This window comes from Haliotis rubra, unplaced genomic scaffold (genome assembly GCF_003918875.1).
Source record: "Haliotis rubra isolate DU_JTF1 unplaced genomic scaffold, ASM391887v1 Scf99, whole genome shotgun sequence".
Classification (NCBI taxonomy): Eukaryota; Metazoa; Mollusca; class Gastropoda; order Lepetellida; family Haliotidae; genus Haliotis; species Haliotis rubra.
The window spans coordinates 429,547-490,494 of record NW_025767734.1 but is presented as its reverse complement, the minus strand read 5'-3'; the positions used below and the strand labels follow the sequence as shown (position 1 = coordinate 490,494).

General features: G+C 40.0%; 4 protein-coding genes across 4 annotated transcripts; 1 reads left to right on the top strand and 3 right to left on the bottom strand.

Moving 5' to 3' along the window:
• Window positions 1–11,433: 11,433 nt before the first annotated feature.
• LOC124265714 (protein fem-1 homolog C-like) lies at window positions 11,434–16,426 on the bottom strand. Its single transcript, XM_046700518.1, has 2 exons — window positions 15,737–16,426; window positions 11,434–14,909 (listed from the first exon to the last, which is right to left on the bottom strand). Exons 1-2 carry the CDS (start codon window positions 16,278–16,280, stop codon window positions 13,564–13,566), a joined length of 1,890 nt encoding a protein of 629 aa, XP_046556474.1. The 5' UTR covers window positions 16,281–16,426; the 3' UTR covers window positions 11,434–13,563.
• A 5,356-nt stretch (window positions 16,427–21,782) lies between these two features.
• LOC124265674 (synaptotagmin-4-like) lies at window positions 21,783–27,331 on the top strand. The gene is made up of 4 exons (XM_046700475.1): window positions 21,783–21,789; window positions 22,617–23,431; window positions 26,345–26,489; window positions 26,944–27,331. The coding sequence occupies exons 1-4, from the start codon at window positions 21,783–21,785 to the stop codon at window positions 27,255–27,257; spliced, it is 1,281 nt and encodes a 426-aa protein (XP_046556431.1). The 3' UTR covers window positions 27,258–27,331.
• A 3,734-nt stretch (window positions 27,332–31,065) lies between these two features.
• On the bottom strand, window positions 31,066–39,522 carry LOC124265673 (solute carrier family 22 member 8-like). Its single transcript, XM_046700473.1, has 10 exons — window positions 39,384–39,522; window positions 37,325–37,545; window positions 35,664–35,894; window positions 35,237–35,439; window positions 34,214–34,525; window positions 33,806–33,940; window positions 33,019–33,104; window positions 32,462–32,582; window positions 31,863–31,935; window positions 31,066–31,550 (listed from the first exon to the last, which is right to left on the bottom strand). The coding sequence occupies exons 1-10, from the start codon at window positions 39,520–39,522 to the stop codon at window positions 31,332–31,334; spliced, it is 1,740 nt and encodes a 579-aa protein (XP_046556429.1). The 3' UTR covers window positions 31,066–31,331.
• Window positions 39,523–42,828: 3,306 nt separating this feature from the next.
• LOC124265672 (organic cation transporter protein-like) lies at window positions 42,829–54,660 on the bottom strand. Its single transcript, XM_046700472.1, has 9 exons — window positions 54,478–54,660; window positions 53,326–53,556; window positions 52,698–52,849; window positions 49,547–49,852; window positions 48,287–48,421; window positions 47,156–47,241; window positions 45,003–45,123; window positions 44,258–44,330; window positions 42,829–43,101 (listed from the first exon to the last, which is right to left on the bottom strand). Exons 1-9 carry the CDS (start codon window positions 54,658–54,660, stop codon window positions 42,952–42,954), a joined length of 1,437 nt encoding a protein of 478 aa, XP_046556428.1. The 3' UTR covers window positions 42,829–42,951.
• Window positions 54,661–60,948: the final 6,288 nt, after the last annotated feature.

Sequence of the window (60,948 nt, the reverse complement as noted above, 5' to 3'; positions counted from 1 at the left end):
AGCGCCGCCAAATAGATGGAATATTGCTGACTGCGGTGTAAAACAACAATCAATCCTGGTCATACCAAAGAAGGTACTCTGACGCTGGAGATTGAGGGGATAGAAAAAGGAATGGTCTCTGACCGTATGTTTTTATCATCTTCTTGATCGGTGATATGAAACAAAAATAATTCGACAATAGGACATGTGTACCTTGTGCTTTGCTATTGTGAAGGAGGGGGTCCACCATGAGTATTTTAATCTGAACAAAAAGCAACACTGCTGACTCATTTCACCGCACTGCACATACTGTCTGAAACGTGCAAGGCAACGTGTGACACATTCATTGTGCTCCTGGGAGGAAAGGTGAAATTGGTGTCAGGAGTTCAGAGGAATCTGCCCCCATAGGATCTAAAACATCACAATGACTGAAAGTGTGCATGTTTAATTGGACAACCAAAATACTTTCACGTCATATATTTTATGTGTTTGTGGGCTAGACAAAACATTACATCAAAGTAAAACATTCCAAGTATCAAACTTAATTTCAAATCAATACCAAAGCAGTTGGTTTTTTCTAACAGTGCCCTTTATTTAACATGTGCTGTTCAAAACAAGCTCATGTATTTAACAGAGAGATTATAGGACGTCTTCATCGTATATGTCAGGTCGTTCCCAACAGAGTACAGTCGGTGTGTGAGGTGTATTGATGTTCCTGATGGCGACACAGGCTGGTACTTGGTAGTTTCTACGATGCATCATGTTCATCAAGGATAAAGAGGTAGAGTAAATGGTATGTCTATTGTCTCTGTATACTTACATGAAACATCACGCATGCGTGTGTACAACAAATTCTAGAATAAAGGTGGAACTTCAAGCGTGCATGTCTGTTTGCTGGTGAAGACAACAAAGCTTTGTCAAATGTTTTCATCCGTTTGCAAGAATGTTTTATATGACACCATATCCCTAACGTAATTTTCAAACACAAGCGACAAAACCCTTTCAAAAATCAAAGACAAGTATTCCACGTGTGTGTCTCATGTCCCGTAGTTTGACTCCGGACCAGTGACCTTCTCCCCAGGTTGCAGCGTACGTACCACTGATGGCAGTCCCAGCTCGATATCAAGCAGCCCTTAAGCGATTCCGCTCTGTCCAAGTAGATTACCTTTGGTTCCCGACGTTTACTGTTAGTGAAGGACCGTCTCCTCTGTGTAAGGCATGGTCTACTCGAAGAGGCCTGGGAACATTACTTTCACTTACTTTATTCTTAATTTGTTCTTATTGCACTGATTGGAGTGTGAATAACACCGAATTAGTATCGACACCCTTGTCCGAGATATCGCCATTAATGGCGCACTGATTGGAGTGTCTGCGTTCCCAACACCCTTGTCCGACTATATTAATGGCTACACAGTCTGGTTAACCCTTTGACTATACGCTTCCTGTTAACAGCTTCCATCGGTGAAGTCATAGGTGAAGAAAATAAGTCACTAGTATATTTATTGAATCATTCATCAATGTACATGTATACGGTTTTTATTTATTAACCTGAACGACGTGTGATAGTATATATGTATTCTGTTAACTGTCAGGGGAACATAACTTTTGACTTTCGGTGTGAATGCTTATAATTAATCAACACAATCAATAATGCGACATTGATGATCGTTTTGCATCTCGTTTGATGTGCTACGCAGTGTTGAAATTTTCTTGTCGTTTTACATGTATTATATAGAAATGTGCAATGACAGCTTGGTCAAGCAATGAAACACATGTTAAACTTCAACAGCTGTCTGTTTTGTTTCACATTTTCCCGGCAGCCATTCTAAGCGTTGTGTTTTGGTTACTGCCCCTATGTTTCCCATGGTCAAAGCTGGTTAACTGATATGAAATCAACCTTTGCTGCCAGAAAAGTACTATCCTCCGTGGACTCCGTGGTTTCCCAAGTACATACAATACTTGCCGAACGCGAAGTGACGGCGTACATCTGAGAAGGTCAACGCGACGCCATGGCTAATGTGGAAATGGAAGTCACATCATAAAAAAATAATTAGACGATCTTTATCATATTCATCTCACATCATACTATGGCTGAAAGGGTTGTTGTCGGCACGGGTACTACAGATGTGTACCCCAGGTACGTTTCTGTATACAGAAATGTACCCTGGCCATAATCAGAATACAGAAATGTACCCTAGGACGATTCCATTCTGCATTGTGGGGTTTTCTTGATCGGAACTGTCATACTGTTGTATTAGATGCATTTGGTTGCGTTATATAAGAGCATACACAGTATAACGAATATTTCACGGTGCACAACGTACACCACTCGCAATCAGCTGAACGGGAATAACTACATACGGTTTCGGTATTGGGTCGCGGAATATGGACTCGTCCGTCGTTTAGGGTACCGGGTACGTTTCTGTAGTTTGACTTTGTTTAGGGTATATGTCTGTATACAGAAACGTACCTGGGGTACATATCTGTAGTACCTGTGCCGACAACGAACCCTTCCCTACACTATGTGTGTCCCAGTCTCTTTTTTACGGATTAATTACATAAAATGTAATGAGGTATTGTACAACATTCATGTTCAATCCTACCGAGAAGCCCACAAGACGTTTTGCTTAAGAGTCTGCCTGATGTATACATGTCGTCAGTTTTGCTGTGGATATTACTCTTATACTTGAGAGTGGGTGAGTGAGTTAATGTGTGAGTTAATATGTAGAGTGAGTGAGTGACCTGGCACCATATCCATACCCGTTGGTTTCAGCAAGGTGTTAAACTACAGTATACGTCACGCCTGCCTCTGCTCGTATGAGTGAGTTTAGTTTTACGACGCTTTTAATAATATTCCAGCAATATCACGACGGGGAACACCACAAATGGGCTTAACACATTGTACCCATGTGGGGAATCGAACCCGAGTCTTCAGCGTGAAGAGCGAACGCTTTAACCACGAGGCTACCCCACCGCCCCTGCTCGTATGAAGCTGACACAGTGTGATATAACTGAAATACACTCTTCCTGGGATATGAATAGATCTGCTATACTACCAATTATAAGAACAAAGATCGCTGAACTAAAATATTTCCTTGTGTGTTTTCCTGTTATTGATTCCTCGTACCCATTTCATCCCTGTCAGAATAACACCCAGTATCAAGATTATTGGCAATACACTATGGCTGCAGTCGGCAATGAAACAGAAAGTAGTAATCTGCGGTATTTCGAGCTTGTTACCAAGCATCAAGGAACAGTTTTATGTTATATTATTATGGTCCGTAATTATCTGAAACTGGAGATATGCACATAAAGTTAGTTATTGATGTCCTACTTCTTGGTTTCAGAGTTTGACAATCCCCATCAAGGCTGAGGAAGTAATAAATATGGTCTTGTTTCTACAGACACCCCAATGTGATTCTCAATATGGTCCAGAGAACCTACTTGTTGTACGAGGCAAAATAATAAATCGTCGGTTACCAGCAGGTCAATGTTCCCTCATGAAGGCTGCGTAGCAAGCCATTTTTTAACGTGTAAGCCTGATAGGTTGCAAAGCTTTATATTCAGATAGTATTGATGGCTTGCCCAACCTTTTTAGCAACAATCAGGCTTTCTTATATAATGGTAGCTAAGCCCCTGGATGCTCAATTTTACAGCTCGTATCCAAAAAACTGGGAGATAGTTGGGCGCGACATCAACATAAATCTGGCGCCATGCACTGTCCTTGCTCAATGTGAAGTTGTCCAGATTTAGTGTCCGGGAACTGACGACGTACTGTCACATACTTACAACCTTTTGCTGTTTGCAAGCTTCGTATATAATAAGGTAAATGCTCATAGGGTGGGTGACTTTAAGCTGAACTGGAACTCTAACACTGAAGCCCTATGCAAAAAGTGTCAACAACGTCTTTATCTCATGCGTAAACTGAGATCTTTTAATGTTAACCCATCTGTGATGTCATCTTTTTATGTAGCATTTATTCAGAGTATTTTAACATTTTCCTCCCATTGTTGGTACGGGTCTCTCTCACTTCATCTCAAATCTAAAATAGACAAAATTGTTAACACTGCAAGTAAAATCGCTGGACTCAGATTTGAATGTTTATCATCAATATATGAGCGGCAAATCGTGAATCAAGCTGTCAAAATCATATCTGACCGTACTCACTACTTAAATTCGGAATACAACCTCCTCCCTTCAGGCCACCGCTACGAAGTTCCAATTGTGAAAACTAAGAGAGCCCGTACATCCTTTATTCCAAGTACCATATCTCTCTTAAACAAATGTGAAGATACCTAAATCAAAGAATTTATGTAAATATGTTTGGTATCTCTCTAATGTGTCAGTAGCTCTGCTGATGTAACACAACTTCCTGAAAAGGCATTAAAGTATTATTCTATTCTATTCTATTCTAATATCTACGTCAAAACAGTGGTAACTGTGAGTGACTTGACTTTAACGTGCTTCTGTATTTCAGTCATCTCACAGCGTGCTACCCTAGTGTGGAAGGAATACTACGGCTGGGTGACTTGGTTGGATGAACGTCTTCGTATCCCGATTGTGTGGGTAAATGCTCACGATATCGATCACTGGTTTGTATGGTCCAGACTTGATTATTTACACACCGCTCCTTAGTCTGAGTGCGGCGAACCAGCATATTAACTTTCACGTTAGTGTAGCGGCATGTACGGAAATCAGAGTAACAGATTTACTTATTTTAACAACATATAGATCAAATGTTCGTTTATAAGAAACATGAAATATAGAACATTTCAACACAAGTAGATCAATCCTATGACATGCAGGTACTTAACGCAGATTTTATTGGTGCTTCAATCACTCCTCAGTCCTCACACACGTCGGCAAGTGTCGCGTGTCAAGGGATGTGTTGGACATCCAGCTTCTAAAGCTTGGCACTAGATGGTTAGCTTGGCACCAAGCGATGACAAGACACTAAATGAATGTGTCTTTGACTATTGATTTTAGACTTCGGTAATGATAATTTCTCGAATAATCAACAATAGTTCCGGCTTTGTTTTGTGTACCTTGAGGCTTAATTATTAATGACTTTTTGTACTTTTAACCTTGATATGTCTTTATTGATATACTCTCAGAACATTAAAACAAATTGTTGATTAGAGGTTTGGGTTTTGTTAATGATAGTTTAACAATTTGAAATGATTATAGATCAGTGGGGACTCGTCACTCCTTGTCAGTTTGATTCCATTCTCTGAATTAAACATTATTCTCAGCTGCCAGTCCTCAACAGATATAAGATTGATTTGCTCATGTGTTAAATGTTGACTGCCTAGATATGGCTACTGTATATACTGTCAGGCTCTATCTCACTGTAAGTTGATCTAAGCCTGTAGCCCCCCTGTTGATGTGCAAACACTTGTAACAATCCACTGACCAGATTCATACTGTGTGCACAACTGTTCTTTTAAATTCATACTTCAATAAACAAAACAAATAAGGTCAATCGTTAAATAACCATGAAATAATGCCTGATCATTGATAAACTTTAAAACTCTTTAACATAAAATCATGACAAGTGTACATGCAGGCCCAAATTTCAATGTTCTGCATTCACATAGCAACTGACTACTGTTCACAATATCAATGTTCAATGCAAAATCTTCTTCCTTCCCCTGGAGAAACAATTCACTTTTCTCATGAACTAATTAACAACCACCACAGTGTTGTCCAAACTTTGTGGAGGCACATGTATGATAAAGAATATTTCACTGAAATAATAAAGAACCTTTCATTAAGTCCAAAGCAGTAGTACAGGCTTCAACAGGACCACTGCTTTCTAGAGGCCTGAGGAGTTGTTCACCTGGAGAAACAATTCACTTTTCTCATGAACTAATTAACAACCACCACAGTGTTGTCCAAATTTTGTGGAGGCACATGTATGATAAAGAATATTTCACTGAAATAATAAAGAGCCTTTCATTAAGTCCAAAGCAGTAGTACAGGCTTCAACAGGACCACTGCTTTCTCGAGGCCTGAGGAGTTGATAACCTGACTAAACATCTTACAGTTAAAAAAGGTTACTTGAATGATTAGGTTACTGGAATGATTAAACATGCAGTTTGCATCTTTATTTGTAATCCTTTAGTAAACATGCAGTCTACATCTTGTACATTCTTTACTAGTCTGTCTCATGCAGTCCTGACTCCAAATAGTAGTAACAGAACTTGCACATCAGGTCCTATCAGGGCTATCAAAATTATATATATTCAGAGATATTAGTCTAATTGTTTACAATAGGTCCAGGGAACTCTGAGAAGAGGATGGCCCATGATACTGACTTTATCTAAGAAAGTGTAATCCCAAATATAACATATGTTACATTTGACCACTTTCTAAATGGCATTGTGTAATCATGGCTTTCCGCCGTGCCAATTAACACTTATCAGAGGGATACACAAAGCCTGCAGTCTAGACTATCAGTTGTCTGACTTCCATTTTTGTGGAAGTCTTGGTGGCTGAGCGGGTTAGGCGGCTGACTTTGTGTGTTGGCGATTAGGTGCCTGACTCTGAGGCTGTGGGTTTGAATCCTGGATGGGATTCAACCCAACAAAAGTACAAGAATCTGTTCTTTACTAAGAAAGTATTGTCCCAATTATAACACATGTGACTTTATCTATGTTAGCTAATTCATCACTGGAAATTCTGGAGGAAAGCATTTGAAATATTGGCAAACAAAATAAAGACAAACACTTTCTGGATTTTATTCCACAATTATCATGGTTATACATTCATGTTGGTAACAAATGTGTACAGAAAACACAGTGAGAGTCAGCTGACAGCTAACACAGTGACCCTCACAAACCAGGGCAAGCCTTCAGCCTGGCAGCCAGGCCAACAGTAAACACACATGGCCAGTCTAGATATGCAAAATGTAGAAGAAAACTTCTAAATGTCAAACCTCACGCACATACATATCCTAAAACTTCATGTTAATACTTGGATTTACTTCCTGCACATGCTAATCACGCTGGTGAAATAATTATAAGGGTGTAGAGGAGATTCATTAGTCCTGGTGAAACTGCACTACCATTTAACCACAACTACCCACTTCCTGGTCATCTCCATCTGGCCCAGCACTGAGGAATCCTGCTGGACAGTTACATTATATTATAAGGTAAGCCAGCAATCTAAATTTACTTGTAGGCTGCAAAACAAACTCTCTTTATAGCCTGTTAATTAAATATGATGATATTGTATTGATACATGACCTCACCAGATGCGTGTTGTGATGTAGTGAAGCTTTGTTGACTCATTTCAGCCCTGTCTGTGACTATGACATGTAAATATTGGTAACAAAATCTCAAGTGAAATAATTCCAGTCTTTTCTTGGTCTTAAAGACCAAACAATGGAGGGATTCCTGGTAAGTATACAAGAATGTTCATAGTGTATCTTTATTTGGCCTTTTCTGTATGGACACAACCTAATGAAATCATTTCAAATTGTTAAACTATCATCATTAACAAAACCCAAACCTCTAATCAACAATTTGTTTTAATGTTCTGAGAGTAAATCAATAAAGACTTATCAAGGTTAAAAGTACAAAAAGTCATTAATAATTAAGCCTCAGGGTACACAAAACAAAACCGGAACTATTGTTGATTATTCGAGAATTTATCATTACCGAAGTCTAAAATCAAAAGTCAAAGAAACCTTCTCCAAAGTAAAATACCATGTAAAATACCTACATATTAGAATGACTTACACAGATGAAGTACCAGTACAGTACCTTCTACATAGATATAAGCATCTTCTACATAGATGGTAAATTTGTGTTAGACTGTGACACCAATATGCTTCCATGGGTATAAATTTTAATAAAGCATGGAATAAATAAGGACATATCTCCAAAGCATGTTTTCTGTAACACAATAATCAATAGATGCAGAGGCTTTGGATTTGAACATATCACATACCAGTTCAATGCACCTCCATCAGCTGCACCTCATGTACAGGGTCCATTTCATGTATCACAGAATCTTATTTCTTTGACTGAATCATTCACAGGTATAATGAACAGTGACTGAAAATCACACTCCCAGTATGAAAACATCAGAAATTAGACCAAGTCTAAGGCACCACCAATATTAAGATCCAGGTTCACGTTGTGTTTAGCAGTATCAGCCAATTTATCATGTACTTACATCAATAGGGAATTCAACATTAACTCTTGGACTCCTGAAAGCAATTAGCTCTGTATTTTGTGTTCCCCCAAAATGTTGACCCTTGGTTGCCAGCCATTTATCACATAGATAATCGCCATATACCTTCCAAAAGTAACTAAATAGAAACAATTTTTTCTTGCCAGACTGAATAGACTGAGAAGCGTTGATGCAAACAGTTATGTGTGAATTAACGTTTGAACCATCCAGTGGTGATTGGTCTTTAACATTGCATTACATGTATCTTAGTACGGTGTACAAATACTGCATGTACATGTATCTTAGTACCGTGTAGCGATACTGCATATAGGCCTGTGCATGTTTAACCTGCATATGTTTACCTTGCCATAAGAAGTACATGATATCTGAAGAAGTACATGTATCTTAGTACGGTGTACAGATACTGCATGTACATGTATCTTAGTGTACGGTGCATGTACATGTATCTTAGTACGAGATACTGCATGTACATGTATCTTAGTACGGTGTACAGATACTGCATGTACATGTATCTTAGTACGGTGTACAGATACTGCATGTACATGTATCTTAGTACGGTGTACAGATACTGCATGTACATGTATCTTAGTACGACAGATACTGCATGTACATGTATCTTAGTGCGGTGTACAGATACTGCATGTACATGTATCTTAGTACTGTGTACAGATACTGCATGTACATGTATCTTAGTAATGGTGTAAATACAGATACTGCATGTACATGTATCTTAGTACGGTGTAGATACTGCATGTACATGTATCTTAGTACGGTGTACAGATACTGCATGTACATGTATCTTAGTACGGTGTACGATACTGCATGTACATGTATCTTAGTACTGTGTAGCGATACTGCATGTACATGTATCTTAGTACGGTGTACAGAAACTGCATGTACATGTATCTTAGTACAGTGTACAGATACTGCATGTACATGTATCTTAGTACGGTGTACAGATACTGCATGTACATGTATCTTAGTACGGTGTACAGATACTGCATGTACATGTATCTTAGTACGGTGTACAGATACTGCATGTACATGTATCTTAGTACGGTGTACAGATACTGCATGTACATGTATCTTAGTACGACAGATACTGCATGTACATGTATCTTAGTACGGTGTACAGATACTGCATGTAGGTCTGTGCATGTTTTATCTTCCTAATAAAGTACATTGCTCTGAAGAAGTACATGTATCTTAGTACTGTGTAGCGATACTGCATGTAGGTCTGTGCATGTTTTATCTTCCTAATAAAGTACATTGCTCTGAAGAAGTACATGTATCTTAGTACCGTGTAGCGATACTGCATGTAGGTCTGTGCATGTTTTACCTTCCTTAATATGAAGTACATGTAAATTGCTCTGAGGTGAGGTGAAATTGGGTTTATCGTTGTGCTTGAGAATATTTCGCTCATATGACGACGTACATTGCACTGAAGAAGTACATGTACATGAATTTTCCCATGATGGTCACTTATAAGACATTCCTCGCAGATAATCCCATGAAGACAGGAGCTGTCAGACCAAGGTCATTATGGAACACAGATCGTGACTAGTTGATCATCCAGGCCAGTACATCTGGACTTAGGATCCTACTTGGCAGCACTGAACACAAACATTGTAATAAACTATGCCCAAGATGATGTAAATAGCATACAGCTAAATGTTGAGTGCAAGATATTAGGTGCTATAAGTACTGGCACTGAATGACTTGGGCAACCCAGGCTTTACTTCCTCACTATCACAGTGAAATGGATTTACGTTTCCAGTGCATTTGACGGACAACTTGAGAAAAAATCCTCATATTGTTCAAAATATGGTTTGTATGTTATCATTGTCCTAAATTTTGAGAAAAAGGGAAAGTTTGGTTCAAATTGGGAAATTTTCTGACATTTGCTGCAGAATTTGGGCTGAATACTGGCTTCTGAGCAGGTCAAGATAATTCCTGAGTTTCCCCTCATTTAGACTGATAGAGCATCACGACCAACATTGGAACAGTTACATGCACCTGCAACTCAGTCTAAAGAGGAGGACAATATATGGAAGATATTTCTTCATTATCTGTGCAATTATCAGTTGTTCCCAAATCATTTATGTCTAATCCGCCAAACTGTTTCTCACACAATAACAACCAACCAGCTACTGAAGTCAAAGGTTCTTCACTTGGACAGATTCACTAAGCAAATGGGCATCATAGGAATTACAAACAGACAACAGAATTAGAAAAACTATGAAATAATCTCCAAATGATTTTACATCTGCTTAATATTTCTTAGTTAACTCACAATTATAAACCATTTTGAGGTTGGTAAAAGATGTAAATGAAGAAACATATATTCTCCAAAAATATCACATAAATGCTGTGTGTAAAGATTACCCTTCAGGAAGATTTACCCATCATGTTGAAGGAGCAGAAATAATGCACTGTGCAGTTTGGTAGGTAATGACACACAATATCACACCTGGTGTTGACATGTTTCACACTGACAATAATACGTGCACTTATATTGCGCCAAACTCCAGGCACAGAGAGCTTGCTGATGACACTACAAACAAAATGAAGTCACTGCAAAAAGGCGAGATTTTTCATGGGTGCACACAAGTTATAGAAAGTCCTGAAGAGATAGGTTTTGAGGTCGCTCTTAAAAATGTCGAGGGATTCTGCCTCCTTGATTTGAAGAGGTAACAAGTCTGTTTCATCATGATCACTAATACCCTTTTACTTGAAGTTAATAATGTCCACTAACAATAGTAACATAACCACATGAAGTGTCTTCTTTGATGGGCATTTTAGACGTTGAGGTGATAAGAATAAGATAATCTTATGGATATACAACTTCTTTATTCTGTGAAAGGCAATGTTTTGATATAGATTCAAATGTTCACTTGCTTGACGACATTAGAATCTATGTCGAAACATTGTCTTTCACAGAATAAAGAAGTTGTATATCCATAAAATTATCACCATTCTTCACATGAAGTGTGCTGAACAGTAGGACAGTTACATCACAGCAGTCAGCACAGTGAGGGAGAAAAGCCTGTGTCATGCTGGTCTTAGATTTTTACCATTTTGGAGACTGACTGACTGACTGAGTTTGGTTTTACGCCGCTTTTAGCAATATTCCAGCAACATCACGGCGGGGGACACCAGAAATGGGCTTCACACTTTGTGCCCATGTGGGGATTCGAACCCGGGTCTTCGGCGTGACGAGCCAACGCTTTAACCATTAGGCTACCCCACCGCCCCACCATTTTGGAGAAAGCAACAAGCTTGGTGCCAACATAGTTCTGTACACAATGCTGTGACTTTGACAAACAGGCCTCCTGTGTCCCCTAACCACTGAACAAGAAATCTCACAAACTTACTTCATGGTGCTGAGTCAAGATTTACATAACTATGTCTGCCATGTTAATCACTCACCACACGAGATCTTTATCAATTACTGCAATTATTGCTTGGGAGTCTTATTTATGTGGATACACAGAAGAAAACCTTAATTAATCATTCCTGAATACCATGAGAAATAAAATAACTGAAATGCATAATTGCATTGACCAATTAGTAGCAATGTTAGCCTTAGCCCTATATCTATTATGCCAACTATTTTCATTGTCCATAGGGGCACTTCTTATCAGCTTATCATGCTCATAGTCTAGCATTCAATTAGATAATGCAGGGACAAATGTGATGATATACTGATAGTAGAAATCCTATACTGACAGTCACACTATCACATGTGTGTTCTCATTTCCACCTACACCATGCATATTCCCCTTAACAGTTTTGTTACATACTACTTAAGTAAGTCAGACACAAGGAGACAAGAAAAAAAGAAAGAGTAAAAACATATTTTTAGTTTTATGCTGCTGCAATGTTCCACCTAAAGTTCGAAATTTCAAAACAAGAAATAAAATATTCATCCCACCCATAGTGTTCTGTGTTAAAGTAATTCCATCGATCATGTGTATAATGTTTAAAAGTAGGAAAGTAGTGAAAGATATCTGGATGTACACAGGCCATGTTTGGGTGATCAAAGTAAGGTCTGACAAAGAGAAAACTATATTCTGTATTACAGTGCCTCATTAACCATGTTAACATGAAGACAATACCTCCTCTTACTTGAGCATGTCATAGTTACTTCATCACTCAGACTATTAAACAATACACGCTAAGGGAAATAAAAATATTACTAGACACTGCCAGGTTAGCCACAGCTGGTGAATGGTTGAGTGAGTAAGGTTTTAAAACTATTGTGCTGTTGTTATCCTGTCTATCAATCTTTTTTCAAGTCATGGCAGGGGATCATCATGCATGGACTGCACATTTTGTTCACATTGTAGCGATGGCCGTGTGCATAATCAAACCAGGGCTCGATTTAAGAAAGGTTAACCTACTTGCACCAGGTGCAACCTAAGATAAAACCTAGTTGCACCAGCCAAATTCCAGTTGCAACGTAGTGTGTTAAAACGTCAGAGGTTTTGGAACATATTTCCGTGATATAGTACCTATGAAACCATAGCAACACAGAGACACAGCTGATCCCTGTTTACAAGAGTTGTCATAGCCGAAAAGTGTATATGAATAGCAATTTTTCAGTGCCATAGCTATTCAAAGTTTAGAAGAAAAATGAGCTGACATATTTATGCTTATAATGTTAGATTTATTGTTGATTTATTTCTCAAAAATTGACTTGCACCTTGTGCAAGTTAGACTGCTAACTAGGTTGCACTTTGTAATATTGCGTTGCACCAGTGCAAGTAACAAAGCACTAAATCGAGCCCTGCAAACCCATGTCCTCTGCATGACAAGCAGACACAGAAACCGCTATGCTGCCCCTTCCCATTAGATGTAGAGGATACTGCACAGGTGCATGATGGCTAACGCAAAATAACTGTTAATTAGCGGATCACTCCTGGAGATCTGAGATGTACATAATACTAATGATCATTTCCATGAATGAAATAAGAAAAAAAAATTGTCATAGGAATTTTCTTTGGAAAACAACTAACAACAGGACTATTGATATATGCAACATGGAAATACACAGCTGGATATAGTATGACATCACCATGATCACTCACAAACATGTTTTCAGTATGGACAAACACAGATGTACGGGACCTTACTGGACGTGGTTAGAGTCATAATATTGAATGAGCACGGAAGGTTAGTCACGCTCTTGGCACAACGTAAATCAAGTCTATGGAAAAAGTAAATTACAGTCACTGTCATTCTCATCCCATAAAAATAAATTCTCAAAACCTCTTTGCGAAAATATCTAGTATATAACAAAATAGGAGCCACTACAGCCACAAGCATAAAAATAAACACAACGCAAGCACTGCTGTTTCTGTTTGATATAAAACACACACTCTGTCAGTGCATTGCTATAAAACTTTCTAACTTCTTTGGAACAATATCTTTATAGTCCAGACTGTGCTTCATGATTTTCCTTGCAGCTAGGCACTGTAAGCTTATAAAGCTTAGTGGCGACACAATATCGTTGATTGTCATTCCTCGAATCAGCTGCATGGGAGTCTTTCTATCATTGTTACAAGCGTCTAAGTGAGCCCCAGACTTGAGTAGAGTCCGAACAATTTCTACCCGACATGGGCGGTTTGATGGAGTAGTATGTACATTACTGGCAGCAGTGTGAAGCGGCGAGTTGCCATCAACATCAACAGCATTAACATCAGATCCTACTTCTACCAGCAGTTGCACAACATCATTTGTTGGGAAGTTGCACACAGGGTAACGACCAACATTAGTTGTTTCTTTCGCACATGCCAAGTGGAGTGGCGTATAACCCTTAGACCCCCGAGGATCAAACTGCACAAAGTCATAGACGGTTTGTTTGAAGCTATGCTCCTGTTCCTCCTCAAGCTGAGACTGTAAGCGACACACTAAGCACAGCAGGTGCATGATTATCACAAGTAGACGATGAAAGTGGGTAATATCTCGGTCAGCGACATTGGTCTTCATCAACACCTCTTTTCCCTTTTTCAGTTCATGGATAGCTCGAACAAGAACTTTCATGATGTCTTTGAAGTCCACAGGATGTGGAGGTCGGTATCTCCACTCTGTGGTCATAAAAGAAAACAATTCCGCAAAAGATAAGAAACTGCTTTGAGTCATTGGGCTAAGGGGTTCTAGGACCTGCTGCTGCATGTCTAAGGCATACATCCATAGCATGATACAGCGGTCAAAGTTACCCATATCTGCGTACAATGCACCACGATACCGGATATAATAGGAAGTGTCTGGATGAGCTGGGCCTAAGATACGTTCGCGTACTAATAATGCTTGCATTCTCATATCATCAGGATCAGCTATTAGATCATCCAGCTGATCACAGGAAGTCACTTCTACAGCATTTTCATATGCTGCTATAGGTGATGCTGTCTCTGGCTTCAAGATTGGACGATTCCTTTCCTTGTATCTCTCCTCCATTGCTTGTCGCCACATGTGAATAGCACCCATCATATCCCTCTTCTTGTCTACATAAGTAGCACCAAGCAGTTCCAGGGCATCAATTTTCTGTTCACGAGAACACTCTCGCCTGTCTATAAGAAACTCAACAATCTTGGTGAATCCTGCAACTGCAGCAGCCAGGAGAGGTGTCATCCCATAAGCATCCTTCTCCATCCGAGCCAAATGTTTTAAAAGCAACTTCATGATTTCCAAGCTACCTGACTCTGCACAGTCATGAAGAGCAGTATTACCTGAAACATAACAAAGAATCTGACAGTTTCTGAAATATCAATTTTAAATGTCACAAATATGAATTCCTATCAGCATGATTTAACATCAAAAACAATCTGAATCATTGGTACTTACATCAAAATAATAAGGCAAATACTAACACAACTGTATTTGTGCAATGCCACAATAAAAGTGCCACATCATAATTATCATAGTCGCCTGTACATATGCAAGCATGAACTAAGCAAACAAAACACAGATGACACCTTTGTTGTAGACATTTTCTTATCTGGTACCTGAAGGGATTTTTTCACTTGTTTGTATTTTCAGTAAATAGCAATGCCAACCTTATTACTTTATGTTCACTCCTTAATTATTTGTGAAGGCCAACAAAGTACCTTGAAAGAACCACTTTGGTTCACTATAGATCATGCTAATCATCCTACAGGCATACTTAGGCATGTCCATGCTGTTAGGATTGATTATTTTCTCACACAGAATAGTTTTTGAGTTTAGATGAATTACAGGGGCAGTGTCTACAGATGTACACTAATGGTTCACTATGGTTATATATGGGCACCAAAATATTTTTAAAAATAATGTTTATAGAATGGACATGTATTAAAACATTATTAAAAAAGCCTTGAAGTGAAAGCTAATAAGTATAACATAGAAAAACTAAGGTTGAAACGTCTCATTGTACTAAATTTACTAATGCCTGTCAAAATAAGTGCTTTTAAAATTGCATTCTGTGTACTGGCTCTCTGCCATGTTCAAACCTCAACGAATAAGAAGTTAGTTTCAGTAAACCAAATCAGACTTTCTTATAATCAAATGGCAACATTACCTTTAACACTCTTTCTATTGACATCTGCATTAAGTTGCAAGAGGTATTCAGCTATTTCCTTGTGTCCCTTATAGCAGGATATCATCAAACATGTGTGGCCATGGCGATTGGCGATTTCAATGTCAGCATCATGCTTAACCAGATACTTCACAATCTCAAAATGTCCATCAAAACATGCAGCTCTGAGAGGAGTAGAGTTTGTGTATGTTGTCTTATTGACCCCCGCTCCTTTCTCAACAAGAAACATCACCACCCCCAAGTGGCCCGCTGCTGCAGCACACCAAAGGGGAGGGGCACCCTCAATCGTCTCTCCATCGAAAGTGACAGACCCAACTTGTTCTATGTCTGCGGTACATGATTCAACTAGGTACTTTACAACTTCAAGATGACCATTACGACAAGCCATTATCAGAGGAGTTGCCCCATTTGTTTTTGCATGGATTAATTTTGACACCTCGTCTTTAGTTTTTCGGTCAAGATATATCCGAAGACGGCCGAGTTTGCCGTCTCGAGCTGCGTTGTAGACGACACTACGGTACTCCATCTGTACTGTTGTCCCTCCGTCCGGGTTGCCACAGACTCAGCATAGTTTCATTTGATAATTAAGGTCATCCTGGTTGACAAAACGGACATCGGTTAAAGGTGTATTTGCTGACACTTGTCAGACATTTCAACATGGAGGATGTAATATTTGGCCGCTAGGTGTCGGGAGGAAACAAAGGGAGGTCACTCTAATGTTTGTCCCTGACGCACAGCCGCTAGAAATTGTTTTTGACCGGTTATTATATAAACAAATAAATAAGAAAAAAAAGAAATGGGACCGAGAATATTGTTTTTCCGAAAGCGAACATATAGATGTTGGTGATGTCATCACTAAAAGAGTAAAGTTATCAAGAATCTGAAATGGCGCATGTGTAATGCATCCACTATCCAATCAGTAGAAAGTACCACAGACACGTTTTCTTCGCAAAACTATGGACTGGTATTTGCAATGCAATACTTCAGAACTATGTATAATAATGGGAAATGCAACTGATATAGGTTAACTAAGGGTGTCACTTCTGCCAGCTAAACTTGCATCACGTAAAATGTTGTTTTGGTTTTTTTATATCTGTGCACACATTGTGAATTTTCTCCTAAAATATTTTGAGCTGACTTGATGTAACGTATTTTATTCAATCAAGGCCGATAACCTAGGAGTCATCACCATGGACAGTCTTATGCACCATGTATATATCACACGGTCTGTCAATAATAATCTGGAACTGAAAAAAACTTTTCAAAGGCTTGTGCTAGTGACTGTCGGGTTAGAGTAAGTCTGTTCCTACTGTGAGGTTGGCAGTGTGAAACTTGATTTGTTTACATGCGACAATGATAACTTACACTGTGGTATTAAAATGCTCCTGTAATCATTTTTATATAAAGAAAAGCATTCACCCAAGATGAAGACGAGAGAAAGAGAGAGAGAGAGAGAGAGAGAGAGAGAGAGAGAGAGAGAGAGAGAGAGAGAGAGAGAGAGAGAGAGAGAGAGAGAGAGAGAGAGAGAGAGAGAGAGAGACCATCCCTGTTTATCCTGAAAGTTTATTACATCACCATTGAAACTGTTGTGAAAAACGATTAACAATGAGCACTAGCACAAGCCTCTTTCTCAAGAGTGTGCACCCCCACCTTCTCAAAAAAGCTGTTTCCGTCCCTGTGGTGGTGATTATTTAAGGGGTGGGTGGGTTCGTTCTGGGGATGGGGATGTCATCAATTTTGTACACATGTACGGGTGGGGTGGGGTGGTTATGTTTAATATATTTAATATATTATAGGAAGGGGAGGGGGTGTCACTGAATTTGTATATCACATGCGGGGTGGGGGTGGTGGGGGATGATCTGTCACTTACTCTGTTCATACAATTTAGGGCGGGTCAATCACATTCACATAAATTATGAATGGTCCCTAAGTGAATATTAAACTGTGACAGTGCAAGTCTGAACAACAGCTGGTATGTGGTACTCGGCTACACGAGAATCTGATAACAGATGATGACGTCAGAGTAATGACTGCTGGGGTCTTCCCGTGACCTGGAACAGCCAACTGTAGGTTACTAAGAGTAGTGAGTCAGCAGGTTTGACGGACTCCTTCAACAGTGTCTATAGATTACAGCGTTTCAGCTGAATAATGGAAGTATTTTACAGGCGCGTAGCAAGCCAATGTTTTCATGTAAGCCCAATAGGTTGAAAGATTTATAGTTTGATAGTATTGAGGGCTTGCAAATCTTTTTAGAAGCAATCATAATGGTGGCTAGGCCCCTGGTATTTTACAATATTGACATATTTGACCAGAGTTTGTTTTTGTACATCATGTATGTTGTAACAGAAGTGTCATTTTTTTTGGTTAACAATTTGGGTTATGTAGTTCCTCTTACAACTGATCGGATTTCGTGTTTGACATAATAAAAACTGATTTACAAAAAATCGATTTAAAAAATGAAATGTTTTAACGTGATCAAATATGGTGTTCGGGGTTGAAAAATTAAAATGTGAAAAAAAATGTGTGCCAATTGGATCGTACGTTCAGTGGCAAGAGTTACTTCCCTTTGGATATGTGTCAAAACAGAATTCTTGATGTTTCACGAAGCCACTATGACCTAAAGTTAGGTCGGTCTGTCGGTGTAAAATAAAATAAAATTATTAAGAATTAAAATATCTTAATTCGTTCATATCTACTTTAGAAAAGAAGACAAAAACATCTGTAACTTTGATTCTCCTTTATGTTGGGTGTTTATTAGTTACAGACAAATCTGCATCTGAAAAGAAGAAAGACCTATTTTATTCTGTTTTCGTTGGTATTCAGTAAATGAAAAAACCGCACACGTACATATTCGTACAGCAAAATCATTTGGTGTAAAATTTGCTGATTTTGTACAACACAGACTGCGCCGAAAACAAAGGGAGTAGAGAATGATAAAGAACATCAACAGAGAACATCAACATAGATAATTGAATCCGATGTTATTGTCACAAAGTTAGAAACCTGTAATACACGATACTGTATTTATAAATAAAATGTAAAGACAGAAGAATGTCAATGCCTAGCTTAGCCTTCTTGAGGAGTTTCACTTGTGCTCTATCTACAGCCTTTATCCTTGCACTGACACAAGAAGGAAGCAAATGAATGAGCAGACGGTAGGGCCTGTACCGGGAGAAATAAGAAAATAACCTTTTTAACTTTCGGGCGATGAGAAGCACAGAAAGAAATGTTGTTCTTAGCATATCCGTCAGGAAGATAAAACGAGAATGTTCTCAACAGTTAAATATATTCCACTATTCAATAATGTTTACTCGGTAGTTCCGAAAACATTAATACACTGATCACACCTAAATAGCAGATAAGCAGACACCAGCTTGGTGACGATACTTAAGTGACTGGCAGTTTTTCGTTGTTCATCACTAAGTACCTTATTTTGGAAAAAGTTGTCATTAATAAAAACCCTAATTGTGTTACCGTTAAACAAAGATAGCTTCTGTTATGATAACTTGCTGATCCGGATACCTGACCCGTTATATAGATTCATTTGTACGTTTATGTTTAAAATGACAAACCAAATGTGCCAGCAAAATACGAGCATACGATGGGGTGCGCTTGCATTCAGCTTCATGTTTGGTGCACCTGGTCAAGATACCGGCTCCTATCTCGTTACAATCATATCTTTACTTCTTGACGATTATACCTCACTCTTCCTTGACAGCTTGCGTAACAGATGGGAGGTAACTCTGCAACAAACAGAGATGTCTTCAAGTGCGTTATTACATTACCACGCTATCGCCACACTTCCTTCCCTGTTGCTTATCGACCTTTATGAATGAAGGTAAAATTATTAACGAAAGTCATGTTTGTCACATATCAGTATTGATTTGCTGCATGCTTGGATATACTGAACAGCCAAATGAATTCGAGCACGCATAAAAAACCCATGGCATATTGATTTGTTGGGATTAATTATGACTTATGGCGTTTAGTCAATATTGCAAACAACACACTGACTTCAATCTGCTTAAAAACTTGACAAGTAAGTAAACACCATGACAATTTTTATAGGGTGCGTTCTTGGGATGTAATAAAGTTTCATCAGTATAGTCACATGGTTGCGGTCTTGCAATATTCCAGTTATATCGCGGTTTCATATACTGATCCCATGTTTAGAATCGAACCCAGACCTTCGGCATGACGAGCGGACGATACAGCCACTAGACTACTCCACTGAATTTGTTTTGTAATAAAATGGTATGTTATCAGATGAACCATTAAATAGAAACAAAACATGTCCGATATCAGTCATGATTTTCAATACCGGAGCTCCGAACAACTCATGAATAAATGACACAAGTCCAAAACGGTGCATAAGATAAAATGATGAAGTTAAAATGATATTCTAAGTACGTGGTTATCGAGTGAACGCAAGCCTGTCAGTAGAGTGTAATAAAACGTCATCTTTATTAACGTTTAAGAGTTATTATCTCGCCCCCACCCCCACCGCCCCACCCCCTTCCAGGTCGCCATTCAACAGTTCAAGATTATTGATCGTCTATATACAGGCTCACTGAGAATTAAGATAACACACCGCCTTTTATAGCCTGTTAAATACCCACATACAGCATCTCGGTCCGTCAAGGTGTGGGGTCACCGTGAGAGCTCCGTCGCTGGAGACAGCTGCCAAGTTGTTTCACCCCGGAGAAGGTCGAACTGTGATGATGGCGACATTGTGGCTCTTTTGAAAATGGAAAAATCTTCAAATATTTCAGGTAATATTATATTTTGTATCTGTTGTCAGCTGTTGTCAGCACCAAGGTGAGACATTCAGACATGGAGTTATCCCCAGAACGTTGTCTGCCTGTGAGCTCTATGGTAGCTCCTCCTGGGAGCATGTAAGGGTACCCAATCATTTTGTTAAGAAAACTTTTTTCAGCGACTGAATTATTCAATGATGTGATGATTATAGAATTTTGATGACACTGATAGATAGATAGATAGATAGATAGATAGATAGATAGATAGATATACTTTATTTCCTCCATTTCACATGAAGATAAATGCAAGGTTATGCAAGATATATGTTATTTCAACTTTTTAATGAAAATTAAAACAAACTAATCTTATTTCTCCTACCACAACTACCAAGCACATATCCCTTTAACGAAATCTGAAGAAATGCAATAGTCTCAGGATAAGTTCACAAACCCCTTTTATCTTTTTTATCTGCTCATTGCCTGATTCCCACGGGAAGATCATGATTAGGTCATTCGTTATGCACATCGATCAGTTGTTCCGCGCAATGCAATGAATAGATGTGCGATTACCTCACCCTGGACACATCACAGTAGCTGGAACGGACTGGTGACAGCAAGAAGGCCTGTCTTCGTTATCGACAGTAGAGATCTCATCTTCTTCAGCCACACTCGGATATCTCTGGATCTGATTGGGTGTATGAGGGCACTGATCAACATGGAGAGTATTGTGAACCGCACATGCCGGAACGCAAGCTTCACGAGGATCGCAAACATATCCCTTGCCTAGGTGGGCGTGGTCTGTCGCCGATCGCAGTGTGTTCGATTCGTGGTATTGCGAGAAGGCTTCGTAGAGTTTGTCCCACGTTGATCAGTTATACTACTCAAAAGAAGTTACAACACAGTCGGTTTGTTTAAACATGACTAGTTAATATGTCCTGGGCGCTCTTTAACTTATTTGGGTAGTATGTGTATGGCATATGTTTTATTATAGTATTGACACATAAAACTTTCTTGGTACTCCTATTGCGTACAAGTACCCCTTACAACAACTTACTACTAATCTTTTTCTGGGTATTCTGAGATTTCAAGTATTTAAAAGCGAAAATTATTCATTTATCAATGGGGTTTGCACCAGTCTTTTCCTTTCTTTGAGGGTGGAGTTTATCCCTCTGGTTGTTTTGGTTTTAATACCATGTACTTTTTCAGGGAGAGAGGTTTCGCGAGAATCTAGACATGCCGTAGAAAACCAAACGGTGTTTGAGAATCCCATGATGTCAAGTAAGTTTCCGATACACTTGTGATCAAAGTAAAACGTGCAGTAACCTACAATCCGAGCGTTGGGTTTACACCGGTTTTAGCCGACAATACAGCTTTTGACGATATATACAGACCAAACAGACTTCTAAATATAAATTCATTTGGAGAATAAAATTTGGGTTTTGGTATGACGAGCAAATGTTTCCCTGGTTACAACAAGCAAACACCATTTCTACAAGGCTACACTAACTTTTCCGAGGGTGATGTTAAGTTCATAACTCTTGAACATAAACTAGTAGTTTTCAAGGAGAGCTCCTACATTGATGTACACGGTGGCGGTTGGTGGTTAAAGTTTGAATTTTGCAAGCCGAAGACCCTGGTTCGAATCCCCACATGGGTAAAATGTGTGAAGCCCATTTCTGGTGTCCCCCGCCGTGATGTTGCTGGAATATTGCTAAAAGCGGCGTAAAACCAAACTCAGTCAGTCAGTCCTACATTGATGTACACTTTCGGCGGTTGGAGCTGCGTTTTGATTTTTGCAAGTGCATCTGGTTGTTTGTTGTTTTACGCCGCACACAGCAATAATCCAGCTAAATTCGAATGGTGATAATCGATTGACCTAACAATCATGTGATCAACATAATGAGAGTCGATCTACACAGTTGGCATACGATGACATGCATCAACCAAGTCGGCGAGCCTTACCGCCTGATCCAGTCAGTGGCCTTTACGATATACATGGTTTGCTGATGACCATTTCTAACCCGATCGTGTCTCGTATGCTGTTCACATTACTTACATGCATAGATATAATTATTGAAATTTATATCTGTTTCCATTATTTTCAGAAATACTGCAAGTTGTTCTAGGAGTGTCGTCTGCTCTCGGCCTGGCCTTCCTCATCATGACGTGTTTGTTTTGCATCTATGTCATACGAAGATACTTAAAGAAAAAGCAAAAGCTGCATGACGTCCCGGAAATTATTGAACTTCCTGACCCCTTCATAGCAAGTACAGTGAAAGAACAAATGTTGGGGTCGGATGAACCGGAAGTGAACACGTACAGCTGCCTTGACCTTGTCAGTCAGAAGCCCCAAATTGACCACTGGTCAGGACTGTCAGTGGCGGGTGACGCCAGTCAAGAACTGACACACGTAAGAAGTTGGGATGATATTCCCAGCTGCTCAGATGACGCCAGCATCGGGGCGTCGAGATGGCAATGTCGGTCCCAATCTCTAGCAAGCCTCAACCTTGGTTTGGAAACTTTCAATACCACGCTACATTTCAGTGCTGAATATGTCAAGGAAAGGTCGACGTTGACGGTTGTCCTTCAACTAGTGTCGTCTTTGCCTTTCAAGTACAGAGGTAGGGCAGTGTACGCTGTAGCTCACCTGTATCCATACCGCACAGAGGGCGTGGAAAGTAAACTCATTGTTTCTACAGAGGAGAGCGCGGAGTTTCAAGAAACATTCAAGTTTAGGGATGTTTCCATCGAAGTTCTTGAAAAATCAACACTCAAAATTACTTTGTACTCGAAGAAGCTGAAAAAGTCTAGCAAAGACGCCTTTGTTGGGCAAGTGTATTTGAAAGGAAGTGACGTGACCTGGACCCCGCAACGGTTGATGCAGTTCGACATGAAGATAGAGCGGAAACAACTGAAGAGGGTAAGTAGCACAACTACAAACAATTAATCCAAGCAAGAGGCTTAAGTAGGCTAGTGGTTAATGCGGTCGCTGGACACGCCATAATCCCGGGTTCGACCCCCTCCCGCACTTTAACCATCACCTTAACCACCATGAAGGTACACTTTGTGAAGCCCATCTGTTGCGTCCCCAGCCGTCATATAGCTGGAATAGGATAAATGTGGCGTTAACACAAGGCAGTGTAAGACCAACTAGAGAGGATACTGTGGCTACAATTGTTGCTCATGAATGCTATTATCCACGTATTTCGGATGGTCCCGATGTGACAATCATTTATTTCTTTACAGGCCACCGCAATATAGCTTGATCACTGCTACTGAGTACAGCGTAACACATTATGCAATCAGTCTCATGCCTTTCGAAGTGACATACGTAACAATTAAACTGAAGTCATATTAAAGGTCTGTACAATGTATAGGTTGACCAATGCATTACAAAATTACAAAATCGTTATTACATAAAATGGGTACAGCGGTTAGTCACATAGGGCAAGGGCTTAGAAATATATATTGCATAGGTTATCTTACTTATGAACACTCAACAAACCCAGGCGTTTCGTCTTATCGGGGTCGTTGAGACCTGAGAGACTATGTACCGAGGAGTCTTAATAAAATCTATCTCTACGTTTTAGTTACACTGAAGTCTAACATTCCAGCGTTTATAACGATATCCCGCCTGGCGACACAGGTATTTAATTAAACAGGCTGAACTTGGGGTAAGTTAATGAATCGCTACAGCAGGAAACGTACACATGGAATTATTTCGGGACTTTTGCACAGTCAGGTCAAAGGTTGAAGGCGGTTTTACTGCTTTAGTCTGAGATCACTCAACTAAAAACCCAAACAAACCGCGACGTTAAGATGTAAATTAAATGTATGAAAACCTACTTTGCGAACAATCCCAACTCTAATAGGTTAGTAAACTTAGTCTGAAAATATTTTTAGTTGCACCATTGGAGTTGTTAAATGCGTGTTTCCCAGGCAACGGCTAAATAAGACAGGGCGCCCCACAAAGGTAGTATTCATAACATTTAGATGCAGTCATTAGGCAAACATTTTATTACCAATGGAAAATCTGCACTCAATTTCACTTATCCATTCAGCTGCGAGGATTAACAGTTCTGCTTGATACATCTGTTATATATTTCACTACCTGGAATGTTGCCTATAAAGGAATGACATTTATAGCTACTTTAGAGAACAATTCTGACAACACGTGCGTTCATGAATCACGATCAAATGGGTGATGATGTCAGGCTGCTCCCTTCATGTACACATTCCGTGCAGCTCAGTGGTTCACCTACTGTACACATACACATGCAGTGGTTCGCCTACCTTTCACATGCAGTGATTCACCTACTCTTCACATGCAGTTGTTCACCTACCCTTCACATGCAGTGGTTCAACTACCCTACACAAATACATGCAGTGGTTCACCTACCCTTCACATGCAGTGGTTCACCTACCCTACACAAACACATGCAGTGGTTCACCTACCCTACACATGAAGTGGTTCACCTACCCTACACAAACACATGCAGTGGATCACCTACCCTTCACATGCAGTGGATCACCTACCCTTCACATGCAGTGGTTCACCTACACTTCACATGCAGTGGTTCACCTATCTTACATAAACACATGCAGTGGTTCACCCACCGTACACATACACATGCAGTGGATCACCTACCCTACACATGCAGTGGTCACCTACCCTACACATGCAGTGGTTCACCTACCCTACACAAACACATGCAGTGGATCACCTACCCTACACAAACACATGCAGTGGATCACCTACCCTTCACATGCAGTGGTTCACCTACCCTTCACATGCAGTGGTTCACCTACCCTTCACATGCAGTGGTTCACTTACCCTACACAAACACATGCAGTGGTTCACCTACCCTTCACATGCAGTGGTTCACCGACCCCTCACATTCAGTGGTTCACCTACCCTTCACAAGCAGTGGTTCACCTACCCTACACAAACACATGCAGTGGTTCACCTACCCTTCACATGCAGTGGTTCACCTACTCTACACAAACACATGCAGTGGATCACCTACCCTTCACATGCAGTGGTTCACATACCCTTCACATGCAGTGGTTCAACTATCCTACACAAACACATGCAGTGGTTCACCTACCCTACACATGCAGTGGTTCACCTACCCTTCACATGCAGTGGTTCACCTACCCTACATATGCAGTGGATCAACTACCCTACACAAACACATGCAGTGGTCCACCTACCCTTCACATGCAGTGGTTCACCTACCGTTCACATGCAGTGGTTCACCTACCCTTCACATGCAGTGGATCACCTACCCTACACAAACACATGCAGTGGTCCACCTACCCTTCACATGCAGTGGTTCACCTACCCTACACATGCAGTGGTTCACCTACCCTACACAAACACATGCAGTGGTCCACCTACCCTTCACATGCAGTGGTTCTCCTACCCTACATATGCAGTGGTTCACCTACCCTACACAAACACATACAGTAGTTCACCTACCCTTCACATGCAGCGGTTAACCCACCGTACACATACACATGCAGTTGTTAACCTACCCTACACCAACACATGCAGTTGTTCACCTACCCTACACAAACACATGCAGTTGTTCACCTACCCTACACAAACACATGCAGTTGTTCACCTACCCTATACACGCACATGTTCTCAATCAGGAGTATGGGTCAGGGTAGCTTGCAAGTACCCTCTGCCGACAAATAAACATAGGATTCTTAATGGATTTGTGTGTCTTGGTCGTCTTATATGTTAATGGATTTGTATATCGTGGTCGTCTTTTTATGCTGACAGTCTATGGTTCACTTGGTTGTCACCATGTTTAATTCGTTGCAGCAATCCACGTCGGAGAAGTACTTGTTCGAGAATATGGGGGAGTTGTTTGTGCTGCTGCAGTACCAGCAGCTGGCCAACCGCATCAAGGTCCTTGTCCGCAAAGCCAGCAACCTGCCTCATTCTGACAAACTTCTGGGGCACCCAGGTGAGAAGTCAAACTCGTGGTCTGTGCTCGGGGAGCCTGGCTATACAGTCACAGTAATATTACAATATTGCACAGAACATGTTTAATGAAAGATTTAAATATTTCAAGTGAAAGCAGAGGAAAACTGTTTTACACCAGTTTCTCGGAATTATATTTCTCTTGAAAGGAAGCCTGGATCCGCCTCTGATTAAGACGTCATATTTAACCATAGGCATGTATGTTATTTGATCTGTTCGGTTGATCTACAACATGTGGGCAGGTATAATCTACAACACGTCTTCCGTTCTCCCTGATGTGGGTTTGGTACGATATGAATAACACGCTTTTGGCGAAGTGAGTGAGTTTGTATACTGGTTGAGGGAGGAGGAAAATTTAAGTTGTCGCCAACACATAACTGACTTTTACGATTCTTGGATTCAAACCAGTGAATTATAGTTTGGTTTGTCTGTTTCAGCGCATTACGTCATAGTCAACCTGCGGAAGGACGACACTGTCATCGACCACAGAGAGACCTCCACACAGACCGGATACTCCCCAATATGGAACCAGCCCTTCCTGTTTGACACGCCTAGAAGTGAAATTACCGATCTATCCATAGAGTTTGTCATTATGAGAGGAAGGCGATACAAAGATGGCGTAGTTGGTCACGTGACAATAGGCCCGGAAATGTCGGGCACTGGGCTCAGTCATTGGGAAGAAATCATGAAACCTCATGGGAAGGAAATCGACAGGTGGCATAACTTGATGCCTGTTTTCAAATTTCAGTAGTTGGGTTGCAGTAACCGAGGCACTGTTTCCACTGTTAAAGAATCACTTCATTTCTAATGCAATACTGTACAGTACATCCTCGATAATCTCCCGGGTATACGTTACGATATCTCTCCACTATACCCTGGATACATCTACGGCCCAATGAATTTATTACCTCCCTTTGCTGGCTCCGCATTCTCACAGTAGCCAATCAAATAAGCCGCCGTTTTAACAGAGCTTTTCCAGTGTCAACAAAAGTAGCGGTCGCAGCCGCAAAAGTTTGTTCGCAGTGCGACTCAGATTTGGGGGGAAACCATACAGACAAATTGACAGGTCTGAAACCTTAAAAACATATTTGCAAGAACTCCTTCTTTCAGAGTATCTGCAACAATATATTATTGTGTTGACAAGTTTAATCGGTTAGATATCGGTTACCAGTTGTGAATGGTACGCTCAACTTCCCAGCGTAGACACCTGATTGGATAAAGAGCCAACCAAGGGAGGTAATATAATCATGGGGCCGAGCCGTAGATGCATCCAGGGTATAGTGGAGAAATTATCGTAACGTATACCCTGGAGATTATCGAGGATGTGTACAGTACAGAAACTGGGACTCACGGTTGAAAAGATAAACAGAAAATGTATTTATGGCTATTGCTGATATATATCGTAAGCTGTTACACACAAGTGGTGTGAAATAAATCCACTTTTTCGCAAATTACCATGTCTTCTTTTTACAAGTGTTCGGAAAGAGGACCGTTCTCTACCACCCCGTCACGTATTTCAAGCTCCCCGACCACACCGTGAGCTGTCAAGTCATCTCATGCCCTACAGCTCCTAGGGTGGATCTGTATCATAGATCAACCTGTAACATAATCCTTACTGTGGGTTCGAATCCCAGATTCACCCCAAGTTGATTTTGGTGTGTCAACAACGCATTCAGCTAAGTTGTAAAAGTCTGGAGCATGCTTGCTTTCATATCTAGTTGAGTTTAACAGATTTGGTCAATTAAAATGGAAGAAATCGAAATTATAACTAGGTGGAACAATTTACCATTTAATTTGTACAACAGTACGCGCAGTTTGTACAAGTCTACCGGTGATTTCGTTAAAAAGTACCCAATAATATACACGTAACATGACCCCTCCTCCCAAAATAATGTACAGAGAAATAGACTTATGTCTTCACGGTATCATTTATTCATTCTCCACCTCAGATCCCTAACCTCCTCAACGAACGGTCTTGTGCCTCACAAAATCAGTCATTATTCAGTAATGACCCGTGAACACCATTAACATGGTCATGTGAGATAAAGGGAAAGATTTTATGTGCGAACACCTTAGTTTCCTTTCGCTCAGTGTCTTGAACAGCAACAGTTATTGGAGGTTTCGTGTTCTTTTTATCTTTGAATGGAAAAAACGTTAGTTTTCCGTTGATGTTTTTTTTCCATTCTATTTAATAAAAAGAGCATGTTCCTAAGTTCTTTCTCAGTTTGTTATTTCTTGAAGGAAGTAAAGTCGAGACCTGTTTACACGGACTCCGTATATAGTTTTGAAGTTATGAACAAAGTATGAATAACACCTTTAAACTGATAATGTGTATATCTTAAAGGTTAGCGTTGTTCGTTGTTTTACAGCAATATTATTGATATCACAAAATGAAATAGTACTAAGTAGTTTTTTGGGAAAGGTTTTAATTTGTCTGGATATATTGATCTAAATGACAAAAATACTGTAACGTCTTGCATAGACTTTCTGAAAAGAATTCTCTTTATGACCTTTGAGTTTACTTTATGCTATTTAACTGTATGAATCAGCTATGAATTAACTATCGTATTTCTAACTTAAAGGTCACATGCAACGTAAAACACCACTTTGCAGATTCTGATACCTTTCGGTATGGACTTACAGATACAAATCATCAAAAATGCAAATTCATCTTATAACGTTGAAAAAATACGCGATGAAAATAACCCCACGAAATCGGAGTTCAAACGATTCACTAAATTCACCCCAGCGCTTGGGGTTAAAAGTGGTTCAACAGCTGTGCTGTGCTGCGCTGAGCTGGGCTGCGCTCATAGCGCATGCGCAGTGAAATAGGTTCGCGCAGCCTGGAAGCGGGATTATAAGGTAGTGAACAGGAGTAGTTTAATCAAAACAAATAGTAAATAATCTAGTCATTACATAAAAGAACCTTGTTAGGATCCAGATCTACTCAGCTATGTGTCAACCAGTGAGACGTTCGACATTTCAAGACGGAAAACCTTCGCTGGCGGTGAATACTCGGTGAAGGCTTTGATGTGAGCTTTTATTCTAATGTTTTGTTGATATTTCACAGGCGCGAGCTTTTTATATGTTATGACAGTAGATTACCGATTTAACTGTTTATATAATTTCATTTCACCACACGTTCTTCTTACCGAGTCACTTTCTCAGTTCGATACTTAAAAGCAATGTCATTATTTAGCATTGACAGAATTTCTAACTGTGATATAGATATGTCGTTATCACAGATAAAACTCAATGTCTGTTTTATTGACACCCATATAGTGTCTGCCTGCCTGTCTGCTAATGACAATAATCAATACACAACTTCGATCACTGACCACATGCAATTTGAACTTTACACCTATCAGGCTATACACCATGAACAAAACGCATTGATTTACGGCCCAAGTTCGGTCTCTGTCACATTATGTAATTGCACAGACAGGCAGGTGTGATACTTGTCCACATGACATGTTATGATGTCTGTTGATTGCAAAATGTTATACACAAAAGTGAGCATGTATTGACAAAACACAACATCTATATATACATTATACACTAACACAGAATGAGCCGTCAGGGCAACTGCAAATGAACCAGCCAATGAAAGGCTTCGTTACAATTGAGTGCACACCCGACCGCTCTGACTGGGTTCGGTATCCCGGGTGCTTCGTTTCGAGGGAAGAAAACCCAAGTACAAAATATTGCACTTTTCATTTGCGATTGTACGCTTATATTTTTGTTTATATGTTTTTTCATAATCAGCAATGTATATTATATGTCATGAATAAGTGATCATTGTGTTTTAATAATGTTTGATTTTTTGGTTGCATGTGACCTTTAACTTATAAGCGGCGTAAAACCCAACTAACTCACTCACTCACTGTAACTTAACTGAGGGGCAAAAGAGACGGCACCCCTCACTTGATGTTATCGCATTGTCAAATGAAAGTATCTTAAGTCAGCAATATTATATACTCGTGGCAATTAGTTTAGCAACACCCCGTATAGACATTTTTGTTCACATGATAATTATGTTTGCTTGTGTGACACTGATTTTAGATATGCACATACCATACGAGTATCCGTTATTATGTAAATGCCAAACATCAGAAAACTAATTACATTCAGGACGGTGAGCGTTCAGGTTGGACTGAAACAGCTGTCCTCAGAATCACAAGGCTTCATCCGTTCATGTCAAGCAGCGTGTTACAATCAGAGTGGCTTCTAACAGAATGGGGGGCGGTGGGGTAGCCTAGTGGTTAAAGCGTTGACTCGTCACGCCGAAGACCCGGGTTCGAATCCCCACATGGGTACAATGTGTGAAGCCCATTTCCTGTGTCCCCCGTCGCGATGTTGCTGGAATATTGCTAAAAGCGGCGTAAAACCAAACTCAGTCAGTCAGTCCAACAGAATGGTCCGAAATCGCCTAAAAAATCTGCCGGTTGTGGACGGACAGATGGATGAATGGGTAAATGAATAAAATTGCTAGAGATTTACATGCGAAGATCATGCAGTATATATAATGAAAGAATGTAATGTGATATATTTTTCTTTAATAAATAGTTTACAATGTACAATTTGTGAAGAGAAAGGAGTGTGTATCTAGCAGATATACACAAGATGCTACTTTATATTCCAAACAAAGTGACAAAATGACAGTATGACGTATTCCCAAGCATCATCATCACGTTTGTCAGTGAAGTCTTGGATATCTGCGCCGAGAAACAATGACAACATGTCACCGTCGTCAAACATGAAAGAGTACAAGAAGAAGAAGAAGAAGAAGAAGAAGAAGAAGAAGAAGAAGAAGAAGAAGAAGAAGCTACAGTTCATGCTGTTCAGATTTTTCACCGGCTTCCCCGTCTTTAACTGTTGCATCGATTCTCTGCTTGCCGCCGGTCGTCACGTACCAGGCCTTCACGTCACTAAGTGTCTGAGGGAGCTCTTTTCCTTTGGTCTCCGGGAGGACAATGACCATGGCGGTAGCCGCCAGACAGCAACACGTTAACACGGCTCCTGGGGCCCAGGTCACATACTCGCTCTACAACATAAACCAGCAACAGGTGAATAATGTTAACAAATGAGGTTTAGAAGTATGGCAGATATATGTTACTTCGTTGCCACCAAGGGAGAATGGCTGACCCATTGGTCTTATGTGAAACCTGTGATCGACGTTGTTTCTTGGTTTGTCAACATCAGACCTGTGGTCGTGGTAACGTTTAAGACCTGCATCGTTGTCTTCCCTCATCAAGGTGACAATCTGTGTTATCAATGAAATACTGTATTGTAGCATTTCAACATCGAGTTAAACATACTGGTTCGGCTATCATGGAACAGGGAAGGCTCTACTTACCAGTAGTCCGGCAAATGGTCCTAACATCCCACCAAATCTTGAAAAGGCGGAGGACGTCCCTAAACCAACGTTCCTGATAAACATAATGTAAAGAAATAAAGCCACACAACATGTCATTTCTAACTGTGATAAAGCACAATTAGCTGCGGTTACCGTATCTCCTCATCACTAAGTATATCATGGGAAGATCTATAGCCTAACGAGTGGCATAGAGAATATCTGATATGAATTCAAGATCTAAAACAGAAACGGGTGGTGTTTCGACGTTTTTCCAAACCCTTTAAAACCTGTTTTCGATCTGAAATCTTTATTCAGAGTTAACTTTCGATGGATTAATCATGTATTGTTTTAATAAAGTGTTAAAGATTTATCGGAGATGTAGAAGAGGCCTATTGATCCGCCAGGATTATTACTGGACGGTCAGTAGCCCAGCAGTGACTGTAGACAAAGTACACTAAACTAGGACCAGACGAGGCAGTGAATGCATTTACTCATATAGTGTATGCATACTGTGTACATACAGTGTATCAGTCTTGAAGAAAATGTTTTCTGAAATGCAATTTTATGTAAAGGTACGGGGTCTGTAGGAGGGATAGTACCTGATATTGGTTGGAAATATTTCTGGTGTGTAGAAGAAAAGTGCACCAAACGCTCCAAATATTCCGAAGAAGCCAAAACAAGAAAAGGCAGTTGATATGATTGCCCCTGTTCCGGTGTTTCCTGTAAGGGCATGATACATAGTAACATCAGTTGTTCTGTTTGAACACAAAAGGAGAACAAATGGGCAGCCTGAAGTATCACGTCGCCATGACAACGTGTATACTGAAAGACGTGGAAGTGGAGTTTGACTCTGAGGGACAACAAGTTACTGGAACCTAATGTCCAGGCATGGCAACGTGAAGAAGGATTCAAACTCAGACAACAGGTTTTAGTGTTACAGGCCTTCAGCCCTAACAATCACAGTGTCTTTTTTGTCTGTTCTCTTAACGTAATTCACCTGATTCCATTCATATCAATTCTTCATCGCGTGCAAATGTATATTTAAATGAATGAGAAATGTATTTCGATCGACACTGTGGAAAAAAAGCAACGAGCACGTGTTCGAATTATCATATGTGGGTCGATTGGAAATCGTAGCGGCTGGAGGTGCACTTACCCATGAGTTCCCGGACAATTGTAGCACCGACCAATCCAAACCCAGTGATAAGGTGTAGAAAGATGCATGTCTTCTTCCGACCAACACTGATTAACAGTATCACCAAAGTCAAAACAAAAATAAAGTCATTACTTCATGACAACTCTTCAGCAGCTTTACAAATTGAAAATTGACATTTCTTCAGGAAAATGTTTATACTCTTTTCGCGAACATATGGTGTTGTCACAGAACTGAGTGACCAATGTATGTTTCTTTCTCTGTTTTGCACTGCGTGCAACGCAGAATCTGTCTCGGCAGATAGTCGAGACTGTGTATTGTGTGGCGTTGGTATTTTATATTTAGCACATGCAATGATGCGTTGCAGGGCGTGGATGGCTTAGATTAAGCAAATTATTCACTTATCCCAGGCTTGCAACAGCTCGAAACGCTTGTCCACTCCTTCAAAATGGCGGTTACCTGGCCCTCATGAAGTAAGTAATAGAACAGTCTCGACGACGGGCTGATGAATTTACGATTATTTGTGACTGCAATGAAGATGTGGAACAAACTGAGGATGCTGGGAATTAAGCTGTCTTTGCGTTTTTCCCAGTTGATCCAGTGAACAATTTCAGTGTTCAGCTGTCGCCATTTTTGTTTGGGACCGAAGCGACCTCAGACGGCAATTTATGCAATTGCAAGCGGCTGAAAGTTGGCATTCTGTTGTAAGGTGAATCTCTGTAAATCGCTTGCACCCTTACTTTTGAAATGTGGTCGTTATCGTTGTTATAAAACCAAAGCAAATTATTACCTGTCGACAAGGTAGTAGATGGCGACACTGGAGGGCATCTGCACCACTATCAGCAGAACTACATTCACAAACCTATCTCCAGCCAAGGCATCTGATGTGAAGTACAGTCCAAAATATGTCATACTGTCGGTGAACCTGAATACATAGCACAATAAATCATTTGATATAGGTGCGGTGGGGTAAGCGAAATGTTTGTCTGTCACGCTGAAGGCCCAGGTTCGATCCTTAGCATGGGTACAGTGGGTGACATAAATTCATGATATTGCTCGTAAAATCTTCTATCTTTACTTCTAAAATCGCACACTGTCAGAAAGATATAAGAAATTTTTAAACTTTTTTGTTTCTATGTTCCCACCAGACAACTGGTTTGATTTGTTAGAAGCGCTATAGCATTAAAGCACATATTACCATATAAACCAGAGGACAGCCACATTCAAACCCAGTCGTTTGTCTTTGATGAAGTCAAGAAGGGAGTGTGTTTCATCGTCAACTGTCTGCACCACAGGCTCAGTGAGCAGAGCGGCAGTTTGTTCCTTTGATATGGTCCCTTCTTGTTCTTTCTTGGAGTCGAGCTGTTCATGACCCGTGTGAAGACTTTCATACACATCCAAGACATGCTGGTAGTCCACGCGGCTGATCCTCGCTGCTTTCTTCAAGAGTTTCTTGATTTGTTTAGGGTTGCCGTTCGCCACCAACCATCGTAGAGACTCCTCAAGGAAACTATATTGAACGTAATATATAACAACCACATCATTCCCAGCCAGCATATTGCAATTCTACGTTTATACCACTTTTAAAGTAAAACGCGAATTCCGTTCTATTGGTCTTTCAACCACTCAAAGTACTACTTCCAAGCTACCTTCATACAAACAAGGTCAAATACTTCTATACAAAGTATATTCAAATTCATATCTCAAATGGTCGGTATATCACTGACGAAATATGATCGTATAGATGCACTTTTCGTAGTATATGAGAACCTATTTTATCGTAAACAACGAATGCTCATAAGACACAATTTCAAGTACTTTGTTTCTGTGGAGGTTTCCTTTCACTGATATTCAGTGATCCATTCGTATAATGGCTACCGCCATTTAGCCTGTTAGACCCAATGGAATCAGTTTCGGAGGATATTCTAGACTAAGTGAGTGAGTAAGTTTAATTCTACGCCGCACTCAGCAATATTCCAGCTATATGGCGGCGGTCTGTAAATAATCGAATCTGGACCAGACAATCCAGTGATCAACAGCACGAGCATCGATCTACACAATTGGGATACGATGACATGTGTCAACCAAGTCAGCAAGCCTGACCACCCGATCCCGTTAGTCGCCTCTTACGACATGCATGGGTTACTGAAGATCAAGTCTAATCCCGATCTTCACGGGTCTCGAGACTAAGTATTCTCAGACGTTGACTGTTTGTATTTACAAGAACTGTAGAATGATGACTGCGGACACGGAACAGCATCCGAGTTGCAGGATCCTCCAGGAGTAGTCCCGGAGGAGGTAGGCCACCAGGGGCAGGAACAGGTGACATGTGCACCAGCCAATGTTGGACAGGAAGGCCACCAGCTTTCGGTATCTTGTTGGGAATACCTCGATTCCAATGGTAGCATCTGTCAGAACTATTCCCTAAAATGCATATATCAGCACTCAGTATGTGGATGATGATTGGGGTATTTGGTTTGTATTGTGTACGGTTACTAGGCTACGTCTGAAAATGTATCTTTGAAAGAGCCATATGCAGCAATGTATTGTTTTTATCGTACAGTTTTTTAAACAGAGTATATAAACAAACATAGCTAAGTGGCACAATATTGAAATGGAGGCGCCCCTGTTGTGTTGCTATATTTCACCTGTTGGAACAGCCCCAGAATCAGCCTGATCACGAGGAACGCTGTGAAGTTCGGGGAGAACGCTACCCCGACACCCAAGGCCAGGACAATCATGTGGGAAATGAGATGGACAGGGCGCCGACCGAAACGGTCAGAGAATATTGGGAGGACAGCTGCACCGACTCCTTGACCGACAATCAGCAAGGTTTGTCCAAGGCCTTTGAGAGGAGCTTGGTCACACACTATTTCCATCTGTGAATAGAGCATAATATCCGGTGTTACACAGTTTCAGCATCTCTCCAATGTTAGTTACAATGGTTCTACCGTGAGGGTGAGTGAGGGAAGGAAGGAGGGTGGGTGGGAAGGGTATGCGCTATATATTTGGAACTTCAACGACAACGCTGTCGTACCTCCCATGTATATGTTCGGAGTTGATATCAAATATACAGTAAGCCACGGTTGTACCGAACTCGTAGGATCACTAATTTAGTTCGTTATAACCGTAGATATACGCATTGTGACTGAAATATAATGCAAGAGGCCCTGGTCCCTATATGCGTTAGTTCGTTATAACCGTAGATATACGCATTGTGACTGAAATATAATGCAAGAGGCCCTGGTCCCTATAGGCGTTAGTTCGTTATAACCGTAGATATACGCATTGTGACTGAAAGATAATGCAAGAGGCCCTGGTCCCTATAGGCGTTAGTTCGTTATAACCGTAGATATACGCATTGTGACTGAAATATAATGCAAGAGGCCCTGGTCCCTGTATGCGTTAGTTCGTTGTAAAGGTGTTCGTTACAAACGTAGCTTTAAGTACTTTACCGCAAAGGAAAAGCTAAACGTTGTAAAAAAATTGCGGATCGTTAAATTAATGAAACAGAATTAATTATGATACTTAATTAGTTATTCGCCGATGTGTCCAGCCCGTTCACTACCGCCGATCATGTTTTTATATAACGCAGCGGAAGGGAATCATGGCAGTATAAATAGATGGTTTTTTTCACAACTAACTGTAACGGTTATCGCCATTTAGAATGTCTCATGCCATTCGTGAAATAGTATATATACTCATGCCAATAATGGTTGTCACACCCCTCCCCATCCCAACCCCCACACTCTCACCCCACACCTCTCCAATTACAAAATTGAAGGAGGTGACAACCATTATTGACATGAGTATATTTATATCATACAGTAACCTCGAATAATTGATTGTGTGACTATTTGAGTATTACTTTTACATTAAATTGATAGGGAATGAAACAATTAATGACTTGTGAACTTGAACTTGCTATTATATAGGTCGTGGGACATCCCCCCCCGACTAAGTTGATTTTTTTAATAAGGTTCATAACTTTATCTTTCATTTTTCTTTCATGTAACTTGCCGTGAAGAATTTTCTTTTGCTGTCTAGTATTGTTGTCAAATACCGTAGGAAAAAATACCGGAATTGTAATTGGCCGGAACTGCGCACGTGTGATACTGCTGTATTGGCGATAACTGCTACGCGGCGATAACTGGTCGCTAGCCAGTATACCGAGGAACAATTTGGTTCATTTAGTTATGATTGATATACTAAAACAATATGTTTAAAGTTATGGAATAGTCAAAAGAACATGAACATGTACACATTTTACACAGGGTAGCAGGGGAATGTACAGCATCCTAATACTCACATCTGATATGATGGACAGCTCCTTCCTCTCGTGGAAACTGTACCCGTACAGGCATGGCAGCTGTTTCGTCTCGGTGTCGCCACTGATGTTGGCCACGACTCTGATGCTGCACTTGTCGTAGAAGATGTCGCTGTTATTTATATTGAATGCGTCATCGTCAATTGCGGTGAAAATGTCAGATATGTTACCTGGTTGACCACAAGTGTGGGGGATATTTCTGGCTGCAACATAGAGCACGTTCTTCTGTCAAAATGACAATCTTTGGTTTCTCTTTTCAGTAAAGCCGATTTTGCCCCAAGTGTCATCGCGTCATTAATTACTGTGTATGACATTTATGACCTTAATTGGTCATGGCCTTGGCCTAGTTTGCCATCCCACCAATACGTTCAAGGAAGTGCCAGTGTTTCTGTATCTGTCCATTGTTGTCTTTTACTGTGTATAACGTCGTCATATGAGCGATAATTCTCGAGCACGACGTAAAACCAAATTTCACCTCACCTCACCTTTTACTGTGTATATGTTTCCTAGGTGTTCGGACCCTTGGGCTAAAGACGCATTATGTTGGAAAGCGCACGTAAAATCTCCAAATCATCATCGTCACTGTTAGGCAGTTCGGTATACCGATTGCCTGTGTAGGACACGCCCTGAGGTTTAGCTGGATGTCCGCTGACCTCAGGTACTAAGCCGGAATATCCACTCATTGCTGTCTTGTGTATTTGTTTATTGTTTAACCAGTTTAAGAAGTTCGGAAAGTATTCTTCGTCTTAATTATGAGTTAGTTCCCCTGTTGACACCTTACACTATTGTCTTCTTATGTCTATACCACAATATATTTTTGTATGTGCTCAATATACTCTAGAATTCATGTTCGCTAGATGTTTGCCTGAAGATGCCTGTGTGGGGAATATTTGGAATGATCTACTGATATTTCAGAAATGTAGATACATCTGTGGCACAAACACAGGGTCATGGGTTATTGGCTCATGCCTAAATCAACATGCAAAATTTCGAAGGCCTAAACAAAATAAACCTGTTACTTATTACAAATTATCAATGTGCACAGTTTGGTGCTAAACCTATGTATTGTCAAGGACTCTAAATCACACTGGGGTATTCTGGGTTCAGACCCATTCATCCACCGTAAAACTTCATCCATATCAGTTTGGACTCAATGTATTCAAGCTCGGCGTCCAAGATTTACGGACCAGAGGGGAGTTATCATAGCGACTGATCCAGTACATGCGTTGATACAAGAACAGGACTCCGCGGGCCTGCTTTCTCAACACAACCATAAACAAGCAACCTTGACGTTGAGATTAGGTTCAACATCCTTAGCTCATTTTGAAAGCTGTGGAAACCCTGGTTTCATCACGAATTTTGACATGCTTCAAAAGAGAATCATCAGACAAATGCATGTGTGCAAAGGTGCACAATAAAGTTAACCTCCCCTTAATCCAGCCACGACCACCCATTATAACTGACAAATATTATGCGTTCAATTTCTTGTCCCGCCACAATATAACAGGGCAGGCACTGCATAATTAATACTGCTCTGGTTTTATTGAATGAGAAAATACAATGACCCTATGATATATAGACTGTATGATAAATGATTTTAATGTAACACTCATTCACTAACACTAACTTAACTGTCTGTTTTGTTAATATCTTCAAGACTACAAGTGACACCGACGCAACTGGTCTACCGGGTACGGTTGTTCATTTACAATGATCAAATGGCGTATCCAGGGCACCTTTAGCGGCATGGAACCTGATCATGTTAGCACTATGAAACCGGCTCTAGATCAAGTACACACACACACACACACACACACACACACACACACACACACACACACACACACACACACACACACACACACACACACACACACACGCACACACACACGCACGCACGCACACGCACGCACACACACACACACACACGCACACACGCACACACACACACACACAGAGACATGCCTTCGTGTAGTTATATAACTACAAAATGTTCAAGCGACACTGAGTTGAAATAGGCCAAACGGTGCGCAGGACTTACCCACATACACAAAGTTCAGAAGCTGGAACGCAGCCGTGAATGCATATATCTTGCTGACGAAGTACTGCAATAACTGATACCTCCCTCTACCACCCAGAGCATCCAGGAGAGGGTCAACTTCAGTGTGTACTTTTGGCATCTTGGCGTTACGGTGGACAGGTGTTGAAATGTTGTGAGACGTTCAAGGCTCTTGACGCTTTAACATCGTACCCACCCCCAGGAGGACTGGGGCCAATACCTGTGTGGCATTACATATGCTACTACGTCCCAGTTGCAGACCCAACACGCGGAAACTTTTCTCGGATTGCCTCTTCCAAGGCTATGACCAAACACAATATGTTGGTTTGCGTCTGCCTGCTATAGTGTATCGATAACATATATATACATTTATGTCAAGCAATGCTCCATGCCTCAGTGAAACAAAAAGGTCCAATGCAATTTCCTTTTCTGATTCACATTCCTTATAATAATTGGCTTGCCTTTAAATTTAAACAGGTGCCTCCGGAAGGACAGAATACGCCCACCTTTGTGAGAGCATCTGGTATAATGACTATTTAACAGTGATTTATGAGCATAAAACCATCATATAGTCCAAACGTACAATCGGCTCATGTTGGCACGTTTCATGAATAGATATATGTATTTTACTAATGAGGAGATGGAGATATTTTGCCAGTAAGGTCGGGATTCTCCTATTGCTTATGTATGTTTAACACATGGAAATTGCTTGCCATTCATTACGTGATGTTTAAATGTGACCGGGACTCAGTGATTGTCAAGCTGACAGGTGCTCACTTTAATTTAACCCTAACTAACACCCACACAGTACGCAATACCACGGCTTCCTGAATAAAAAACCGCAATGGGCATGCCGCACACAGAAATGACGCAAAACGAAAACCTTTTACAATGTTAAACAAAACACAATATTATTATTATTCAAGGACAGATATCATTGGTATCATTGTTATTCACAAGGAGTAGAAATATTAGTTCACTGGTCTTTCTGACAGTCGCTGAACCATATAATATCCCGCTTCATCCAGCATTAATCATTATTGTGATGCAAAGACCCTAAGTAAAACAAATCTGAGTTTTGTTTCAGTGGAGTTCTTTGTTTCCATCAAAATGGTAAATCTTCAGCGATTGGTTTATACTCATCGTTAACTGGTACGTTAACGCACCACCTGTCAACACTATACATGTTGGAACTTTCCAAGGTTATTTTCAAGTGACTTGCTGACGGTTGTTTTAAGTAAATCTCAGGTAATATTCACAGTTTGTTACTTCGACAACCGGGTCAGCATTTAAAAGTAGTCTTTCAAAAAGATATAACCACGATCACGCGTGCTCTGTACATGACGTTGTCTTCTCAAGACGGGTCAGTACGATTCCGATAACCGTGCGTGACAGAGAAAGACTGGCTTACTTATTGGATAACGCTAAGTGTCAGTGGAATTCCGAGTTAGGTCGGGCGGTCAGGGTGTCAGCTCCGGACAAGGTTATTCACTGATCGCAACAACCAAAACAAAACAACCCCCATTTCCCCACCACCCACACACACACCTCGTCATATAAAATAAAAGTCCAAAGAACGCGAGAAATTGTAATAAGAATTACAATAAATGAGAATCAAGAATATTATTCAGACAATGTTGCAATTGTCTTTATTAAGCTTATTCTTCTTTGGGATTTTTCCCCGACCGACCGACCCATGTTCAGAATTTGGTGGGTACGTGAAACACATAAAAAAAAATGATGCCCTAATTAACGCCTACTGCGTCTAGCCATACATCATCGTCGTCCATGACTGATGTGTTCTTGGTCAGCGTATTATATGGACTTCACCAAAGTATCCTTAAGGCACAGACAGTCTTAAGAAAAGTAATGACCCCTTCTATAATTAAATATATATTGGGAATCTTATGTCCAAACATAACATTAATATATAGAAATACCTGAGTATGTAATTACCGTTACAACACAAGCAGTGGGGTGACCTCATGACAAAATACAGAGATATATATTTAGTGTGATAAGGCAGAGTTATGTATATAATTGTTAAACATTCTATTAGGATTCTGTCGACGTTAACAATATATTTTAACTAGAATAACTTGTCAGGAATGTTTAACTATCTATTGTCAGCTGAAGTAAGCAATTTACAATACTTTGGTGTTTATAACTTATTGTGTGAAACCACAATAACTAATTGTTAATGTAAATACTCTTTTTAGCAAACATTCTACGAAACAAGTGTCTATGCTGAATAAACCTGAACTTGTCAAGTTGGGCAAATGTTATAAACATGACGTAAACACAAGTATAATGAAGGTCGATGTCAAGAAAATGTGGATAATCTACCTGGATGCGGAAGAAATCGTGGCTGGTGATGCTTTTCTTTGTTTAATTAGAAAATAACAGCTCTAGGCTTTAAAGAAATTATATTTTGAATAATCGGTGAAGAAAACTGAGAATTACAGAGCGGATGTCAGGAAACTCAAGCTGATGAAATTAAGCTCATTTAGTAGCTTAACAGCTTGTAGGTCATGTGATCTTTCCTGTTCCGCCATTGTCTCTGAACGTGATGTTGAAAATGTTTGCTTACATTTCGAAACGGTGGCTAACAGCTTAGAATGGCCATTGGAACCGTATTTGCACAGTTAACTTCGGGAAGTGTACCTTTCTTTACCTGTTAGGTTATTATTAGGTTGTTTAGACTGTAGTTTTAAACCTTATAAATTGGTTCTTAAAGCCTATAGGATAAGGGATGGTTCTACATTTGTTGAGCTGAGAAAGTTTTAGGATAGTTCACTCCCCTAATCGTTCTAGTTCCAACATTCCGTAGTCTGCTTCTGGGTTTGGTGAAACGTGTCAATGTTGTCGTAAGGTTGGGTATGTCATTTCAGAGTGTGAAAGAAAAGCAATTCTTCCCCGAATGCTTTTGTGAATGTCAGGTCGCAGCCTTTTTGAGGTTTGGTTAATGAAGAATCACCTTTTGTGGACCAGTTATAGAAGTCTGTTTTGTCAGACTTTTGTTGGTGAACGTTTTATCCCATTCCTTTTGGCTCTAACTTTGCAAACTAATACATTATCAGATTGCAACTACCGAAAGCGTCAAGTTAGGTTTGTTGCTATCTGATAAAAATTCTCAAGTCGGCAAGTTTGTTTGTGGGTGTATCTTGCTGCATAGATCTAGGAAGTCATTATGTAGATGCGGGTAACGCTGTGGCTGTAAATCCTTGCTGCCTTACTGGATATACCCAATCACGTCTGTAGCCTTGGAGAAGGGCATTGTCATTACTGAAATAAGTCACACACACACACACACACACACACACACACACACACACACACACACACACACACACACACACACATACTGACTAAGAATGAAAAAGTGCAAGTCTCAAATTCAGCACAAGGACCAGTCAAAACATACGAATACAAATGATTATAAAATCTTTATTTTGATCTTTACTGCATTTTTATTGCCAATTATATGAAAGTACACATCACATCAGTGAACGTAACATCAGTGTCCACACATGAATGAAAGCAGGTGTTTCTATGACGTCATTCTGTACCAGTCCTTCAGGTCCTCCAGAGTCTGTGGCAGTTCTCTCGCTTTGGTCTCTGGCAACACTTGAATCACAACCAGGGTGATGACAGACATTACAGTTAACAGGACACCCGGTGCCCAGATTATGTTATCCCCCTGAAGGAAAACAGAACGGAATATATAAACACATTTAGTCAACTTGATGTTTTGAAAGTTAACACAAGAACACCAGTTTGTGGTGGTATTAATACAAAGATGGTATAAGGTCTACTGGATTTAGAAGGATGATTTGATTTGTTATTCATCAATTTGCCCTACGTTGCCATCATCTTCAGCTTATAGCGACCACACTTATAAATTGTCTAGGTACTCTGGAGCAGGCAGATATAAGTCACTTTTCGAGTACAGTCAAGGGATAAAACCTTCGTGTTATTCAAGAGATTGTACGGTAGACATCTCGCTGTTAACATGATACGATCCTGCACTTTAACATGTCCAAGGACGTCTCACATCTACTTATGTACTTTTACTACAGGTACATGCCTCTCGCGAAAACCTGCTGTAATTACAGATTTGCAGGGATCCATTCAGCCCTAACTGGTATTTATGACCTTGGATTTTCATGGGCCGTTACTCGATTCACTCTTTAAAATCAGTTGTTTGATCTCCCTTGCGCTACAAACCACATGTAGACACAAGTCACACCAGGGCAACCTTTCGTGAACTTTGACCGACCAGTGGTGTGACTAACAAGAATTTTATATATATTAGCCAGATAGTAAGAAGCTTTCTCCGAAAGGCACAGGTCTTTGAAACTTCCTTTCATGACTACACTTTGAGATACAAATGTAAAGCGAACAAACAAATTAGAGAATTGTGAAAGAAGAGCTGGATTGTATGACTGCAGGTCTAACGTACAATGGAAAGGTTCCTCCGTTTCAAACGTATATCTGACTGAAGAGGGAGAGAGAGAACGAGAGTGAGTGAGTGAGTTTAGTTTTATGCCGCACTCAGCAATATTCCAGCTATATGGCGGCGGTCTGTAAATAATCGTGTCTGGACCAGACATTCCAGTGATCAACAGCATGAGCATCGATCTGCGCAATTGGGATACTCAGTCAGTCCGTCAGTCAGTGAATGAGTAGAAACATGCTTGCGACTGTCACTTTTCCCAATCAGGTATTCAACATTGTTGAGTGGTCTAATGAAAGGCCTTGATGGAGTGATCCTTGAAGGCATGTCCTACATTCTTTGTTCAGAGGGAGCGATAACTAACTATATTGATAGATACAGATGGGAAAGTGTCATTTACCATAAGTATGATAAACGGGGTCAGTATGCAGCCAATTCTACCAATCGCGGCCGATGATCCAAGTCCAACGTTCCTGAAACAAGCAAGTACTGATCATGACTAGGAGACGAAATTTTGCTTTGTAATTCATTCACCGTTATCATGTGTTGTCACGTGTCCTACTCTTTATGTATGCAAGCACACGGGAGCCTACATTTGGCATGTGAGTGTGCACATGAACGTATAGTTGTATAATGTAGTACACAGCTTTTGACGCATGAAAACAATTTATCTTACACAGTTTATAAGTAACATCTTTGGGGGAAATATATTTGTGTGTCAGTAACTACTGACCCGTGGCCGCAGTGACCTGACCTGGTAGATTCCTTACAGACCCTACACAGACGAGTTCACTGACATGAATTAAAAAACAATTGAGCAGGGGCAATGATGAAAGTCAAGCTAAACATTATGACCACATTACACCCGCATAGGATGGCCAATGGGTGCTTATGGGTGCTTGTGGTCAGACCATAGATGGATACAGCATGGGTGGGGTGTGTGGGGATGGGGGCGTGTGTGCAGGGGTGCGCACCCCCCTTTTGTCCTCAAAGTGTATTAAATGACCCGTGAAAACGGGTAAAAATGAAGTGTGTACCCCCAGCCTCTTTCTCAAGAGTGTGCACTCCCACCCCCTTTCCCTAAAAGCTGTATACTCCCACCCTTTTCTCAAAACAGCTGTATCCGCCCCTGTCAGATGCCTTACCTCATGGTGGTTGGAAAGATTTCTGGAGTGTAAAAGAACAAAGTTGACATAAATTCATGAATCCCCATGGCTCCAAAACAGGAGAAGACTGTCGATGCAATTGCTGCATTTCCTTCATTCGCTGTCGAAAATGAAAATAAGAATATATATACCAGGTTAGAACATGTCCCAAACTTGTCGTAACAGGCAGCCTGATGGATCGTGTAACGTTGTAAATTGTGCGAGATTGAACACCGATGGCGTGGACCCTTGATCTATAGTATAATTGGATTACCTAGTACAGAGTGGTTCTTTATTTAAAAAAGTTGGAACATTGCTAATAATAATAATAATAATGATCAGGAAATTTGAATAGTGCTGATCTCCACACCTCATGGGCATGCTCTAACCGCATACAACAGTTCAAGTTAATTGTAATATCTCCCAAAGAGATAGGTCTCGAGATCAGCGATAAAAATGTCAAGTGAGGGAGAGCATCTCAGATCATAGGGAAGAGAGTTCCATGGTACAGCTGACGCATACTGAAAAGTTCTGGCACCAAATGATTTTAACTTGTAGGAAGGAACACAAGGGAGCACTGATCGGCAGAGCGTAGGCTTCGTGTAGGCTTCGTGTAGGCTGGTAGAAAGATGTTAAAGTTCGTAGGTATGGAGGAGATGTCTTGTGAACAGCCTGGTATGTCAGTGACAGAATTTTGAACTGTATCCTCTCTTCTACACGTAGCCAGTGAAGAGATTTGAGGACAGGTCGAATGTGATCTCTCAGCTTAGTCCCAGTCACTACCCTTGCTGCAGTGTTCTGCAATCTTTGCAGTCGCTGAAATTGATTATTGGTGATACCATAGAGGAGGCTATTGCAGTAGTCGAGACAATACAGAATAAGTGATCACATGAGAGTTTTAGTGACATTCCTTGATAGGAGATGTCTAATAGCACCAATGTTCCTGATGTGATGGCAAGTTCTGGATAGATAGCTGATGTGATCTTCCATGGTTAGAGATGAGTCGACGTATACGCCAAGATCTTGGCGTGAAAAAAGGAACATATTTCCTCCAATAAGGAAACCCTCCACTGAATACTTCTGGAATCTGTTAGGTGGAGAAAATACAATGACCTCTGTTTTATCCGCATTTAATTTTATCTCGTTATCAGTCATCCATGATTTGACACTGATAACACATGACTCCATATCACAACATGCTGGCTCCTGATGTGCTCTCTCCACAGATAGGGCTTTCGTCAGTTGAGAATCGTCTGCATAGAAAGGGTTTCCAGTTGATGGTCAGATATCAATCTTCCCAAAAGTTTTGTACACATGGTGAAGAGAAGGGACCCTAAAACAGACCCTTGAGGGACACCGCAAGACAAAGGTGCCTTCTGAGAAACTGAATTCTATCGCATCTATGGCCTATCACATGTAAGAGTCACACCACCGAAGAACAGTATCATCTAAACCATATTCCAGTTTATGACGATCAGTTAATATGGTATGGTCCACAGTATCAAACGCAGCGGAACATGGCAATGCCTGTGTATAGACTAGCACTGATGAGTTGTGTCAGTACTGGTAACACGACATCGAGAACTTTCGACATCGAGAAAATTTGAAGGAAGTGGGTCAAGACGACATGTAGACTGTGCAGATTGACAAATTTCCCTCCTGTGAATGGATGCAAACTACATGTAGTTTCACTTTGTGGGGATACGAAAACCACTGCGAATCTTCTCTATTGTCCCAGAGAAATATTCACTGAAACGTTCAGCAACCTCTGTATCGTCATCATTTGGGAGGACAACACATTGGAAAGTAGGTGGTTTAAAGTCATAAACAACTGCCTAGGATTGTTTGAGTTCATCTCAATGTCCTCGTTAATACGAGCAGTCTTAGCTTTTCTAGTCAACGTATTGACTTTGTTTCGACATTCCTTGTAGATTTGACGATGAATCTCTAAACGAGTTTTCCGCCAATGACGTTCAAGCCACACGTCTTTTTGCTTTCGTCTCCAAAACTTTATGTAAAAACCAGGACGTATTATCTTTCTGAGAAACAACAAGCTTGTTGTGATTTTAATTCTTTGACTTGTTTCCGGGGGCATTAGGGGAACTCTGACATGAATAGTCAACATCGTAAAGAGTAGATAAATACATTCCTACCCGACAGGATTCTGATGGCTGTAACTACTGTTAAGCCTCCAGTTGCAAGTAGGCACAGCGCCATGAGCGTCGACTTTCGTCCATATCTGCAGTATCAAACATACTACAAACAGTTATCTTATCAACTCACTCTTAACCTAGTCACGTTTTAACCAATCGGAAATTAAATAATTAAGCAATGATCCACTTACATCCATAATAAGGCCTCACTAACCATGTATTGTTCACACAAAGCAATTGTTTTTGCAAACTCAGTTTTTCTGGTGTCCCGGGCCGTGATATTACTGGAATATATCCAAACCATACTCACTCACTGACTCTGAGGGTGTGGGTTCGAATCCCGGATGGGACTCAACCCAACAAAAGTACTAGAATCTGTACTTTACTAAGAAAGTGTAATCCAAAATATAACATATGCATCATAAGTATTTTTAAGAGCTTCAATTTGTTGTTTTCTTTTGGACTCCAATGATCTAAGCAATTATCATGACAGTGTTGCCCACTTCGAGAATGTACCGCCAGACTATCCTTTTAAACAAACAGCTACGCAGTTTGGCATTTGCAGCTGGTGCAGAACAATGCAACTCATAGCAATTGTCTTGGAATTGTATTTTAGCCACACACACTTCGTTAGATGTTCCTTTGTTTTCAGTTGCTTTTCACATAACCGATGACGATTAATTTCCGACAGTCGCTGGGATGAAAGGTTTCAATCGCGTCCACCATCCATTCCTGTTTTTTACAACGATAATATTTTTGCTGTGCCAAACTGGAAACCTATTTTGACATTATGTTTAGTAAACAAGAACAGTGTGCCTGTCGGCAGTTCGTGAAACCATATAGAGTAATCAATCTTCACACCGCTATCGAAATGGTCATTAACACAATGGGAAGTCCGGTTATGAGCTGAACTTCAACTGAGAAACAGGCGATCAAGAACCAATTGGGTCGGAAGGAAGGTTTTGGTCTGTCGGGTAATCGAACCAAATATGTTTTGTTAGAGCTGATTTGCCATTTACAAACTAGCTGTTTTTTCTTATTAAAACTAAAAACAAAACAAAAACAAAAACAACAAAAAAAAAAAAACCTAGCTGTTTTGATCTATTGTATAGTGTGGTGCATAGCACGCACCTGTCTATCATGAAATAGAATATGATACCAGATGGACAGGATATGATGGCGACCATGAAGAAGTTGACATATATGCTAGCAGCCAAGGTGTCTGATGTCAGGTATATTCCAAACAGGATCATACTGCAGGACAGCCTAGAACAAGACAACCAGCGTCCTTAATGGAGCCACATACATTACGAAAAATAATCGGTTTAATAATCCTTTTGTTCTGCTTCTGAAGTTGCTAATCACATGTAACATGTGTGCTGTGTGCTGTAATATGCAAGCACTTTAGTATTACATTCATTGTCTGTGAGTGTGTGGGTATATGCAAGCACTTATTGTCACATTCATTGTCTGTGAGTGTGTGGGTATATGCAGGTATATGTTACATTTATCGTCTGTGAGTGTGTGTGTATATGCAAGCACTTTAGTATCACATTCATTGTCTGTGAGTGTTTGGGTATATGCAGGCATATGTTACATTTATCGTCTGTGAGTGTGTGGGTATATGCAGGCACTTATTGTCACATTCATTGTCTGTGAGTGTGTGGGTATATGCAGGCATATGTTACATTTATCGTCTGTGAGTGTGTGGGTATATGCAAGCACTTATTGTCACATTCATTGTCTGTGAGTGTGTGGGTATATGCAGGCATATGTTACATTTATCGTCTGTGAGTGTGTGGGTATATGCAAGCACTCTATTGTCAATTCATTGTCTGTGTGTGTGGGGGTATATGCAGACATGTGTTACATTTATCGTCTCTGGGTGTGTGGGTATATACAAACACTTGAAAACAATGGAAAATGATAGCTAAGGTGGATAAAAATCATAGAAAGTTGTTGGTGGAATATACCATTAAGTTAGCTAATCACATCTAATATGTGTTTTGTGTGTTGAAATATACAAGAACTTTAGTGTCACATTCATTGTCTGTGAGTGTGTGGGTATATGCAGGCACTTTATTGTCACATTCATTGTCTGTGAGTGTGTGGGTATATGCAGGCATATGTTACATTTATCGTCTCTGGGTGTGTGGGCATATACAAACACTTGAAAATAATCGAAACATAATGGTTAAGTTTCATAAAATCATATAAGGTTGGGTCGCGGAATATGCCATTAAGAGCTCACCTGGGTCCTCTGTCTAGAGTTCCTGTTTGAATATGTTCCCAATTTTCTACCCGCCCCTTCTTCAATCGCTTGTAAAGGTACCGATGCAGTTTTAACTTTCTTGCAACTCACCATCGTTTGTCACCATCAATGTTACTTACCACATATACCACATAGCAATAGTATTGATAGCTAGTCGTTTCACTTTCAACAGATCGGCCAGAGAATGGGTAACATTCAGTGTGGGTGTAGGGGCATCTTGGCTTAGTGATGCTGGAGTTTTAGGCTCCACTTCAAAGGACAGCGTCATCGGTAACAGTGACCGGTGATGCTCTTGGATGTTACTAAACACTTCCAAGACGTGTGTTTTGTCAACTCTATTTACTCTCGCTACTTTTTCTAGGTGTTTCCTGATGTCATCCATCCTGCCGTGGAGTATCAGCCATCGAAGGGTTTCATCAAGGAAACTGGAAAATATGGAGTAAATCAGCTTTGTTGAGTAAACGATTCATTATCAGTCACCCATCAAACTTAACTTTTGACATAAAACGGTTGAAATGAAAAGCTTATTTAATGTCATGTTCTCTCTCTCTCTCTCTCTCTCTCTCTCTCTCTCTCTCTCTCTCTCTCTCTCTCTCTCTCTCTCTCTCTCTCTCTCTCTCTCTCTCTCTCTCTCTCTCTCTCTCTCTCTCTCTCTTTCTCTCTCTCTCTCTCTCTCTCTCTCTCTCTCTCTCTCTCTCTCTCACTCTTTCTCTCTCTCTCTCTCTCTCACGCACACACACACACACACACACTATGATGTTATGGTGCTATCTGATGGCCTTTTTGTATGCTTGTATATCAGCACAATTGTACCTATCAACGTCACACATTGACTACATATACTGTACCTATAAATACGCCAAGTTATGGTGCTATTTGATGGCATTTGCAGACTTTTTCTATAGAAATATCATTGATTGTTTGGTATAGCTTGTATATCAGCACAATTATTAATTGAACTGTTACAGGATTGTGGCAGTTGTTTCGCTAGGACACTACAAAAATCACCTTCTATAATGAAACAACCAAAGTGGTGGGATATTGAATGTGAACAACTTAAAAATCTTAAATATAGATTATTGAGAAATTTTAGACATAGTGACTCAGATGTAGACCTGAATATTTACCCGAAAGCCAAAAATAGATTCAAATCAACATGTCACAGGAAGATAAGTAAACAAGAAGAAAACAATGTGGATATAATTTGTGATAATAATATTTCTATTTCAGATATGAGGAAGACTTCAAAATATTTAATAATAAATCCACAAAAACAAGTCCTATCTCTCCAGATGAATGGATTAATCACTTTCAAGAACTCTTCACTAATACAAACCATGAACTAAATGATGACTTTGAAAACTTTGTGAAAGATTTTATTGATAATGGCAGTGAACCACATAATATATCAAATAGTATTGCAGACATAGACTATCCTATTTCATCAGAAGAAGAATTCTCAGCAGTGAAACATTTTAAAACAAATAAAGCTCCAGGACCTGATGGAATAGTTATTGAAATGATTTTATCTGGACTTCATTGTATTTTAGTAATTTGGTTATTATATTAAATTATGTATGAGAGTCAGGCAAATATCCACAATCATGGTGTGATGCCATCATTCATCCTTTACATAAGAGTGGTAACACTTCAGACCCTAATAATTTCTGGGGAATATGCCTTTTGAATAGAATTGGTATTTTTTTTACAAAAATAGTTAACAAAAGAATTGTAGCTTGGGCAGAGGATCAAAGTAAACTCTTTAAGGAGAAAGCTGGATACAGGCGAGGCTATAGTACAGTAGATAATATATTTATGTACAGTTTGCAATAACTATGGTATGAAGGTAAACATGCAAAAGGTGGGATAATAATATCATCAGAAATATGGAATTATGGAGGGCATGTTTTAGATCAGTTTCTATTTATAAATATTTAGGCATATATTTTACACCTTCTTTAAGTTTGGGAAAAGCCTGTGAACATTTATCTCAGCAAGCAAGGAAGGGAACCTTTTGTCTTTTAAAGTTTATTAAGCGTTATAACATCAACATTTCTAAATCATTGTTTTTATTTGATAGAATGATTTTACCCATCCTCGTATACGGCTCTGAAATTTGGGGATATCAAAATATGTCATGTATTGAAAGTATTCAACTATATTTTTGCAAACAATTACTAGGTCTTTCAACTATTACTAGTAATGCCGCAGTACTTGGTGAGTTAGGAAGGGATCCATTATATGCAACGTATATATCAAAATGTATTAAATACTGGTTGAAAGTATTGTCCATGCCAGATTGTAGATATCCACTTATTTGTTATAAAATGATGTATTCTCTTGATAATGTTGGTAGACAAACATGGGTTGGATTTGTTAGAGACATTTTGTTTGAGTACGGCTTTGGTTTTGCTTGGCTAAATCAAGGTGTTGGAAATGTGCATATGTTTTTACATTCTTTGTACAAAGACTCAAAGATGTCTCTATTCAAAAATGGTTATGTTATATAAATGAAAATGTTAAATTAAATTTCTATGAAAAATTTAAGTTCTCACTTAGTTCTCACTGAATTCTCACTCAGCCTGAACAATATTTGATTAACATAAAAAGACAACTTTTTAAGAAGTTTTTGACTAAATTTCGCGTGGAAGCATTGAGTCAGGGCGTTGGGAAAGTATCTCAGTTGAAAATAGAGTGTGTTTATATTGTCAAAGATTTATTCAATAAGATTGCTTGAGGATGAAGAACATTTCCTTTTGATTTGTCCATTGTTTGAAAATTTAAAGAATGAATACATACATATTGCAAAAGATTAGTATAATGTTACTAATATCATGTCAATTTGTAACAAGCAGCAAGCATGGAAGTTAGGAGCTTTATATTTTACAGCTTTAAATTCAGACAAAACTGGATTGAAAACAATTGTAAAAGATTTAAATGTATCATGTAAGCATATTTAAACGTTGTTGGCAAAACAATCAAATATTGTCATATGTCATAATTTATATAACAAGGTACTCTGTCAAGTTTATTCAATGACTATATACATGTGAATTATGGGCCGGATGGCCTACATTTCCGAAATAAAATCAATCAATCAATATCAGCACAATTGTACCTATCAACATCACACATTGACCACATGTACTGTACCTATAAATAAGTGAAAAAATGGTAAATAATAATATGAATAAAAAGCTCATGTTGTAATATTTGAGTCTATACTTTCCTGCAGTGACACAGGTAGGATATAATGTTACAACAACTCACACTACTTCAGCAAGTACAGGAAGGCAAACAGAAGTTACTCCCAGCTGTACCCATCTCCATGACTGATCCCGCAGCGAATAGGCGAGGCCGGCTAATATTACCATACCCCATACCCGGAATTGGTTGGTGATAAAGCCGAACAGCTTCCGGTGCTGCGCCGGAAACAGCTCCACAGAAATGGTCGCATCAGTCACTATCAAGCCCTTTTTGCGAAATAATGTAAGTGTTAGGTGACGATGGCGAAATAATGTAAGTGTTAGGTGACGATTAAATGTTCACACGTAGCACAGTCCACATAGTTGGATAGACACTGTATGTACAAATTATACATTTCTCAAAGATAAGTTGGATGTGTCATTGAGTCGTTTTGTGGAAAGTGCCAGTGAAATACCACGAGATCCTGCAGCAGAGATATCACAACGCGGGAAGACAAATCTTTGGATAGAAGCTTTATCTCCCCATTAACAGGTTTCTCTACGAGTGTATATATCGGCCATTGTTTATAGAATAGCTTGCGCAGTTACGCATCAGTTACGTGTGGCGTACATGTTAGTGATCAGATTTCATGGATTGTATGTACTGTCTGTCTCTATTCACGATTCCGCAAATCTTGCCGTGTTACACTTACCGAATGCACGATTCCAATAAAGAACCGCATCACCAGGAATACTGGGTAATTAGGTGAGAAGGATGAACAGATTCCAAGAACCAGAATACAGAAGTGCGAGATGAGATGGACCGGTCGTCTTCCATAGCGGTCGGATACTGCTGGCAGTGAGGCGGCTCCAATAACTTGCCCCAGAAAGAAGGAGGACATGCCCAATGCCCGAAGGGGACCCTTCTCACAAATTAGTTCCATCTGAAAATCGTTTTGTTTTTATCAAATCCGCAGTATGTTTCATCACATACAAAATTCATAGTTCATTGCCAGCAATTCCTCTGTGTACAAACAATGTAAGCAGACGTAGATTGTTATGTTCCACAAGTCACGTTTCGAGAATACGTTGAAGAAGGACGCAATGGTCATTAGCTGTTGGTACTTTATCGTACATTAAATCATTAAAGAAATACAAGATTGTTCCAGTGAGTGAATTTCAACACAAGTGCAACATAAACAATGGAAAAGAAATATCAGACTATTGACTAATAGTCATGATTACTTTCTGTACAGGCAGTTTTTGAATGGCGAATGCCTGCTCACTTCTGATGGTATTGAGAACACCTGTCCATTCTGATATCATGGATAATACATGCTCACATCCGATGTTATAGAAAATACACACTCATCTCTGATGTTATAGAAAATACACGCTCACATCTGATGTTATAGAAAATACACGCTCACATCCGATGTTATAGAAAATACACACTCATGTCTGATGTTATAGAAAATACACACTCACGTCTGATGTTATAGAAAATACACACTCACATCTGATGTTATAGAAAATACATGCTCACATCTGATGTTATAGAAAATACATGCTCACATCTGATGTTATAGAAAATACATACTCACATCTGATGTTATAGAAAATACACGCTCACGTCTGATGTTATAGAAAATACACAATCTCGTCTGATGTTATAGAAAATACATGCTCACGTCTGATGTTATAGAAAATACACACTCACGTCTGATGTTATAGAAAATACATGCTCACGTCTGTTGTTATAGAAAATACACACTCACGTCTTATGTTATAGAAAATACACGCTCACGTCTGATGTTATAGAAAATACACACTCACGTCTGATGTTATAGAAAATACACACTCACGTCTGATATTATGGAAAGGTCCTTTCTTTCAGCAAAACTGTAACCAAACAGACATGGTAGCTGCTTCGTCTCAGTGACACCACTGATGTTTGCCGTGACTCTGATGTTACACTTGTCGTAATAGATGTTGCTGTTATTGATGGTGAAGCTGTCGTCGTCAATGGCTGTGATGATTTCAGACATGTTGCCAGCCTTATCGCAGACATGCGGAATATGTTTCCCTGAAAGTTTCCGATTATATTTAACTGGCTTGTTTAATACCTCATTAATGACAGTGATGTAGTAACACATTTTCAAATGCGAGTTATATTTCATGTCGCATTAAACAGTATTCCAGTTACATCATGAAGGGTTGGCTTTTTGTGGGAGTAAACCCCAAGGTGCGGCAGGTGGTTTTACCACCTTGGCCAAACCCATGAGTACGGGTATGGTGCTGACAACCTATTACATAAGTGGGGCGAAATGAGATTCGAACCAAAAGGTTTCAGGTGTGTCAAAGGGCTCCAACTCAGCGAATTGCATTGCCTCAGACGACTTTATGAAAATATCCCATAAAAGGCTTTACTCAAGAGCTTCAAGGAAACTGAAGCAAGGCTTGTCTATTCGCCTACAGCATCAATCACTTGAACACAAATGCTTTTCTAACCAGGCAAAGAGTTTTCTGAGGTGTGAGTATGATGATTGGTTTGTCTACACTTCTCTCTTTTCATGGACATATGTGGACTGTGCTTCGTAATTAAGTAATAGTTTCTTAATGTAAAAGACTACCCTACATACTCAAACACCCTAAACACAACAAGTATATATGACATATTTACATACGTAAACATTATGGCATTCAAACATTCATCTAAGCATCTCAAATGCAATGTATGAAACATCCATATTCGATATTCTGACTATATCGTGGATGAAAAACGACTTTTAAATTGTACATGGAACTCACAAAACACGTCAAACACCTTTAAGGTTGTGTCTAACAAGCCATCCAGGCTAAAGATGATTTGTTTTAATTCATGACGAAAGTAAAACTTGTCTGCATTTTAAAAAAGTAATCACCTATTATTTACATTTTCAGAAGTAACATAAAATCACTGTGCTTCTCGAACTGTACACATTTTGACATTTCTCCAGGTAGTATGTTCTGTTTGTTTTACGAAAAGCCATACAATGACCGAGAGGAGATCTACGTCCCCTGACTGTGACACTTTCGCTTGTTATGTCAGGGTTCCAAAATTCTCCAGAACTTCCTCCTTACCAGTGACGCTTCGTAGTATAACCCAAATACTGCCCAATGCAGGCGTAAAAGCCTCTTCACACACTCGAAGATCGCATCAAAAAGCTCAAATACAGAAACTTGGAACAGTACACAATTCATGACTGTCACAGATCATATCTCTAGATAAAAATGTTACTTACCTACAAAAACAAAGGCGAATATAACAACTGCTGAAGAAACAGTGGATGTTTTACAGAGGAAAAACTGTAGTATCTGGTAACGACCTTTTCCGTTCAAAGCATTCAACACAGGATCCACTTGAATGTTGGACGCCATTGCAGCAGCTTTGTCGATGGAATGTTAACGTCGATATGAATACGTTGACAGGACAAACCTCCCTGCCATTCAAATGTGTATGCGCATACATACATTACTTTTCATCCTAAGTCATCAGTTAGGATACAGTCATTAATTTATCAGATGTCTGTGTTGTTTACTTATAGTTTCAAACGTGAATGAACACGTTAATAATTAATAGGGTCACGAAGCACATATACTTTAAGGCTATAACTAGGTCGTGGGACTATGGACCTCTCATGGTTTAATCACAGGGCAGTGACCAACTGCGTGTTCACGAATCCCCACTCGGACGTCTTGTGAATTTCTGTCGAAATCAGTCAGGATTGCTAAGTTAGATGTTTGATTACATGGCCGACACGAACGCATAAGTCTCCCTACTAACTAGTTGAACATTTAGTTGACACTTTGAAGTTGGGATTATCCTGAATTTGATGTCTTTTTCGACGGCGCACGCTGACCACCATTCTGCTGCACTTCAGTTTGGTTCCTATATATTCGGCCACAGGGAATAAGAATAACTCGAAGATGCTGGGATGGGCCTTGTCATCGAAGGTGTGCCATCATCTTTGTCATCTCGAATTTGGCGGCGCAAAGAAGTTTGAGATCGGTCGTTGAATTCGAGAATACGGACTAGCGTCTGTTTGCTGCGAGCTGTCTTGCGTGAGTGAGTATGGTTTTACGTCGCTTTCAGCAATATTCCAGCAATATCACGGCGGGGGACACCAGAAATGGGCTTCACACATTGTGAGGTGAAATTTGATTTAACGTCGTGCTTGAGAATATTTCGCTCATATGACGATGTGCATGCGTGTGTGTGTGTATGTGCGGCTGCTTGTACTAGCCCAGACTGAAGCTGGTTTCATAGTGCCAGCCCACTGAGATACCATGCGGCAGTGAAGCATGGATACCCCACTCGGACACATTATACTGACTCCGAGCCGACCAGTCCTTGTTGTACCCATTAATGCCGAGCGCCAGGCAGGGACCAGCAAGTACCATATTTTAACGTCTTTTGGTATAACGCGGTCGGGGATCGAACCCGCGACCTTCCGTTCTCCAGGCGGACGCTCTAACCACTACGCCACGGAGGCGGTCTTCACACATTGTACCCATGTGTGAAATCGAACCCCTATTTCTCAGCGTGATGAGCGCACGCTTTAACCATTGGGCTATGAAATCGAATAATCCACATTGTTACTTAATCGATGTAGTAGCTTATGTAAGTATGTAAGTCTTATATCTGTGCTGTAATCTTTATTGACCAAAGATACAGTATCTAAAATTCTCTTTCAAAGAACTTTGTGAGAAAACAGTGTCCGGTACAACTGGACAGCCCCACTGTCAAGAAACTAAGGGAGGTAACTGGTACGATGAAAACTACAAGACTTTCTGTTTACCCAAGATTACGTTTGACAAACTTGAGTCCAATTGCTTTGGCTCGGGATATCCATAAAAACATTGGCGATGTGGAGTATATGAAAAAACTGGAAAAGGGAGATTTAGTGATACACTGCAGGTCTGCTGAGCAACTTAACCTTGCACTGAATGTAGCGTGTGTCTGTGACGTTCGTGTTAAGAGTTCTGTCCCTAAGAGTCTTAGTGAATCTAAGGGAGTTATTTACAATGTTGACACAGATGTAAATGAGGATGAGATAGTTGAGCAATTGAGAAGTCAAAAGGTTAAAAGTGCCCAAAGACTTTTGCGTGGAAAAGAAAAGGAACTTACTACTTCCATTCTTCTTACTTTCTCAACCCCACATTTGCCTGAACGTGTTAGGATGTATTATCAGTCCTTTCGAGTGCGTCTGTATATCCCACCAGCTATTAGATGCTACAATTGCCAGAAATATGGCCATGTTTCAACACGATGTAAAAGTAAAAAGCCTGTATGTCCCAGGTGCAGTGGTGAGCACAAAGTAGAAAATTGTTCGGAAACAGTATCGAAGTGTTGCAATTGTGGTGGTAGCCACAGTGCTGCCTACAAGGGATGTGAGAAATACAAGGAGGCAGTATCTGTGCAAAGGGTACGAGTAGAGAGTAAACTGTCTTATGCTGAAGCAACTCGTATAGTCAAGTCCACTCCAGCTCCATCTTATGCAGCTACTGTAACCGCCGCTCAGAATCACGATCTGTGTCGGTACAAGCCTCACAAACAACAGTTGGAACCCGTCCTGTTCCTGTTGCAGCTACATCTGGGTCTAACCCTACCTGTATTTGTAAATGTCAGTCACGAGAGTCAAATTTAAGCCAGAGTGTATCAAATCCATCTGTTACAGCTCAAGTCAGCTCTCCACAGGTAGCCAATCCATTTCTTAGTACTTCTCCTCAAACCTTTTTAACGTTCTTGTTTGAGGTGATTTCAGGATGCTTTAATGCAACAACCAAAGAGGAACAGATTAATCGTCTTGTGTCGGCGGCAAAAATACATCTTCACATCGATGTTCCTAGTGATCTGTTGACTGAGGTACATGTGGAGATGAATGATGGATAAAGCATTAGTATTCTTGACCATAATGCAATGGAATGCACAAAGTCTCGTTGCACATGGGGATAATTTAAAGCATTTTCTATCAAATAGGTCACCACTGCCAGATGTTATTTGTGTACAGGAAACTTTTCTTTGGCCAGAGAGTCATTTTAGAATTAATGGCTATTTTGGTCTACGTCAGGACAGACTAACCAGCAATCCGAATACTAAAAATCCTCGGAGAGGTGGTTGCGCTATATTTATTAAGACTGATTTGTCGTATCAGGTTCAAGAATTACCAAATACAGTGTATGAGGCTAACGCAGTAAAACTTCATTATGAGGAAGATAAAGTCATTACTATTGTTAATATTTATAATACAGGTAAGCCAAACGTAGATGAATATCTGAAATTAATTGATCCCAATGGAGGCCCATATTTTATATGTGGGGACTTCAACAGCCATAATATGTTTTGGGGAAGCAACAAGACAGATTATAATGGTCGGATTGTTGAACAATTTTTAGATGAAGCAGATCTTGTCCTTTTAAACGATGGTAAAATGACCCGCATGGATCTTGGCAAATGGACTTTTTCTCCTTTAGATCTATCAATGATATCATCACACATAGCCAGTAAGTGTAACTGGGATGTATTTCAGGAAGATGCATTAGGTAGTGACCACTTTCCTGTTTTTACTGAAATTCAGGTTCGACCATATCGTGATTCTTGTGATAAAGTCCCTCGGTGGAAATTCAAGAAGGCTAATTGGGCCCTTTTTTCTAGTCTGTGTACTGAACATATCACACCCGATCTTATAAATGGTGATGTTAATATGTCTAATGAAAATATCACAACACAATTAATAAGAATTGCAGAAGAGTCCATTGGAAAATCGTCTGTTAAGAAAGCGGCATTCCCGCCAAAGTCCTGGTGGAATGACAGCTTGTGAAAAAGCCAATATCGCAAGGAAAAAAGCATATAATAAGGTTCGCCACTCGTCATTGCCATGTGATTTGGCTGATTTTCGTAAGAAACGAGCTACGTTCCAACGTATTGTACGGAGTACAAAACGGTTGAGCTGGAGGGAATATATTTCTAATATTAATAGATTTACATCATTAACTAGTATCTGGTCCAAGGTGAAAACGATCGGTGGAAATAATATTCGTTCACCTATACCGGTAATGGGAGAAGCTGGAGAACTCGTATCAAAAAGTAAGAAAGTAAATGCCCTTGTTAAGCAATTTAAATCTGTTAGCAGTTCTGAAAATTATTGTCATGAATTCAGAGAATATACACAAGTTTTTGAAACAAATTTTATTCCTGAAATGTCTTCTGCCATGTTGGAAAGTAGCTTGGAAATCAATACAGCTATCACTCATGATGAACTTAAGGCAGCCATATCAAGAACACATAATTCGGCACCAGGCGCGGATGAGTTGTGTTATGAAATGTTTAAGCATATGCCAGATTCTTCTCTAGCTGTTATTCGGGAACTATTGAACTTAAGTTGGTGTTCTGGATCCTTGCCTACGACATGGAGACATGCAATAATAGTTCCAGTGCCCAAACCAGGAAAAGATCCATCGCTTCCTGCATCATATAGACCGATTGCTCTCACTTCTAATTTATGTAAAATCATGGAGAGAATAGTTACTACCCGCCTGAACTATTATCTTGAACGAAATGAGCTTCTTACTCACATCCAGTCAGGATTCAGAAAGGGGCGTTCATGTATAGATCAGCATGTTCGTCTGGAAACTGAAGCACAGAAAGCTTTATGCAACCAGGAATACATGTTGTGTGTATTCCTTGATATCGAAAAGGCTTATGACATGATTTGGAGAAATGGTTTGCTTTTTAAATTGTGTAAACTTGGAATTAGAGGCAACATGTTCAAGTGGATATGGTCATTTTTTGTCCGAAAGAACCATTCAAGTTCGCATATGTCAAGAACTGTCAGGCGTGCATATGACTGAAAATGGTACCCCACAAGGAAGTGTAATAAGTCCAGTTTTATTTAATATTATGATCAATGACATTTTCGAGGACCTGCCTCTAAACATAAATGCAGCACAGTTTGCTGATGACGGATCGTTTTGGAGACGCTTTGGTAATTTTCAGTTTGTCATAGAATCTATACAAAACTGCTTAAGTAAAGTCAGTACATGGTGTTCAAAATGGGGGTTTAAGATTTCAAAATCAAAATCAGTGGCAATGATGATCACAAGACGTAAGATCCCTCATGATATCAGTTTATCTCTTGGACATCATAAACTGGAAATGGTGTCAGTGTTCAAATTTCTTGGTGTGTATTTTGATCAAAGATTAACATGGTCTCATCACATCACACATTTGTATAACACATGTAACAAGATCATCAATCTATTAAAGTGTATTTCAAAAAACAAAGTGGGGCGCT

What these genes read in the sequence shown, in the direction of transcription:
- LOC124265714 (XM_046700518.1), bottom strand. Translation starts at nt 16,280, where the DNA reads ATGGAGTACCGTAGTGTCGTCTACAACGCAGCTCGAGACGGCAAACTC. An exon ending in CAATAGAAAGAGTGTTAAAG is followed by an intron (nt 14,910 to 15,736) that starts GTAATGTTGCCA and finishes GTTATGTTTCAG; the next exon opens with GTAATACTGCTCTTCATGAC.
- LOC124265674 (XM_046700475.1), top strand. An exon ending in AGCGGAAACAACTGAAGAGG is followed by an intron (nt 23,432 to 26,344) that starts GTAAGTAGCACA and finishes AATTCGTTGCAG; the next exon opens with CAATCCACGTCGGAGAAGTA. An exon ending in CAAACTTCTGGGGCACCCAG is followed by an intron (nt 26,490 to 26,943) that starts GTGAGAAGTCAA and finishes TGTCTGTTTCAG; the next exon opens with CGCATTACGTCATAGTCAAC.
- LOC124265673 (XM_046700473.1), bottom strand. Translation starts at nt 39,522, where the DNA reads ATGCCAAAAGTACACACTGAAGTTGACCCTCTCCTGGATGCTCTGGGT. An exon ending in TCTGAACTTTGTGTATGTGG is followed by an intron (nt 37,546 to 39,383) that starts GTAAGTCCTGCG and finishes TCTATGTTGCAG; the next exon opens with CCAGAAATATCCCCCACACT. An exon ending in AGCTGTCCATCATATCAGAT is followed by an intron (nt 35,895 to 37,324) that starts GTGAGTATTAGG and finishes CTCTATTCACAG; the next exon opens with ATGGAAATAGTGTGTGACCA.
- LOC124265672 (XM_046700472.1), bottom strand. Translation starts at nt 54,660, where the DNA reads ATGTCTGAAATCATCACAGCCATTGACGACGACAGCTTCACCATCAAT. An exon ending in CCTGTACTTGCTGAAGTAGT is followed by an intron (nt 49,853 to 52,697) that starts GTGAGTTGTTGT and finishes CATATTTTCCAG; the next exon opens with TTTCCTTGATGAAACCCTTC. An exon ending in CCCCGTTTATCATACTTATG is followed by an intron (nt 43,102 to 44,257) that starts GTAAATGACACT and finishes GTTTTCCTTCAG; the next exon opens with GGGGATAACATAATCTGGGC.